The sequence below is a fragment of the Scyliorhinus canicula genome, unplaced genomic scaffold, assembly GCF_902713615.1.
Source record: "Scyliorhinus canicula unplaced genomic scaffold, sScyCan1.1, whole genome shotgun sequence".
Lineage (NCBI taxonomy): Eukaryota > Metazoa > Chordata > Chondrichthyes > Carcharhiniformes > Scyliorhinidae > Scyliorhinus > Scyliorhinus canicula.
In genome coordinates, this window is record NW_024056013.1 from 1439679 (window position 1) to 1511447 (window position 71769).

The following is a 71769-nucleotide window of genomic DNA, read 5'->3' on the forward strand; positions in this document are numbered from 1 at the left end:
CCGACCCCCCCCCCCCGCCCCCCCCCCGCCCCCGACCCGACCCCCCCCGCCCCGACCCCCCCCCGCCCCCGACCCGACCCCCCCCCCGCCCCCGACCCGACCCCCCCCGACCCGACCCCCTCCGACCGACCCCCACCGCACCCCCGCCCCGACCCCGACCCCCCGACCCCCCCCCCCCCACCCCCCACCCTACCCCACTCCCCCGACCCAGACCCCCCCGACCCAACCCCCCCGACCCTACCCCGACCACCCCCCCGACCCCCGACCAACCCAAACCCCCCCCGACTCGACCCCCCCCTACCAACCCAACCCCCCCCGACCCACCCAACCCACCCCCGACCCAACCCCCCCCCGACCCAACCCCCCGACCCAACCCCCCGACCCAACCCAAACCTCCCCGACCCGACCCCCCCCCGACCTCGACCCCCCCGACCCAACCCAACCCCCCCCCACCCACCCCCCCGACCCAACCCAACCCCCCCCGACCCAACCCAAACCCCCCCCCGACTCGACCCCCCCGACCCGACCCCCCCCCAACCTGACCCCCCCCCCCACCCCCCACCCCCCCCCAACCGACCCCTCCGACCGACCCCACCCCCCCCCCCCCCGACCCCCGACCCCCCCCCCCGCCCCCCCCCCCCACCCCACCCCCACCGCCCCCTACCCCACCCCCCCCCCCCCGCCCCGACCCCCACCCCCCCGCCCCGACCCCCACCCCCCCCCACCCCGACTCCCCCGACCCGGACCCCCCCCAACCTGACCCGACCCCACCCGGACCCCCCCCAACCTGACCCGACCCCCCTCCAACCTGACCCGACCCCCTGCCCGCCCCCCCGACCCCCCCCGCCCCCCCCGACACCACCCCGCCCCCCCGCCCCCCGACCCCCGACCCCCCCGCCCCCGCCCGACCGCCCCCACCGACCACTCCCCCCCCCCCGACCCGACTCCCCCCCCCCGCCCCTGACCCGACTCCCCCCCCGACCCTACTCCCCCCCCGACCCACCCCCCCCCCCGTCCCCACGCCCCGACCCCCTCCGACCCGACCCACCCACCCCCGACCCGACCCCCTCGCCCCTGACCCGACCCCCCCCCCCCCGACCCGACCTCCCCCGACCCGACTCCCCCCCGACCCGACCCCCCCCCCGCCCCCAGCCTGACCCCCCCCGACCCGCCCCCCCCCCGCCCCCACCCCCTCCGACCCGACCCGACCCACCCCCCCCCCCCCCCCCCCCCCACCCCCACCCCCACCCACCCCCCCGCCCCCCCCCCCCCCCACCCCCCCCCCGACCCCACCCCCACCCCCCCGACCCCCGACCCCGACCCCCCCACCCCCGACCCCCCCGACCCCAGGGCCGCTGTCCGTTCCCCACAGCGAAATCCCCATCCCACCCCTCTACCTGCTCCATCTCCTTGCCACTTCAGCAGCAACCCGTACCCCCCCCTTTCCCCCCCAAACTTCCCACCACCACCCCCCCTCCAAGCTAGGGCCCCCTACCTGCATAACTCCTTCTATTGTACTTCCGTAAGCCACCCTTCCTGCTGACCCCGGCTGCTCCCGCCCCGACCCCCGCGCCCCCGACCCCCCCCCCCCCCCCCCCCCCCCCCTCCCACTCCCCCGACCCGACCCCCCCGACCCAACCCCCCCCACCCGCCCCCGACCCCCCCGACCCCGACCCCCCACGACCCCCGACCCAACCCAAACCCCCCCCGCTCGACCCCCCGACCAACCCAACCCCCCCCGACCCAACCCAACCCACCCCCACCCAACCCCCCCGACCCACCCAATCCCCCCCCCGACCCGACCCCCCGACCCAACCCGACCCCCCCCGACCCCCCCCCCCGACCTCGACCCCCCGACCCAACCCAACCCCCCCGACCCGACCCCCCCACCCAACCCAACCCCCCCCCCCACCCAAACCCCCCCCCACCTCACCCCCCCAACCCGCCCCCCCCCGACCCGACACCCCCCGCCCCCCCCGCCCCGACCCCGACGCCCCCGACCCCCCCGCCCCCGACCCGACCCCCACCGCCCGACCCGACCCCCCACCGCCCCCACGCCCCGACCCCCACGCCCCCCCGCCCCGACCCCACCCGGACCCCCCCCCAACCTGACCCGACCCCCCCAACCTGACCCGACCCCCTGCCCGCCCCCCGCCCGCCCCCCACCACCCCCCCGCCCGCCCCCCCCGACCCGACCCCCCCGCCCCCCTACCCGACCGCCCCGACCGCCCGACCACTCCCCTCCCCCCCCCCCCCCACCCGACTCCCCCCCCCCCCCCACCCGACTCCCCCCCCGACCCGACTCCCCCCCGACCCGACCCCCCCCCCCCGTCCCCACGCCCCGACCCCCTCCGACCCGACCACCCCGACCCGACCCCCCTCCCCTGACCCCCCCCCCCCCGACCCGCCTCCCCCACCTGACTCCCCCCACCCCCCCCCCCCCCCGACCTGACTCCCCCCCGACCCGCCCCCCCCCCCCGCCCCCACCCCACCCCCTCCGACCCGACCCGACCCCCCCCCCCCACCCCCCCCGACCCCACCCCCAACCCCCCCGACCCCCGACCCCGACCCGCCCCCCCCCGACCCCCCCCGACCCCACCCCACCCCCCCGACCCCCGACCCCGACCCCCCCCACACCCCGCCCCTCCCAACCCACAGGGCCAGCGCTGTTCCGTTCCCCCAGCGGCAAAATCCCATCCCGACCCCCTCTACCTGCTCCATCTCCTTTGCCACTTCAGCAGCAACCCGGTACCCCCCCTTTCCCCCCCAAACTTCCCACCACCACCCCCCCTCCAAGCTAGGGCCCCCCTACCTGCGTAACTCCTTCTATTGTACTTCCGTAAGCCAGCCGACTTCCTGCTGACCCCGGCTGCTCCCGCCCACCCCAAAGACCCCCCCCATTGCAACACAACCACCCCCCCCCCCCAGTGACGGTCCCGCCCACTATTCCTCGAGCGCGGGGAACGAAGCCCGCGCTTCCCTCCCAACCCCCCCCCCCCCCCACCCCCTGACCCAAAACGTGGGAAAAGGCGGGCATATGACCCAACAGGACCGCGGACCCCACCCAACCTCCCAACCGGTGAAGGAAAATAAAAATCCAAAGAAAACAAACGCCCAACTAAACAGATAACAGTCCCAAAAGGCAAAAAAAAAAGCAGAACGGCAAAAAACCAACATCATCCAACAGAACCGATAAAACAAAAGGATACCAAGGAGGGCAAAACCTCCGGGCTGTGTACACCGTTCCCCAGCCCCCAGTTCAAGTCCAGCTTCTCTGCCTGGACAAAAGACCAGGCCTCCTCCGGGGAGTCAAAGTAGAGCTGGCGGTCTTTATAAATGACCCACAGGCGTGCCGGCTGCAACAGGCCAAACTTGACCCCTTTCTTGTGGAGCACTGCCTTCGCCCAGTTAAAACCAGCCCTTCTCTTCGCCACCTCCGCACTCCAGTCCTGGTAGATCCAGATCACCGTATTCTTCCACTTGCTACTCCTCTCCTTCTTCGCCCATCTCAGCACATACTCGCGGTCGACGAAGCGGTGAAAACGGACCAGCACCGCCCGAGGCGGCTCATTTGGCCTGGGTTTCCTCAGCAGCGCCCGATGGGCATCCTCCAGCTCGAAGGGTCCCTGGAACGACCTCGCACCCATTAGCGTGTTTAGCATTATGGCCACATAGGCCCCCAGATCCGAACCTTCCAGCCCCTCTGGGAGGCCCAGAATCCGCAGGTTCTTCCGACGGGCCCGGTTCTCCATCTCCTCCAGCCTCGCTGACCACTTCTTATGGAGCGCCTCGTGCGACCCCACCTTCACTGCCAGGCCCAGAAGTTCATCCTCGCTCTCCGAGGCCTTTTGTCGAAGCTCTCGGATCTCCGCACCCTGAGCCGTCTGGGTCGCCATGACCTTGTCCAGGGAGGCCTTAAACGGCTCCAGAATCTCTGCCTTCAGCTCCTTAAAGGAGCGCTGAAGCAGCTTCTACTGCTCCCGCGCCCACTGCTGCCACGCTGCTGCTTCCCCGCCCGCTGCCATCTTGCTTCTTCTGCCTCGCTCCTTTCTCTGCTCCAAAACCGATTTTCTGACTGCTCCACTCCTAGTCCAGGCCATCCACCGGTGGAGAATCTGAGGAGTGTTCCCACACGGGGAAAAGTCCAAACAGCACCACTACGGCCCCTTAAAAGAGCCCCGGAAGTCCGTCCCAGCTTCTTCAATGGCCTTGGTGAGATCTTTTCACAGTTCTTCCCTCTGCTGCTAGAATCCGGTTTTCATAAAGGCCGTCAAGTCAGCTTGAGGCCTTTAAGCTGGCCCGTCCCCCGCCTGCATGCTTGCAGAGGCTTTTGTCTGCTGCTGCTTCAGCCAAATCTTTCACTGTTTCTGAGGGTCTGAACCAAGAAACATACCATTCCTGGGGGAAAGTACTCCTCCAACATTCATCTACGCTTTTTCATCGAAATTCCAACCCGTGTTGCTTAAAAAAGAGCTCTTTTCTGTAACCTTGGGCAGGAGCTGCCTCTGTGTGACACTCACTCCATGGTGCACACCGGAAGCCTGGCTTGATAGATTCTTGATAAGGGAGTGGGGTGAACTATCGGGAGGTGAGGCGGGAATGTGAAGTGGAGGTCCAATCAGCTGAGCCATGATCTTACTGAATGGCGTAGCTGGCTCGAGGGGCCGAGTGGCTTTCTTAATTGGTATGAACTCTGGCATGGTGAAGACGGGCTGAATGGCCTCCGCGTGGGCTGTCTACGCGGCGCATTTCAATGTTTACCTTTGCTGACGTGACAGAGACGTGTCTGACGTCCGATCCAGGGGCCACCCTGAGGTGGTGGGCGGTATTCCACGGTCTCCGATCGCCCACCCCCAAATCCATGAAGTTTCACAGGACGTGCCGGCTGCAGAGTGGGCAGGGGGAGAAAGGCGAGGAGAGGATTTCTGTCCCCAGTGAAATTTATTTTCATGGGCCAAGTAACAATCTGCAGACCCAACGCTGCTGAAACCAAACGGCGGCTGAATCCGGGTGTGCGATTCCGCAGAGCCCCTGCGCGAATGGGGCGGCCGAATTCGCCCTGCTGACTAGCGCCAATCAGCCACTGAACCGGTGGTCAATCGGGAGTCACTCCGATGAGAGGGGCCTCGGCTGATTGGAAGGACCGTTGTGTTGGATCACCATGGACCTGTCACGCCCAGGGCATAAATCCCTCCGCTGTTTAAATGCAGTTTTCGGCCATGTCCGGAATAAGAAGCGGGGCCAACCAAAAATGAGCTGGCAGCTGTCAGGTAGCCATTCGAGTGCCCCCCATAACCCCTCATCCGGGCCCCACCTGTGACACCCAATGCGGACGTGACCGAGGAAGACAGCAGTCGTCTTAAACTGCGACAGCGACTAAATATATTGAAAGAGCGCCCACAATGGAGGGGAGGGGGGACCCACCGAGCGTTGGACGATAAATCCCCCCCCCACCCCCCCCCCACCCCCTCCTCCTCGGGACACAACAAAGGTTTAGACTTTGTTCTCCCATCTTTGCAGGAGCCAGTTTAACCACAGAGGATGTCACTGCGCTCGCTCAGACAGCGGTGGGAACACGAGCGGCCGGTCCACGGCCGCCCTCCCCGTCTTTTTTTGTCAGTCAATCCTCGCCCCCTCCTCCTTTCTTGAGTTTGTATTTCTCCACAAACTCGGCGTGCTTCTGCCGAAGGATTTCCTGCTGTTTCTTCAAGCCATTTGCCCTGTGGAAAAAGAGAGATTGTGAAGGCAGTTTTGTGTGTCTGGGTATATGTGTGTATATATGTGTATGTGTGTGTGTAGGTGTACACGTGTGAATATATGTATGTGTGTGGGTGTAGATGTGTGTATGCGTGTGTGTGTATATGTGTGTGTGTTTATATGTGTGTATATCTATCTGTTTATATGTGTATATATGTGTGTGTGTATATCTATCTGTGTATATGTGTGTGTATGTGTGAATGTGCGTGTATATTTATGTGTATGTCTGTGTGTTTGTGCATGTGTGTCAATGTGTTTGAATGTGTGTGTGTGTGTGTGTGTATGTGTATATGTGTGTGTATATATGTGTGTATGTGTATCTGTGTGTATGTCTATGTGTTTGTGGGGTTAGATACAGAGTAAAGCTCCCTCTACACTGTCCCCATCAAACACTCCCAGGACAGGTACAGCATGGGGTTAGATACAGAGTAAAGCTCCCTCTACACTGTCCCCATCAAACACTCCCAGGACAGGTACAACATGGGGTTAGATACAGAGTAAAGCTCCCTCTACACCAGGGGTGGGCAAACTACGGCCCGCCAAAGGTCTTTATGCGGCCCACCAAGATCAACTCATAAAAAAAAATGGGGGGGGTGGGGCTGTTGGGTTACTGGTATAGGGTGGATACGTTGACTTGAGTAGGGTGATCATTGCTCGGCACAACATGTGTTTCATGTGAAGTATCTACTTTAAAATATGAATTCATAAAAATTAATTGCTTTTTTTTCTTTAAACGGAGTTACTTTGTTTTTCAAATAAATGTGTTTCGTATAAAGTTACTACTTTAAAATATTAATTAATAAAAATTAATTGCTTTTTCCCCCTGAAAAAAACCTTTTATTCTGGCTATTTTAAATATTAATTATTTTACTTAATATACTATGTGGCCCTTTAAAATTGTGAATTTCTGAATGTGGCCCTTGCACGGAAAAGTTTGCCCACCCCTGCTCTACACTGTCCCCATCAAACATTCCCAGGACAGGTACAGCACGGGGTTAGATACAGAGTAAAGCTCCTTCTACACTGTCCTCATCAAACACTCCCAGGATAGATACAGCACGGGGTTAGATATAGAGTAAAGCTCCTTCTACACTGTCCTCATCAAACACTCCCAGGACAGGTACAGCACGGGGTTAGATACAGAGTAAAGCTCCTTCTGCAATGTCCTCATCAAACACTCCCAGGACAGGTACAGCACGGGGTTAGATATAGAGTAAAGCTCCTTCTACACTGTCCCCATCAAACATTCCCAGGATAGGTACAGCACGGGGTTAGATACAGAGTAAAGCACCCTCTAGACTGTCCCCATCAAACACTCCTAGGACAGGTACAGCGCGGGGTTAGATACAGAGTAAAGCTCCCTCTACACTGTCCCCATCAAGCACTCCCAGGACAGGTACTGAGTGGGGTTAGATACAGAGTGAAGCTCCTTCTACACTGACCCCATCAAACACTCCCAGGACAGATTCACACACACACACACACAGAAATACACACACACACACATACAGAAATACACACACACAGAAATATACACACAGAAATACGTGCACACACAGAAATACGCACACAGAAATACACATACACACAGAAATACACACACACAGAAATACACACACACACAGAAATACACACACACAGAAATACACACACACAGAAATACACACACGCAGAAATACACACACACACAGAAATACACACACGCAGAAATACACACACACACACAGTGCTGGACACTGCGGCTATTCCAGTGCTGGACACTGCGCCTACCCCAGTGCGGGACACTGCGACACCCCCAGTGCGGGACACTGCGACTCCCCCAGTGCTGGACACTGCGGCTCCCCCAGTGCTGGACACTGTGACTCCCCCAGTGCTGGACACTGCGACTCCCCCAGTGCTGGACACTGTGACTCCCCAGTGCCGGACACTGCGACTCCCCCAGTGCCGGACACTGCGACTCCCCAGTGCCGGACACTGCGACTCCCCCAGTGCCGGACACTGTGACTTCCCCCAGTGCTGGACACTGCGACTCCCCAGTGCTGGACACTGCGACTCCCCCAGTGCTGGACACTGCGACTCCCCCAGTGCTGGACACTGCGACTCCCCCAGTGCTGGACACTGCGACTCCCCCAGTGCCGGACACTGCGACTCCCCAGTGCCGGACACTGCGACTCCCCCAGTGCCGGACACTGCGACTCCCCCGGTGCTGGACACTGCGACTCTCCCCGTGCTGGACACTGCGACTCCCCCAGTGCTGGACACTGCGACTCCCCCAGTGCTGGACACTGCGACTACTCCAGTGCCGGACACTGCGACTACCCCAGTGCCGGACACTGCGACTCTCCCAGTGCCAGACACTGCGACTCCCCCAGTGCCGGACACTGCGACTCCCCCAGTGCTGGACACTGCGACTCCCCCAGTGCCGGACACTGCGACTCCCCCAGTGCCGGACACTGCGACTCTCCCAGTGCCGGACACTGCGACTCTCCCAGTGCCGGACACTGCGACTCCCCCAGTGCCGGACACTGCGACTCCCCCAGTGCCGGACACTGCGACTCCTCCAGTGCTGGATACTGCGACTCCTCCAGTGCTGGACACTGCGACTCCCCCGGTGCTGGACACTGCGACTCCCCCAGTGCTGGATACTGCGACTCCTCCAGTGCTGGACACTGCGACTCCCCCAGTGCTGGACACTGCGACTCTCCCAGTGCTGGACACTGCGACTCCCCCAGCGCTGGACACTGCGACTCCCCCAGTGTCCGGCACTGGGGGAGCCGCAGTGTCCGGCGCTGAGAGAGCCGCAGTGTCCAGCACTGGGGGAGTTGCAGTGTTCGGCACTGGGAGAGTCGCAGTGTCCGGCACTGGGGGAATCGCAGTGTTCGGCACTGGGAGAGTCGCAGTGTTCGGCACTGGGGGAGTCGCAGTGTTCGGCACTGGGGGAGTCGCAGTGTTCGGCACTGGGGAGTCGCAGTGTCCGGCACTGGGGGAGTCGCAGTGTCCGGCACTGGGGGAGTCGCAGTGTCCGGCACTGGGGGAGTCGCAGTGTCCGGCACTGGGGGAGTCGCACTGTCCGGCACTGGGAGAGTCGCAGTGTCCGGCACTGGGGGAGTCGCAGTGTCCGGCATTGGGGGAGTCGCAGTGTCCGGCACTGGGGGGGCAGATGCGTTGTCCAGCACTGGGGGAGTCGCAGTGTCCGGCACTGGGGGAGTCGCAGTGTCCAGCACTGGGGGAGTCGCAGTGTCCAGCACTGGGGGAGTCGCAGTGTCCAGCACTGGGGGAGTCGCAGTGTCCAGCACTGGGGGAGTCGCAGTGTCCAGCACTGGGGGAGTCGCAGTGTCCAGCACTGGGGGAGTCGCAGTGTCCAGCACTGGGGGAGTCGCAGTGTCCAGCACTGGGGAGACGCAGTGTCCAGCACTGGGGGAGACGCAGTGTCCAGCACTGGGGGAGTCGCAGTGTCCAGCACTGGGGGGAGTCGCAGTGTCCCGCACTGGGGGAGTCGCAGTGTCCAGGACTTGGGGAGTCGCAGTGTCCAGCACTGGGGGAGTCGCAGTGTCTAGCACTGGGGGAGTCGCAGTGTCCAGCACTGGGGGAGTCGCAGTGTCCAGCACTGGGGGAGTCGCAGTGTCCAGCACTGGGAGAGTCGAAGTGTCCAGCACTAGGGGAGTTGCAGTGTCCAGCACTAGGGGAGTTGCAGTGTCCAGCACTGGGTAAGTCGCAGTGTCCAGCACTGGGTAAGTCACAGTGTCCAGCACTGGGTAAGTCGCAGTGTCCAGCACTGGGTAAGTCGCAGTGTCCAGCACTGGGTAAGTTGCAGTGTCCAGCACTGGGTAAGTTGCAGTGTCCAGCACTGGGTAAGTTGCAGTGTCCAGCACTGGGTAAGTTGCAGTGTCCAGCACTGGGTAAGTTGCAGTGTCCAGCACTGGGTAAGTTGCAGTGTCCAGCACTGGGTAAGTTGCAGTGTCCAGCACTGGGTAAGTTGCAGTGTCCAGCACTGGGTAAGTTGCAGTGTCCGGCACTGGGTAAATTGCAGTGTCCAGCACTGGGTAAGTTGCAGTGTCCAGCACTGGGTAAGTTGCAGTGTCCAGCACTGGGTAAGTTGCAGTGTCCAGCACTGGGTAAGTTGCAGTGTCCAGCACTGGGTAAGTTGCAGTGTCCAGCACTGGGTAAGTTGCAGTGTCCAGCACTGGGTAAGTTGCAGTGTCCAGCACTGGGTAAGTTGCAGTGTCCAGCACTGGGTAAGTTGCAGTGTCCAGCACTGGGTAATTTGCAGTGTCCAGCACTGGGTAAGTTGCAGTGTCCAGCACTGGGTAAATTGCAGTGTCCAGCACTGGGTAAGTTGCAGTGTCCAGCACTGGGTAAGTTGCAGTGTCCAGCACTGGTGGAGTCGCAGTGTCAAGCACTGGGGGAGTTGCAGTGTCCAGCGCTGGTGGAGTCGCAGTGTCCAGCACTGGGGGAGTCGCAGTGTCCAGCACTGGGGGAGTCGCAGTGTCCAGCACTGGGTAAGTCACAGTGTCCAGCACTGGGGAGTCACAGTGTCCAGCACTGGGTAAGTCGCAGTGTCCAGCACTGGGGAGTCGCAGTGTCCAGCACTGGGGAGTCGCAGTGTCCAGCACTGGGGGAGTCGCAGTGTCCAGCACTGGGGGAGTCGCAGTGTCCAGCACTGGGGGAGTCGCAGTGTCCAGCACTGGGGGAGTCGCAGTGTCCAGCACTGGGGGAGTCGCAGTGTCCAGCACTGGGGGAGTCGCAGTGTCCAGCGCTGGGGAGTCGCAGTGTCCAGCGCTGGGGAGTCGCAGTGTCCAGCGCTGGGGGAGTCGCAGTGTCCAGCGCTGGGGGAATCACAGTATCCAGCACTGGGTGTGTCGCAGTGTCCAGCACTGGGGGAGTCACAGTCATTCAGCACTGGGGGAATCGCAGTGTCCAATGCTGGGGGAATCTCAGTTTTCAGCGCTGGGGGAATCTCAGTGTCCAGCGCTGGGGGAGTCGCAGTGTCCAGCGCTGGGGGAGTCGCAGTGTCCAGCACTGGGGGAGTCGCAGTGTCCAGCACTGGGGGAGTCGCAGTGTCCAGCACTGGGGGAGTTGCAGTGTCCAGCACTGTGGGAGTCGCAGTGTCCAGCATTGGGGGAGTCGCAGTGTCCAGCGCTGGGGGAGTGGCAGTGTCCAGCATTGGGGGAGTCGCAGTGTCCAGCGCTGGGGGAGTGGCAGTGTCCAGCGCTGGGTGAGTCGCAGTGTCCAGCACTGGGTGAGTGGCAGTGTCCAGCGCTGGGGGAGTCACAGTGTCCAGCACTGGGAGAGTCGCAGTGTCCAGCACTGGGAGAGTCGCAGTGTCCAGCACTGGGAGAGTCGCAGTGTCCAGCACTGGGGGAATCGCAGTGTCCAGCGCTGGGGGAATCTCAGTTTTCAGTGCTGGGGGAATCTCAGTTTTCAGTGCTGGGGGAATCTCAGAGTCCAGCACTGGGGGAATCTCAGTTTCCAGAGCTGTGGGAGTCACAGTGTTCAGCACTGGGGTCGTCGCAGTGTCCAGCGCTGGGGGAGTCGCAGTGTCCAGCACTGGGGGAGTCGTAGTGTTCAGCACTGGGGGAGTCGCAGTCATTCAGCACTGGGGGAGTCGCAGTCTTCAGCACTGGGGGAGTCGCAGTGTCCAGCACTGGGGGAGTCGCAGTGTCCAGCACTGGGGGAGTCACAGTGTCCAGCACTGGGAGAGTCGCAGTGTCCAGCACTGGGGGAGTCGCATTGTCCAGCACTGGGTGAGTGGCAGTGTCCAGCGCTGGAGGAGTCACAGTGTCCAGCACTGGGAGAGTCGCAGTGTCCAGCACTGGGGGAATCGCAGTGTCCAGCGCTGGGGGAATCGCAGTGTCCAGCGCTGGGGGAATCTCAGTTTTCAGCGCTGGGGGAATCGCAGTGTCCAATGCTGGGGGTATCTCAGGTTTCAGCACTGGGGGAGTCGCAATGTCCAGCACTGGGTGTGTCGCAGTTTCCAGAGCTGTGGGAGTCACAGTGTTCAGCACTGGGGTAGTCGCAGTGTCCGGCACTGGGGAGTTGTAGTGTTCGGCACTGGGGGAGTCGCAGTGTCTAGCACTGGGGGAGTCACAGTCTTCAGCACTGGGGGAGTCGCAGTCTTCAGCACTGGGGGAGTCGCAGTGTCCAGCACTGGGGGAGTCGCAGTGTCCAGCATTGGGGGAGTCGCAGTGTCCAGCACTGGGTAAGTCGCAGTGTCCAGCACTGGGGAGTCGCAGTGTCCAGCACTGGGGGAGTCACAGTGTCCAGCACTGGGGGAGTCACAGTGTCCAGCACTGGGGGAGTCGCAGTCTTCAGCACTGGGGGAGTCGCAGTGTCCAGCACTGGGGGAGTCGCAGTGTCCAGCACTGGGGGACTCGCAGTGTCCAGCACTGGGGGACTCGCAGTGTCCAGCACTGGGGGACTCGCAGTGTCCAGCACTGGGGGACTCGCAGTGTCCAGCACTGGGTGAGTCGCAGTGTGCAGCACTGGGGGAATCGCAGTATCCAGCACTGGAGGAATCGCAGTGTGCAGCACTGGGGGAATCGCAGTGTCCAGCGGTGGGGGAATCGTAGTGTCCAGCGGTGGGGGAATCGCAGTGTCCAGCGCTGGGGGAATCGCAGTGTCCAATGCTGGGGGAATCTCAGTTTTCAGCGCTGGGGGAATCTCAGTGTCCAGCGCTGGGGGAATCTCAGTGTCCAGCGCTGGGGGAGTCGCAGTGTCCAGCGCTGGGGGAGTCGTAGTGTCCAGCGCTGAGGGAGTCACAGTGTCCGGCACTGGGGGAGTCGCAGTGTCCAGCGCTGGGGGAGTCGCAGTGTCCAGCGCTGGGGGAGTCGCAGTGTCCAGCGCTGGGTGAGTGGCAGTGTCCAGCGCTGGGTGAGTTGCATTGTCCAGCACTGGGGGAATCTCAGTTTTCAGCGCTGGGGGAGTCGAAGTGTCCAGCACTGGGGGAGTCGCAGTGTCCAGCGCTGGGGGAATCTCAGTTTTCAGCGCTGGGGGAGTCGCAGTGTCCAATGCTGGGGGAATCTCAGTTTTCAGCGCTGGGGGAGTCGCAGTGTCCAATGCTGGGGGAGTCGCAGTGTCCAGCACTGGGGCAATCTCAGTTTTCAGCGCTGGGGGAATCTCAGTTTTTAGCGCTGGGGGAATCTCAGTATCCAGCACTGGGTGTGTCGCAGTGTCCAGCACTGGGGGAGTCACAGTGTCCGGCACTGGGGGAGTCGTAGTGTTCGGCACTGGGGGAGTCGCAGTGTCCAGCACTGGGGGAGTCGCAGTCTTCAGCACTGGGGGAGTCGCAGTGTCCAGCACTGGGAGAGTCGCAGTGTCCAGCATTGGGTGAGTCGCAGTGTCCAGCATTGGGGGAGTCGCAGTGTCCAGCACTGGGGGAGTCGCAGTGTCCAGCACTGGGGTAGTCGCAGTGTCCAGCACTGAGTAACTCGCAGTGTCCAGCACTGGGGAGTCGCAGTGTCCAGCACTGGGGGAGTCGCAGTGCCCAGCACTGGGGGAGTCGCAGTGTCCAGCGCTGGGGGAGTCGCAGTGTCCAGCGCTGGGGGAGTCACAGTGTCCAATGCTGGGGATGTCGCAGTATCCAGCACTGGGTGTGTCGCAGTGTCCAGCACTGGGGGAGTCGCAGTCATTCAGCACTGGGGGAATCGCAGTGTCCAATGCTGGGGGAATCTGAGTTTTCAGCGCTGGGGGAATCTCAGTGTCCAGCGCTGGGGGAGTCGCAGTGTCCAGCGCTGGGGGAGTCGCAGTGTCCAGCACTGGGGGAGTCGCAGTGACCAGCACTGGAGGAGTCGCAGTGCCCAGCACTGGGTGAGTGGCAGTGTCCAGCGCTGGGTGAGTCGCAGTGTCCAGCACTGTGTGAGTGGCAGTGTCCAGCGCTGGGGGAGTCACAGTGTCCAGCACTGGGAGAGTCGCAGTGTCCAGCACTAGGGGAATCGCAGTGTCCAGCGCTGGGGGTATCTCAGTGTCCAGCGCTGGGGGAATCTCAGTGTCCAGCGCTGGGGGAATCTCAGTTTCCAGAGCTGTGGGAGTCACAGTGTTCAGCACTGGGGTAGTCGCAGTGTCCAGCGCTGGGGGAGTCGCAGTGTCCAGCACTGGGTGTGTCGCAGTGTCCAGCACTGGGGGAGTCGTAGTGTTCAGCACTGGGGGAGTCGCAGTCATTCAGCACTGGGGGAGTCGCCGTCTTCAGCACTGGGGGAGTCGCAGTCTTCAGCACTGGGGGAGTCGCAGTCTTCGGCACTGGGAGAGTCGCAGTGTCCAGCACTGGGGGACTCGAAGTGTCCAGCACTGGGGGACTCGAAGTGTCCAGCACTGGGGGACTCGAAGTGTCCAGCACTGGGGGACTCGAAGTGTCCAGCACTGGGGGAGTCACAGTGTCCAGCATTGGGGGAATCGCAGTGTCCAGCGCTGGAGGAATCGCAGTGTCCAGCGCTGGGGGAATCGCAGTGTCCAGCGCTGGGGGAATCGCAGTGTCCAGCGCTGGGGGAATCGCAGTGTCCAACGCTCGGGGAATCTCAGTTTTCAGCGCTGGGGGAATCTGAGTGTCCAGCGCTGGGGGAGTCGTAGTGTCCAGCTCTGGGGGAGTCGTAGTGTCCAGCGCTGGGGGAGTCGTAGTGTCCAGCGCTGGGGGAGTCGCAGTGTCCAGCACTGGTGGAGTCGGAGTGTCCAGCACTGGGGGAGTCGCAGTGTCCAGCGCTGGGGGAGTCGCAGTGTCCAGCACTGGGTGAGTGGCAGTGTCCAGCGCTGGGTGAGTCGCATTGTCCAGCGCTGGGGGAGTCACAGTGTCCAGCACTGGGAGAGTCGCAGGGTCCAGCGCTGGGGGAGTCACAGTGTCCAGCCCTGGGAGAGTCGCAGCGTCCAGCGCTGGGGGAATCTCAGTTTTCAGCACTGGGGGAATCGCAGTGTCCAGCGCTGGGGGAATCTCAGTTTTTAGCGCTGGGGGAGTCGTAGTGTTCAGCACTGGGGGAGTCGCAGTGTCCAGCACTGGGGAGTCGTAGTGTTCAGCACTGGGGGAGTCGCAGTGTCCGGCACTGGGGAGTCGTAGTGTTCAGCACTGGGGGAGTCGCAGTCTTCAGCACTGGGAGAGTCGCAGTGTCCAGCGCTGGGGTAATCGCAGTGTCCAATGCTGGGGGAATCTCAGTTTTCAGCGCTGGGGGAATCTCAGTGTCCAGCGCTGGGGGAGTCGCAGTATCCAGCGCTGAGGGAGACGCAGTGTCCAGCACTGGGGGAGTCGCAGTTTCCAGAGCTGGGGGAGTAGCAGTTTCCAGAGCTGGGGTAGTCACAGTGTTCAGCACTGGGGGAAACGCAGTGTCCCGCACTGGGGGAGTCGCAGTGTCCAGCACTGGGGGAGTCGCAGTGTCCGGCACTGGGGGAGTCGTAGTGTCCAGCTCTGGGGGAGTCGTAGTGTCCAGCGCTGGGGGAGTCGTAGTGTCCAGCGCTGGGGGAGTCGCAGTGTCCAGCACTGGTGGAGTCGGAGTGTCCAGCACTGGGGGAGTCGCAGTGTCCAGCGCTGGGGGAGTCGCAGTGTCCAGCACTGGGTGAGTGGCAGTGTCCAGCGCTGGGTGAGTCGCATTGTCCAGCGCTGGGGGAGTCACAGTGTCCAGCACTGGGAGAGTCGCAGGGTCCAGCGCTGGGGGAGTCACAGTGTCCAGCGCTGGGAGAGTCGCAGCGTCCAGCGCTGGGGGAATCTCAGTTTTCAGCACTGGGGGAATCGCAGTGTCCAGCGCTGGGGGAATCTCAGTTTTCAGCGCTGGGGGAGTCGCAGTGTTCAGCGCTGGGGGAGTCGCAGTGTCCAGCACTGGGGCAATCTCAGTTTTCAGCGCTGGGGGAATCTCAGTTTTTAGCGCTGGGGGAGTCGTAGTGTTCAGCACTGGGGGAGTCGCAGTGTCCAGCACTGGGGAGTCGTAGTGTTCAGCACTGGGGGAGTCGCAGTGTCCGGCACTGGGGAGTCGTAGTGTTCAGCACTGGGGGAGTCGCAGTCTTCAGCACTGGGAGAGTCGCAGTGTCCAGCGCTGGGGTAATCGCAGTGTCCAATGCTGGGGGAGTCGCAGTATCCAGCGCTGAGGGAGACGCAGTGTCCAGCACTGGGGGAGTCGCAGTTTCCAGAGCTGGGGGAGTCGCAGTTTCCAGAGCTGGGGTAGTCACAGTGTTCAGCACTGGGGGAATCGCAGTGTCCCGCACTGGGGGAGTCGCAGTGTCCAGCACTGGGGGAGTCGCAGTGTCCAGCACTGGGGGAGTCGCAGTGTCCAGCGCTGGGGGAGTCGCAGTGTCCAGCACTGGGGGAGTCGCAGTGTCCAGCACTGGGGAGTCGCAGTGTCCCGCACTGGGGGAGTCGCAGTGTCCAGCACTGGGGGAGTCGCAGTGTCCAGCGCTGGGGGAGTCGCAGTGTCCAACGCTGGGGGAGTCGCAGTGTCCAGCACTGGGGGAGTCGCAGTGTCCAGCGCTGGGGGAGTCGCAGTGTCCAGCACTGGGGGGGCAGATGCGTTGTCCAGCACTGGGGGAGTCGCAGTGTCCCGCACTGGGGGAGTCGCAGTGTCCAGCACTGGGGGAGTCGTAGTGTTCGGCACTGGGGGAGTCGCAGTGTCCGGCTCTGGGGGAGTCGCAGTGTCCAGCACTGAGGGAGTCACAGTGTCCGGCACTGGGGGAGTCGCAGTGTCCAGCGCTGGGGGAGTCGCAGTGTCCCGCGCTGGGGGAGTCGCAGTGTCCAGCACTGGGGGAGTCGCAGTGTCCAACGCTGGGGGAGTCGCAGTGTCCAACGCTGGGGGAGTCGCAGTGTCCAACGCTGGGGGAGTCGCAGTGTCCAACGCTGGGGGAGTCGCAGTGTCCAACGCTGGGGGAGTCGCAGTGTCCAGCGCTGGGGGAGTCGCAGTTTCCAGCGCTGGGGGAGTCGCAGTGTCCAGCGCTGGGGGAGTCGCAGTGTCCAGCGCTGAGGGAGTCACAGTGTCCAGCGCTGGGGGAGTCGCAGTGTCCAGCGCTGGGAGAGTCGCAGCGTCCAGGACTGCAGGAAAACCCGGTCTCCGTGCGCCGGGGGGGGGGGGGGGGGAGTTCCTGTCTGTGTGGGAGTCTGCACATTCTCCCCATGTCTGCGTGGGTTTCATCCGGGTGCTCCGGTTTCCTTCCACAGTCCAACTTTGTGCAGCTTAGGTGGATTGGCCGCCCTAAAATTGCCCCTTAGCGTCCACAATGTGCGGGTTAGGCAGGAGTGGGCCGATTTAGGGAGCTCTTTCAAAGGGTCGGTGCAAACGCGATGGGCCGAATGGCCTCCTTCTGCACTGTAGGGATCCTATGGGTGTTCAAAATAACGCGGGGTCAATAGGGAGTCAGTTACCTTGCTCGCTCCTTGGTCTCATTGTAGATCTTTGTTATGACCTGGTCCTTGTTGTCCATGAAGCTCTTGTGAAATTCTTCAAGTTTCCTGAAAGGCAATCAGCTCCAATTTACAAATGTGGAAGATTCCGGTTCACAATCGCAACCTCCGCGTCCCTCATCCAGCCCTTTGCTCTCTGGGGTGTGTCCGGGGGGCAGGGGGGGTGTAACCTCTGTGAGATAAAGCATGACTGAGATTCGAGGCGGACAGGTCGCCTGGCGTCGAAATGGGCACTGGATCAGACACCTGTCCAATTCTGGGGCCTTGGCCGTCCCCGATTCCCATCGCTTCACCTTGTCTGGGGGCGGACGGGCGGCCTGGGGCCCCATGCTCTGGATTTCCCTCTGTAAACCTCTATCTCCCCTCCTCTCAGATCTTCATTAAAACCAACCTCTTTGTTGGAGGCCATTCGGCCTATCGAGTCTGTACCGACCCTCTGAAAGAGCGTCTTACGTAGGTCCACTCCCCAGCACTATCCCTGTAACCCCACCCAACCTGCACATCTTTGGACAGTAAGGGAAAATTCAGCACGGCCAATCCACCTAACCTGCACATGTTTGGACTGTGGGCAGGGCAGCACGTCGGCACAGTGGTTAGCATTGTTGCCTACGGCGCTGAGGACCTGGGTTCGAACCCCGGCCCTGGGTCACTGTCCGTGTGAAGTTTATACATTCTTCCCGTGTCTGCGTGGGTCTCACCCCCACAACCCAAAGATGTGTAGGATAGGTGAATTGGTCACACTAAATTGCCCCTTAATTGGAAAAATATAATTGAATAATTAAAAAAAAAGAAAAATGAAATGAAAATCGTTTATTGTCACAAGTCGGCTTCAAATGAAGTTACTGTGAAAAGCCCCTAGTTGCCACATTCTGGCGCCTGTTCGGGGAGGCTGGTACGGGAATTGAACCGTGATGCTGGCCTGCCTTGGTCTGCTTTAAAAGCCAGCTCTTTAGCCCTGTGCTAAACCAGCCCCTAATAACCTTTGGACTGTGGGAGGAAACCGGAGCACCCGGAGGAACCCACGCAGACGCGGGGGGAGGGGGGGAGAACGTGCAAACTCCACACAGTCACCCTAGGCCGGAATCGAACCGGGATCACTGGCGCCGTGAGGCAGCAGTGCTAACCTGAAGATCACCACACCTCAGGCGAAGGGCAAGATTCAGACTGGGGCCTTCATGAATTTTTTTTTAAAATTTAGAGTACCCAATTCATTTTTTTTTACCAATTAAGGGGCACTTGAGCATGGCCAATCCACCTACTCTGCACATAGAACATAGTACAGTACAGCACAGAACAGGCCCTTCGGCCCTCGATGTTGTGCCGAGCCATGATCACCCTACTCAAACCCACGTATCCACCCTATACCCGTAACCCAATAACCCCCCCCCCCTTAACCTTACTTTATTAAGACACTACGGGCAATTTAGCATGGCCAATCCACCTAACCCGCACATCTTTGGGTTGTGGGGGCGAAACCCACGCAGACACGGGGAGAATGTGCAAACTCCACACAGACAGTGACCCAGGGCCGGGATCGAACCTGGGACCTCGGCGCCGTGAGGCTGCAGAGGCTAACCCACTGCGCCACCGTGCCGCCCTTGGGGCCTTCATGAATAACGTCAGCCTGCCACCATCCTGATCGAGGCTGTGGTCTCTGTCTCGATATCTCCTCATGTGGCTCTGTGTGTTCGATAAAACTCCTGTCAAGCACCTCGGGGACGTCTTACTTAACCGAAGGATGAGTAACGAAGAGGCCCAGGGTGATGTTCCGAGGGCCCTCGGTTCGAACCTCGCCACAAATAAAAAAACGTGGAATCGAAAGCTCACATCCCCTGCATTAAAAATAAAAAATCTTCATCCTTGGAAAGTGGAGTGTTGATTGGACGCGAGTGCTGGCTGTGTGTCTGACTCTACTCCCAGCTGCTTGGCAGTGGGAACCATCAGGGTTTAGTTCGGTATACGCGGGAGAACATACGGAGGACAGAACTAAACTCTGGAAATTACTGCGTCTATATATGTATATAACATACCGTCCTAATGTAAGCAAATATTCATTAAATTTCAGACTTTCTGGGAGTTCAAATACTTGCTGATAAACGGCATATGTTAACGCAGAGCCAGTCTAGTTTGTGCAGGCTGAGAAATATAATACCAGTGTTCTTCAGGGCCAGTCCACAAAGCTTCATATCCAAATATACTAGACCTCCATACTGTTTCAAACGGGCAGTTAGTTTTCGAGGCAAATATATGAATAGGGTGGGAACGGAAGGCTACGGATTCAGTTAGTGCAGACATAGAACTGTACAGCACAGTGCAGGCCCTTCGGCCCACAATGTTGTGCCGAACTGGGCTGAAACTAAGATCGAATCAACCTATTCTTGACGGCTTTAGTTCAGGCAGCTACCATGGACAGTACAGGCTTGGAGGGCCGAAGGGCCTGTTCCTGTACAGTATTGTTCTTTGTTTTGAGGAAAGGGAGAATGGTCAGGGCTTTGGGGAGAAGGCCAGGGAGAGTGACACGGAGGCTCAGTCGGAACACGTACGCACACACGACAGGACAAACGGCCTCCTTCTGTCCTCTCATCCGTTCTATGACTCGGTTACAGATCGCTCACAATTCAATGTTTCGTACGGAGGTCTGGGCTGGGCCGGCCGCACACATCCTCAGGACGGACCCAAGACGCTTTACAGCCAGTGAGGGAGTACATCCTCGTTGAGGCGCCGGAATGTTGATCGACCCTGTTGATCGAAACCCTGTCTACATCAGCCTGGAAAATATTCAACGACCCCGCAGCCTCCACCGCCCTCAGGGGCGAGAATTCCAGAGATGCCGGACAAAATTCCTCCTCATCGCTGTCTGAAATGGGAGACCCCTTATTCGAGAATGGAGGCTCAGCTTTATAATTCCAGCTGCCGGGGTTGGATTTGAACCCGTGTTTCCCCCCCCCCCGCCCGGAACATTTACCCAGGGGCCTCGCCGGATTGCTAGCCCAGTGACATTCCCACTACACAACTGCCTCAACCTCAATCGACATCATTAAAAAAAAACAAGATGCCACAATGCTGTCTGTGGGAGCTGGCTGCGCACAAAATGGCTGCCGCATTTCCTACATGGGGGCAGCATGGTAGCACAGTGGTTAGCGCAGTTGCTTCACAGCTCCAGGGTCCCAGGTTTGATTCCCGGCTTGGGTTAGTGTCTGTGTGGACTCTGCATGTTCTTCACCGTGTCTGCGTGGGTTTCCTCCGGTTGCTCCGGTTTCCTCCCACAGTCCAAAGATGTGCAGGTTGGGTGGATTGGCCGCGTTAAATTGCCCCTTAGTGCCCAAAAAGGTTAGGAGGGGTTACTGGGTTACGGGGATAGGGTGGAAGTGAGGGCTTAAGTGGGGTGCTCTTTCCAAGGGTCGGTGCCGACTCGATGGGCCGAATGGCCTCCTCCTGCACTGTAAATTCTATGATTACTAATCGCGCGACATTACCACGACGCCACCGTTTCCGCACGTCTGCGTTTTGCCTACCTTCCTGGGCTTGTCGAGGAAAGCCTGCTTGATCAGCTTAAGCGTCGCGTCCGATTTGATTCCCAGGATGGCGTAGTAATCGGCGGCGGCTCCAGACCTAGTCGTGACGGGAGACAGGAGAAGGCAGAGTTTATTGCTCTGGGCTGCTGCTGTGTGACCCCCTACCAGGGGTGAGGGGGCTGGGCCAGTCCAAACGCGCTGTGCAGCGGAGGGGAGGAGTGGTGTGGGTGGCCTTGGACCCCGAGGGCACAGTCCTCTGTCCAAGCCCCCTGATATACACTGCTTATGGGCAGGGAGAACAGCCAGGAACTTCCTTTCCCTCACCTCTTGGACATCGTTAATTGGTGCTCAATAGCCAATGGGCCGGCAATGAGAGTGTAAGCAAGTACAACAACAACTTGCATCTAGATGGTGCCTTTACGTAATGAAACGTCCCGAGGGGCTTTGCCGGCGTGTTGTGGGGAGTGGGGGGGGTGGGGGGGGGGGGGAACCAGGCAGCTGAAGGCCTGCCCGCCGATGGTGGGAAGATCACCAATGGCACGAGAGGTGAGAATTGGAGGAGCGCAGAGACCTCAGGGGGCTGTTCATTCAGAGGAGGGGGGGGGGGGGGAGATTACAAATACGGGGGAAGGGGTGCGGCCATCAACGGATTTGAAAACTAGGAGGAGAGTTTTCAAATCGAGACGTCGCTTGAGCGGGAGCCAGTGTGCGCCAGCGAGCGCTGAGGGCGGTGGGGGGGGGGGGGGGGGGGGGGGGGGGAGAGGCGATCAAGGAACCCAACGTGGGGTCGGCTTTGGAACTCCAGTGGACGGAGAGTAGAACGTGGGATGAGCCGGACTAACCGCACGGTAGCTACAGCGGTTAGCACAGTTGCTGCACAGCGCCAGGGTCCCAGGTTCGATTCCCGGCTTGGGTCACTGTCTGTGTGGAGTCTGCACCTTCTCCCCTGGTGTCTGCGTGGGTTCCCTCTGGGCGCCCCGGTTTCCTCCCACAAGTCCCGAAAGACGTGCTTGTTAAGGTGAATTGGACATTCTGAATTCTCCCTCTGTGTACCCGAACAGGCGCCGGAATGTGGCGACTAGGGGCTTTTCACAGTAACTTCATTGCGGTGTTAATGTGAGCCTACTTGTGACACTATTAAAGATTATTAGATCATTATTAGATAATGAAGGCAGAGATGAAGGCTTCAGCAGCAGATCAGCGGAGACAGGGACCAGGCCAGCGGCCGTTATGAGAGATGGGGTGAGCGAACGTTATGGCAGGAGCTGGGGGAATTATTATTTTCTGCAAAGATTCAGTTTGAAGCTCTGAGCTATCGTTGTGCGGCCGTTCAATTTGACATGTATCGGTGAGCACGCACGCGCTCGACCCTTGTGACTGCCCGGAGAGGGGGGTGGAATATTCCAAGAAGGTGCCCGGACTGGGATAGTTTCAGCCGTGGGGAAAGGCTGGAGAGGCTGCGGGGAATGTTTTCTTTGGAAGAGGAGAGGCCCGAGGGGAGATTTCATCAAAGTTTATAAAATGATGAGGGGTAGAGATAGGGTGGAGAGTGTGATGATAGAATCCAATACCAGGGTCCGATGCTTGAACAAAGCGGACTACGATAGAATGAGGAAGGACCTCGCTAAAGTAGACTGGAAACAAATATTTTATGGTCGGACAGTTGAGGAGCAGTGGAGTACTTTCAAAGAAATCTTTCATAGTGCTCAACAAAAGTATATTCCACTGAGAAGGAAGAATTGTAAGAAGAGGTAATCGGCCATAGGTGTCTAAGGAGATACATGAGGCTGTCAAATTGAAAGAGAAGGCTTACAAAGTGGCCAAGATCAGCGGGAAACTAGAAGATTGGGAAAACTTTAAAGGTCAGCAGAAATCCACGAAAAAAGCCATAAAGAAAAGTAAGATAGAACACGAAAAAAAACTGGCACAGAATATAAGGATAGATAGCAAAAGTTTTTATAATTAAATAAAACTAAAACGAGTGGCTAAAGTAAACATTGGTCCGTTAGAGGATGAGAGTGGTCATTTAGTTATGGGATATGATGAAATGGCGGAGGCATTGAACAAATATTTTGTATCGGTCTTCACAGTGGAGGACACTAATAACATGCCAGCAATTGACCGAGAGAAGAAGGTAGGTGAGGACCTGGAAACCATTACTATCACAAAAGAGCAAGTGTTGGGCAAGCGAATGGAGCTCAGGATAGATAAGTCTCCTGGCCCTGATTGGATGCATCCCAGGGTACTGAAAGAGATGGCTGGAGTAATAGCAGATGCACTGGCAGTAATTTTCCAAAATTCGCTGAACACTGGGGCAGTCCCAGAGGAGTGGAAAACAGCAAATGTGACGCCACTGTTTAAAAAGGGAAGTAGACAAAAGATGGGAATTATAGACCAGTTAGCTTAACCTCTGTCGTGGGGCAGATGCTTGAGTCTATTATCAAGAAAGAGATAGGAGGGCACCTCGATAGAAATTGTCCCATTGGACGGATGCAGCATGGATTCATGAAGGGCAGGTTATGCTTGACGAATCTCTTGGAATTCTATGAAGACATTTCGAGCAAGGTAGACAAAAGTCTGTGGATGTGGTGAAGCTAGATTTCCAAAAGGCCTTTGACAAGGTACCGCACAAGAGGCTGCTGCATAAGTTAAGGATGCATGGTGTTAAGGGTAGAGTACTAGCATGGATAGAGGATTGGCTGTCTAACAGGAAACAAAGAGTGGGAATAAATGAGTGCTATTCTGGCTGGCAATCAGTGACGAGTGGTGTGCCTCAGGGATCGGTGTTGGGACCACAATTATTTACAATTTATATAGACGATTTGGAGTTGGGAACTACGTGTAAGGTATCCACGTTTGCAGATGACACGAAGGTGTGTGGCAGAGCAAAGTGTACTGAGGACTGTAAAACCTTACAGAGGAACATTGACAAATTGAGTGAGTGGGCAAAGGTCTGGCAGATGGAGTATAATGTCAATAAGTGTGAAGTCATGCATTTTGGTAGGAGTAAAAATAGAACGGATTATTACTTAAATGGTAAAAAGTTGCAGCTGCTATGGAGAGGGACCTGGGTGTACTTGTGCATGAGTCAGAGAAGGTTGGTCTGCAGGTGCAACAAGTCATTAGGAAGGCAAATGGAATTTTGTCCTTCATTACGAAGGGGATTGAGTTTAAAAGCAGAGAGGTAATGTTGCAGTTGTATAAGGTGCTGGTGAGGGCACAGCTGGAGTACTGTGTACAGTTTTGGTCTCTACACTTGAGAAAGGATGTGCTAGCACTAGATGGGGTGCAGAGGAGGTTCACTAGGCTGATTCCGGAGCTGAGGGGGTTATCGTATGAGGAGAGGTTGAGTAGATTGGGATTATATTCACTGGAATTCAGAAGGTTGGGGGGATCTAATAGAAACATATAAAATTTTGAAGGGAATGGATAAGATAGAAGCAGAAAGGATGTTTCCACTGGTCGGTGAAAGTAGGACAAGAGGGCATAGCCTTAAGATTAGGGGGAGCAGATTTAGGACTGAATCAAGGAGGAACTTCTTCACTCAGAGGGTGGTTAAAGTATGGAATTCCCTACCGAAAGGAGTAGTAGCCGCTACTTCATTGAATATATTTAAAGATAGGGTCGATGTTTTTTTGAAAAATAAAGGAATTACGGGATATGGCGAGAATGCGGGTAAGTGGTTCTGAGACCAGGAAAAGATCAGCCGTGATCTTATAGAATGGCGGAGCTCGAAGGGCCGGACGGTCTACTTCTGCTCCTAGTTCTTATGTAGGGAGCTCTTTCCAAGAGCCGGTGCAGACTCGATGGGCCAAATGGCCTCCTGCACTGTAAATTCTATAATCAGACCTGCCTGGTGTATATTTATATATATCCTCACTGTGTAGGTGTGTTTGGGGGGGGGGGGGGGGGGGGAATAAATGCTGTGGCCAAAAGGAAAACAAAACGGCCGACAGTTGGCGAACCTCCCCTTTAAGGCGGCGGGCCAGAGGAACCTCCCCTTTAAATGGGAGAGATGGTCCCGTGACGGGGAATCAAAGAGCTTTGCGAGTCAGTGACAAGAGGAGGGAATTCACGAGTGGGCGGGGCCCCACAACCTTTCTACCTTTTTGATCTCTGAACGGCGGCCACGGAGCGCCTCCCCCTCGCCGACCGGCGCCGCCTTCCTCAGGCCACTGCCATGTCTGCGCATGCGCCCGAGGGGGCGTGGCTGAGGGCGGGGCCTCCGCCTATTGTGACATCTCCCGGACCCGCCCCCTACTTGTGACGCCACCGGGCCCAGCCGTTGACTTTTAAAAGGGACGCGAGTGTCCCCCACCAACCGTCCACTGAACGCGCGCACCGAGCATGCGCCGAACCCGGTGGTGCCGGCAAGCGAAAACCGAGCATGCGCCAGTCCCGGTCGTGCCGGCCAGTGCGCACCGAGCATGCGCCTACCCCACCAGTCCCGGGCGGGTGTCGGCACTTGCGCATGCTCCCTCCATGCCGGCGATGCCCCGCTCAGTCGAACAGCCCATCCGCACAAACAGACACTTTTGAAGGAAATTCGACACTCGAGGAAACAGAGAGGGAAAGGGAAAAGGGGTGGGGATGATTCTGGATACACGGCCAAAGGGGGGGTGGGGGGAATGGGGCGCGATTTTAACCCAGTCAGGAGGGTTTCCCGCTGAGGACGGGTTTCCCGCCCCGCCTGATTTACTGTGCTGCTTTAATATTGACGTTAGGCCTCAAAGTGGGTCAATCTTCTGCTGCTGGGTGAGCCGGAGCGTCACGGCGGCAACGGGAGGCCAGTCAGCCCCTCGCACCCGTGCCGGCCCTTTGACGGATCGATTTGGATTTATTGTCGGCGGTACCGAGGTGCGGTGAAAAGTATTGTTCCGCGTGCAGTCCGGGCAGATCGTTCCGGACGTGAGAATCAGACGAGGAATACAGATTCCTGTCTCCACCCCCTGCCCCTCTGACTCCGCCTAACTTACAAGCAAGGAGCATCTTGCGCATGCGCAGATCGGTGACCTCCCCGAAGGCAACTGCGTCCTCCCCGGAGAAGATGAAGCGGCGACACGGGTGTTCGACGACATGACGAGGGGAAGGGGTGAGGTTGGTGGTGGTGTCGCTGGATGGCGGACGGGACCCCCCCCCCGGTTCGAAGTCCCGCACCCCACCCCAGATACATTCTTCGAGTTCAATCTGGAATGAAAAGACCACGGAGCCGTCGCCGACTGTCGTTGAATAAAGGTTGGCACGGTAGCACAGTGGGTTAGCACTGTTGCTTCATAGCTCCAGGACCCCAGGTTGGGTTCCCCGCTGGGTTACTGTCTGTGCGGAGTCTGCACGTTCTCCCCTTGTCTGCGTGGGTTCCCTCCGGGTGCTCCGGTTTCCTCCCACAGTCCAAAGATGTGCAGGTTAGGTGGATTGGCCGTGCTAAATTGCCCTCAGTGTCCAAAAGGTTAGATGGGGTTATTGGGTTACGGGGATAGGATGGAAGTGAGGGCTTTAAGTGGGTTGGTGCAGACTCAATGGGCCGAATGGCCTCCTTCTGCACTGTATGTTCTATGTTCTAGAATGTTTTCTAAACCCACCTGGTTCACCGACGTCCCCTTTGGGGGGGAAGCAGATATCTTGCCGTCCTTACTCCCGTCTGGCCCACATGTCCCTCCAGATTCGTTCTCAAATGGCCCAGCAAGCCACTCAAGTCAGTGATTACGGGGGCACAGTGAACACAGACCTTACCAGCGACGAATAAAACCAAAATCATAGAACGGTACAGCACAGGTAGGCCACTCGGCCCATCAAATCTGTGCCAGTTCTTTCGGCGGGTGATCCGCGTGGCCCCACGCCGCCCACTCTTTCCTCGGAACGCCTGATTTTTTTTTCCTCTTCTTCTTTAAGCATTTACCCAACTTCCTTTTGTTTGTTTCTCGATTTTTTTAAGGGGCAGTTCTGCTTCCTAAACGAGGGAAGGGGCCGGCGAGGGACCCAGCTGCTTTTAAAGTAATGGCCAGGATACGCCATTGACAGGGTCTCGCATCTCTCCCCACCCCCAATTTGGGTGGGGAGCACGGCCCCCGCGACTCCTGAGCCCTCCCTCCCTGCAGCCAGTTCACCCTCGAATCAACTTTATGTGGCTGCTGATGGTATCTCCACCCAACCCTCGCTAGTCCATCTTGTGTCCCACCACCCCCCCCTCAACCCCCTTCCCCCCATGTCTCGTCCGAGATCTAAGTCTGTTACTATCCAGGCTTCATCCAGACAAGGCCTACCCTTCCGATGACTTTAAAATGGAGGCTGGGCGAGAAACTGGCCAATGTTTACTGGGGTAAGGGCCCCGGGGCCTTTGAACAGGGGTGCAGGTGGCAGGGTCTCACTGGAACCTCTGCAGTGAGTGGGGGTGGATCAGGTGATTTCGTGGCCACAGAAAGGGCAGCTGGAGGAGTGGCACAGGGGACAGCACCGCTGCCTCACGGCGCCAGGGACCCGGGTTCCATTACCGTCACATGTCACTGTCTGTGGCGGAGTCTGCACGTTCTCCCCCTGTATCTGCGTGGGTTTCCCCCGGGTGCTCCAGTTTCCACCCACCGTCCAACGATGTGCAGATTAATAATAATAATCGCTTATTGTCACAAGCCGGCTTCAAATGAAGTTACTGTGAAAAGCCCCTGGTCGCCACATTCCGGCGCCCGTTCGAGGAGGCCGGTAAGGGAATTAAACCCGCGCCGCTGGCCTTGTTCTGCATTGCAAGCCAGCTGTTTAGCCCACTGTGCTAAACCAGCCCCTGATGTTAGGTGGATCGGCCGTGATAAATTGCCCCCTTAAGTGTCCAAAAGATTAGGTTGGGTTATGGGAATAGGGCGGGGGGAGTGGGCGGAGATGGGGGCGCTCTTTCAGAGGGTGGGTGCAGACTGATGGGCCCAACGGCTGCGCTGCGGGATTCCGTGATTCGATGCACCCACCGGGGAAGAAGGATATGCTGATTGGGCGGGGGGGGGGGGGGGGGGGCAGTGTGAGTGGGGGGGGGGGGGGGGGGGGGGCGGTGTGCGAGGAGGCCCGTGTGGGGTAGAAGACGCCGGCACAGCGGATGGGCTGTGTCTGGGCTGCCACGATCGCCGTAACCCCAGCTGAAATCCTCCGCAACTACCCCCTCCTGCCTCACCGCCCCCACCCAGTTCCAGCAGGCCCTCAATTCCTGCGCACAGAGGCGGCATTGTCCCTGATGTTGGTGGGGATCTTGTCTCCATTGAAAAGCATTCCTCTGGCGTCACGCAAATCGCAAGGATCTGTGCTGGGGCCCCTATTGTTGTGTCATTTATATAAACGGCATAAGTGACTGTGCGGGGGGGGGGGGGGGGGGGGGGGGAAGGATCAGTAAGTTTGCAGATGGCACAAAGATTGGCCGGGTGGTTAACCGTGAGTTTGAGGGTCTTGGGTGGCAGGAGGATGGAGACGGGATGGTCAACTGGGCAGATAATGGAATTTAACCCTGAAAAGTGCGAGGCGATGCACTTTGGAAGGAGTAATGTGACCGGGAAGTGTTCAACGAATGGCCTGATACTGGGAACGTCCGAGGAACAAAGCGACCTCGGGCGTGTTTGTCCAAAGATATCTGAAGGTAGGAGGGCAGGTTAGTAGGCTGGTGAAAAAGGCACATGGGACACTCGCCTTTATCAATTGAGACATCGATTACAAAAGCAGGGATGCCATGTTGGAGTTGTATCGAACTTTGGTGAGGCCACAGCTGGAATACTGTGTGCAGTTTTGGTCTCCACACTTGAGAAAGGATGTGCTAGCACTAGAGGGGGTGCAGAGGAGGTTCACTAGGCTGATTCCGGAGTTATCGTATGAGGAGAGGTTGAGTAGAACATAGAACATAGAACAGTACAGCACAGAACAGGCCCTTCGGCCCTCAATGTTGTGCCGAGCCATGATCACCCTGCTCAAACCCACGTATCCACCCTATACCCGTAACCCAACAACCCCCCACCCCTTAACCTTACTTTTTAGGACACTACGGGCAATTTAGCATGGCCAATCCACCTAACCCGCACATCTTTGGACTGTGGGAGGAAACCGGAGCACCCGGAGGAAACCCACGCACACACGGGGAGGATGTGCAGAGTCCGCACAGACAGTGACCCAGCGGGGAATTTTAATATTCACTGGAATTCAGAAGGTTGAGGGGGGATCTAATAGAAACATATAAAATTGTGAAGGGAATGGATAAGATAGAAGCAGAAAGGATGTTTCCACTGGTAGGTGAAAGTAGGACAAGACGGCATAGCCTCAAGATTAGGGGGAGCAGATTTAGGACTGAATCAAGGAGGAACTTCTTCACTCAGAGGGTGGTTAAAGTATGGAATTCCCGACCGAAAGGAGTAGTAGCCGCTACTTCATATTTAAAGATAGGCTAGATGTTTTTTTGAAAAATAAAGGAATTACGGGATATGGCGAGAATGTGGGTAAGTGGTTCTGAGACCAGGAAAAGATCAGCCGTGATCTTATAGAATGGCGGAGCTCGAAGGGCCGGACGGTCTACTTCTGCTCCTAGTTCTTATGTAGGGAGCTCTTTCCAAGAGCCGGTGCAGACTCGATGGGCCGAATGACCTCCTGCACTGTAAATTCTATAATCAGACCTGCCTGTTGTATATTTATATATATCCTCACGGTGTAGGTGTGTTTGGGGGGGGGGGGGGGGGGGGAAAGAATAAATGCTGTGGCCTCACGGTAGCATGGTGGTTAGCATCAATGCTTCACAGCTCCAGGGTCCCAGGTTCAATTCCCGGCTGGGTCACTGTCTGTGTGGAGTCTGCACGTCCTCCCCGTGTGTGCGTGGGTTTCCTCCGGGTGCTCCGGTTTCCTCCCACAGTCCAAAGATGTGCGGGTTAGGTGGATTGGCCATGCTAAATTGCCCGTAGTGTAAGGTTAATGGGGGGATTGTTGGGTAACGGGTATACAGGTTACGTGGGTTTAAGTAGGGTGATCTTTGCTCGGCACAACATCGAGGGCCGAAGGGCCTGTTCTGTGCTGTACTGTTCTATGTTCTAAAACGGCCGACAGTTGGCGAACCTCCCCTTTAAGGCGGCGGGGGGCCAGAGGAACCTCCCCTTTAAATGGGAGAGATGGTCCCGTGACGGGGAATCAAAGAGCTTTGCGAGTCAGTGACAAGAGGAGGGAATTCACGAGTGGGCGGGGCCCCACAACCTTTCTACCTTTTTGATCTCTGAACGGCGACGACGGAGCGCCTCCCCCTCGCCGACCGGCGCCACCTTCCTCGGGCTGGTACCATGTCTGCGCACGCGCCCGAGGGGGCGTGGCTGAGGGAGGGGCCTCCGCCTATTGTGACATCTCCCGGACCCGCCCCCTTCTTGCGACGCCACCGGGCCCAGCCGTTGACTTTTAAAAGGGACGCGAGCGTCCCCCACCAACCGTCCACTTGAACGCGCGCACCGAGCATGCGCCGAACCCGGTGGTGCCGGCCAGCGTGCACCGAGCATGCGCCAGTCCCGGTGGTGCCGGCCAGCGCGCACCGAGCATGCGCGTACCCCACCGGACCCGGGCGGGTGCCGGCACTCGCGCATGCTCCCTCCATGCCGGCGATGCCCCGCTCAGTCGAACAGCCCATCCGCGCAAACAGACACTTTTGATGGAAATTCGACACTCGAGGAAACAGAGAGGGAAAGGGAAAAGGGGTGGGGATGATTCTGGATATACGGCCAAAAGGGGGGGGGGGGGGAGAATGGGGCGCGATTTTAACCCAGTCAGGCGGGTTTCCCGCTGAGGACGGGTTTCCCGCCCCGCCTGATTTACTGTGCTGCTTTAATATTGACGTTAGGCCTCAAAGTGGGTCAATCTGCTGCTGCTGGGTGAGCCGGAGCGTCACGGCGGCGACGGGAGGCCAGTTGGCCCTCGCGCCCGTGCCGGCCCTTTGACGGATCGATTTGGATTTATTGTCGGCGGTACCGAGGTGCGGTGAAAAGTATCGTTCCACGTGCAGTCCGGGCAGATCGTTCCGGACATGAGAATCAGACGAGGAATACAGATTCCTGTCTCCACCCCCTGCCCCTCTGACTCCGCCTAACTTACAAGCAAGGAGCATCTTGCGCATGCGCAGATCGGTGACCTCCCCGAAGGCAACTGCGTCCTCCCCGGAAAAGATCAAGCGGCGACACGGGTGTTCGACGACACGACGAGGGGAGGGGGTGAGGTTGGTGGTGGTGTCGCTGGATGGCGGACGGGAGCCCCCCCCCCCCGGTTTGAAGTCCCGCACCCCACCCCAGGCACGTTCTTCGAGTTCTATCTGGAATGAAAAGACCACGGAGTCGTCGCCGACTGTTGTTGAAGAAAGGGTGGCACGGTAGCACAGTGGGTTAGCACTGTTGCTTCATAGCTCCAGGACCCCAGGTTGGGTTCCCCGCTGGGTTACTGTCTGTACGGAGTCTGCACGTTCTCCCAGTGTCTGCGTGGTTATCCTCCGGGTGCTCCAGTTTCCTCCCACAGTCCAAAGATGTGCAGGTTAGGTGGATTGGCCATGCTAAATTGCCCTCAGTGTCCAAAAGGTTAGATGGGGTTATTGGGTTACGGGGATAGGGTGGAAGTGAGGGCTTTAAGTGGGTTGGTACAGACTCAATGGGCCGAATGGCCTCCTTCTGCACTGTATGTTTTATGTTCTAGAATGTTTTCTAAACCCACCTGGTTCACCGACGTCCCCTTTGGGTGGGAAGCAGATATCTTGCCGTCCTTACTCCCGTCTGGCCCACATGTCCCTCCAGATTCGCTCTCAGATGGCCCAGCAAGCCACTCAAGTCAGTGATTACGGGTGCACCGTGAACACAGACCTTGCCAGCGACAAATAAAACCAAAATCATAGAACGGTACAGCACAGGTAGGCCACTCGGCCCATCAAATCTGTGCCAGTTCTTTCGGCGGGTGATCCGCGTGGCCCCACGCCGCCCACTCTTTCCTCGGAACGCCTGATTTTTTTCCCTCTTCTTCTTTAAGCATTTACCCAACTTCCTTTTGTTTGTTTCTCGATTTTTTTAAGGGGCAGTTCTGCTCCCTAAACGAGGGAAGGGGCCGGCGAGGGACCCGGCTGCTTTTAAAGTAATGATCAGGATACGCCATTGACAGGGTCTCGCATCTCTCCCCACCCCCAATTCGGGCGGGGAACACGGCCCCCGCGACTCCTGAGCCCTCCCTCCCCGCAGCCAGTTCACCCTCGAATCAACTTTATGTGGCTGCTGATGGTATCTCCACCCAACCCTCGCTAGTCCATCTTGTGTCCTCCCCCCCCCCCCCCCCTCAACCCCCTTCCCCCATGTCTCATCCGAGATCTAAGTCTGTTACTATCCAGGCTTCCTCCAGACGAGGCCTATCCTTCCGATTACTTCAAAATGGAGGCTGGGCGAGAAACTGGCCAATGTTTACTGGGGTAAGGGCCCCGGGGCCTTTGAACAGGGGTGTAGGTGGCAGGGTCTCACTGGAACCTCTGCAGGGAGGGGGGGGGGGGACGGGGTCAGGCGATTTTGTGGCCACAGAAAGGGCAGCTGGATGAGTGGCACAGGGGTCAGCACCGCTGCCTCATGGCGCCAGGGACCCGGGTTCCATTACCGTCACAGGTCACTGTCTGTGGCGGAGTCTGCACGTTCTCCTCCCGTATCTGCGTGGGTTTCCCACGAGTGCTCCAGTTTCGACCCACCGTCCAACGATGTGCAGATTAATAATAATAAATGCTTATTGTCACAAGTCGGCTTCAAATGAAGTCTCGTATTCTGCTCACAGTCTAATCACTCGCATTTGATCTGGTAAGATTGTCTCGACGAAATCAAAGGTCAGTCTGATGGATTAGAAGAATTGATTTCAGTCAATGCAGGTCAATGTGGCTGAGGGTTGGAATGAGGTAACAATTCAGTTGGTGACTGAGGGAATGTTGCCTGGTCAGTCAGTTGCATGTGAGTAGAAAATTAAAAATTGGTTCTATTAAATTACACTTTAATTTGGTTAAGGTCTTTAACAGATTGATGTGATGTCGCTGAAACAGTTCAGTAAAAGACCGCTGATGGAATGTTTGCGGACAATTCAATTCCGTACAATTCGATTTGGCTAAAATTGGTTAAGGTCTTTATCGGGTTGATGTGATGTCGCAGAACAGTTCAGTAAAAGACCGCTGATGGAATGTTTGCGGACAGTTCAATTCCGTACAAATATAATTGGTTACGCTAACATTTATTATGGGAAGATATGGGTTGTTTGAATGAAACAGAATTGGAGATGAATGGCCACTAGGGGGAACCAGAGACAAACTTGTGTGTTGATGAATGAATGTATAATGATTTGAATTAATATGGTTGAATGGAGATCTCCAATGAATGAATGAGTCCGTTTAATAAGAATGTGATATCCTCTGTTCCTAGTTTTGTGAAATGTTGTGTTTTAGGAGGTATTAAAGTGAGATTTAAAATGGGGTAAGTATTTGAAAGTTCTTTAGAAACTTAGTAATAATGATTAACATTGTGGGAGTTAATTAGAACATAATTCTCAGGAAATAAACACAAAGTGAAATCAAAATGCACAAATTGGGATTTGTAAATGATTAGTTGCAACTCGGCATAGTCTTGGCTGCTAAAAATAAATAAATAAATAAAATAGTTTCACATCAATTAGAAGTTATAAATGGCAGGCAAGAAATGTGATTAATATTATGAAGTAGAGGTTTAATATGCTCAGCACTAAATTGGTCTTCGCATAAACACAAAGAGAAGTTTTACTCCCAAGCAGTCAGAGCTCTGTGCAGCTGACCGGTTGAAATTGACACGGCACAGCTCCATCAGGGTCCTAGTATCGCTAGAAAGTTAAGAGCAGAAGAAATGAAGTTTAGAGTGTTAAATACATTGTAGAAGGAGCTTTAAGGAATAAAGATATTTGACCAGAAGTTAGAGATTACATTATAGAGCAGGGGTGGGCAAACTTTTCCGTGCAAGGGCCACATTCAGAAATTCACAATTTTAAAGGGCCGCATAGTATATTAAGTAAAATAATTAATATTTAAAATGGCCAAAATAAAAGGTTTTTAAAGAAAAAAAAAGCAATTAATTTTTATTAATTTATATTTTAAAGTAGAAACTTTACATGAAACACATTTATTTGAAAAACAAAGTAACTCAGTTTAAAGAAAAAAAAGCAATTAATTTTTATTAATTAATATTTTAAAGTAGAAACTTCACATGAAACACGTGTTGTGCCGAGCAATGATCACCCTACTCAAGTCAACGCATCCACCCTATACCAGTAACCCAACAGCCCCCCCTCCCATTAACCTTAAAATAAAAAATTTTAAAAATTAAAAAAATATATTTTTTTTAATGACTTGATCTTGGTGGGCCGCATAAAGACCTTTGGCGGGCCGCAAGCGGCCCGCGGGCCATAGTTTGCCCACCCCTGTTATAGAGGGTGTATCAGGCAATAGAAACGTTAGACCTGAAGTTAGATTAGGAGAATTACTTGCAGTATCAGGAAATAAGAATCTGATGACAGGGAAAGATTTAAGAAAATTAAGATTATGCAGGAAAAATTAGGATATTAAAACCAATTGATGACAGAGAGGGAGTGTGGATTGGATTTGTTTATTGTCACGTGTACCGAGGTACAGTGAAAATTATTTTTCTGCAAGCAGCTCAACAGATCATTCAGTACATGGGAAGAAAAGGGAATTGAACAGAATTCAAGAAAATACATGAGAATACATAATAGGGCAACACAATATATACAATGTACTACATAAGCATTGGCATCGGATGAAGCAGACAAGGGTGTAGTGTTAATGAGGACAGTCCATAAAAGGGTCATTTAGGAGTCTGGTGACAGTGGGGAAGAAGCTGTTTTTGAGTCTGTTCATCCGTGTTCTCAGACTTCTGAATCTCCTGCCCGATGGAAGAAGTTGGAAAAGTGAGTAAGCCGGGTGGGAGGGATCCTTGATTATGCTGCCTGCTTTCCCCCGGCAGCGGGAGGTGTAGATGGAATCAATGGATGGGAGGCAGGTTCGTGTGATGGACTGGGCGGTATTCACGACTCTCTGAAGTTCCTTGCGGTCCTGGGCCGAGCAGTTGCCATACCAGGCTGTGATGCAGCCCGAGAGGATGCTCTCTATAGTGCATCTGTAAAAGTTGGTAAGGGTTAATGTGGACATGCCAAATTTCCTTAGTTTCCTGAGGAAGTAAAGGCGCTGTTGTGCTTTCTTGGTGATAGCGTCGACGTGGGTGGACCAGGATAGATTTTTGGTGATGTGCACCCCTAGGAATTTGAAACTGCTCACCATCTCTACCTCGGCTCCGTTGATGCTGACAGGGGTGTGTACAGTACTATGCTTCCTGAAGTCGATGACCAGCTCTTTAGTTTTGCTGGCATTAAGGGAGAGATTGTTGTCGTTGCACCACTCCACTAGGTTCTCTATCTCCCTCCTGTATTCAGACTCGTCGTTATTCGAGATCCGGCCCACTATGGTCGTATCGTCAGCAAACTTGTAGATGGAGTTGGAACCAAGTTTTGCCCTGCAGTCGTGTGTGTGCAGGGAGTAGAGTAGGGGGCTAAGTACGCAGCCTTGCGGGGCACCGGTGTTGAGGACTATTGTGGAGGAGGTGTTGGTGTTCATTCTTACTGACTGTGGTCTGTTGGTCAGAAAGTCAAGGATCCAGTTGCAGAGTGGAGAGCCAAGTTCTAGGTTTTGGAGCTTTGATATGAGCTTGGCTGGGATTATGGTGTTGAAGGCGGAGCTGTAGTCAATAAATAGGAGTCTGATGTAGGAGTCCTTGTTTTCGAGATGCTCTAGGGATGAGTGTAGGGCCAGGGAAATGGCGTCTGATGTAGACCGGTTGCGACGGTATGCGAATTGAAGTGGGTCAAGGCGTTCCGGGAGTATGGAGGTGATGCGCTTCATGATCAGCCTCTCGAAGCACTTCATTACAACTGACATCAGGGCCACCGGGCGGTAGTCATTGAGGCACGTTGCCTGGTTCTTCTTTGGTACCGGTATGATGGTGGTCTTCTTGAAGCAGGTGGGGACCTCGGAGTGGAGTAGGGATAGGTTAAAGATGTCTGTGAAAACCTCTGCCAGCTGGTCCGCGCAGGTTCTGAGTGCACGACCAGGGATCCCGTCCGGGCCCATCGCCTTCCGTGGGTTCACTTTCAGGAAGGCGGATCTGACTTTGGAAACTGTGATGGTGGGTATGGGTGAATTATGGGCTGCTGGGGCACTCGATAGCGGATTGTTGGTTACCTGCTCAAACCGAGCATAGAATGCATTAAGTTCATCGGGGAGGGGTGCACTGCTGCCAGAGATACTGCTCGGCTTCGCTTTGTAGCCCGTTATGTTGCTTAGTCCTTGCCACAACCGCCGAGAGTCTGTCTGTGACTCTAGCTTAGTTTGATATTCTCTCTTGGCATCTCGGATGGCTTTGCGGAGGTCGTACCTGGATTTCTTGTATAGGACAGGGTCGTCTGCCTTGAACGCCTCAGATCTGTCCTTCAGTAGGGAGTCAATCTCGCGGTTGAGCCATGGTTTCCGGTTGGGGAACGTACGTACTGCTTTCTTTGGCACGCAGTCGTCCACACATTTACTGATGAAGTCTGTGACGGTGGTGACATACTCATTTAAGTTAGTCGCTGAGTTCTTAAATATGGACCAGTCCACTGTCTCCAAGCAGTCACGTAAGAGCTCTTCTGTCTCCTCAGACCAGCACTGCACAACCTTCTTAGCTGGATTCTCCCGCTTGAGTTTCTGCTTGTAAGCCGGGAGAAGGAGCACAGTCTTATGGTCTGATTTCCCAAAGTGCGGTCGGGGGATGGAACGGTAGGCGCCCTTGATTTTTGAGTAGCAGTGGTCAAGAGTTTTGTCGCCCCGGGTGGTACAGGAGATGTGCTGGTGGAATTTTGGCAGTACACTCTTGAGGTTGGCTTTGTTGAAGTCTCCGGCCACAATGAACAGGGCCTCCGGGTGTTCTGTTTCATAGTTGTTTATGACTGTGTACAGTTCATGTGTGGGTGAAACTGCCGAATAAAACCACAGGATAAGTAATCATAAAAAATTTGGGTGAACATACAATTGTATTAGAGAACCATGGCGTCTAGAGCAAAAGAAATTATGTCAGAATTTAAAAATCTGCTCAAATTGAACAAATACAGAGGAATTATGATACTCCATCGGCAGCCTAAGGGCAATGAGCGCAGGAATGTAATCAGTAAAGATTTAAATGTATGGAATGATAGAACAAGGGCAGTGATTAATGGCCCTCGGTTTAAAATGGTTCACAGTGAGCATCAGGAAACCACAAGTCAGGATTGTGGGGCATTCTGTAGCCCGATTGTTTGGACTGGTAGTAGTCATATGAAACCCAGGAGACGGCCAGATACTGGGTATTCAGGAGAATTGATAATGCATTTGCAAAGACAGCGATGGGATGCTGCAGCCCCCAGGGAGATTTGGGGCATTCAGTTTTGTCATGATTGTTTTGTGGAATATCAGGCAACTTTAATGATTGAGGTTTGTGACCACAGGGGGGATTTTGAATCCAAGAAGTGTCAGTGTAAGTGGGATGGTAGATTAATGACAACGTGCAATTACTGCAAGGATAATTTGGCCGACAACAATGTGACTCTAAAAGGCTTGTGGACAAGTGACAGACTTGTGGTATCGATTTGTGAGGAAGTACGTGGTTTATGCTGTTGGGATGTCCTGGGGATGTAAAATGAGCCTAACAGTGTTAGAGACTGTATCACTGCAATGATGCCGTGCCATAGGATAGATCATATCCCCAATTCGCTCAGACAAGGGAAAAATGAATGTTTGGGTGTGGGTGTCCGGATGCCAGTGAATTGAAACCTGTTAGCAGCATCAATAGGACAGATGAATCAGTGAAAATATTATGTTCGGAACTTATCCTGTCACAATCAGAATTAAAAACGTTGAAGTAGACGCAGTAGCAATATCCAAAATGTATCAGGGAAAGTTTCGACCTGATTGAATCACTGAGTTAGAAAAAGAGGAATTGATTTCCCTGCAAAGTTTACAAATCATGACATGTAAATACGAATGACAAGGCTGAGGGATAGTTGCTAGTCGGTATAACTATAAGAAGGATATAAATCCTAAGGGCAACACGGTAGCATTGAGGATGGCTATCTATCTAGTCGGATTCAGCTCAGGGTTATCTCTCATAGCTTGGTCATGGGGTTTTACCTGATGCATGGATTGATAATACTTGTTATAATAATTGTATACTGCATAATCATAGGATGCCTTAATATGTGTTGTATGCTGGCTAGGGCTCGGATGCTGCCGATAGGCTTGGCCCATCATTATTCACCAAAGATGACATCTCGTTACTGGTGACCATCACACCAGACGGAAGAGGATGGAGAGCCAGAAGCTGTAAAATGTGATGAGGTGTTTATGTACGGAATACCGGCTCAGTTAAGTTCTGATAATGGGCCTCATTTTATTGGACAGATTAACAAGGAGTTCTGCTCCCAGTTGGGCATACGCCAGCAGTTAGACTGTGCGGACAGACCGCAGGCGGCCGGGTTGGTTGAGAGACACAATCAGACCCTCAAAACTAAATTGGCTAAATAACAACGGACACGGGACTGACATGGCTTAAGTTGCTCCCCGTTGCCCTCATTCAGCTGTGGGTCACACCTGCAGATCGGCCTGGCTCTCTCCTGCCGAGATCTTTTACGGCAGGCCCATTAGAACACCTTGCAACCTGCCTGTTCCCAGATTGGTCCAGTTTCACCATCTGACTAAAGAAAGGACTATGTTCTAGCCCTTACTAACGCCCTCAAGGAGCTCCATGGCCATGTCCGCGCAGCTCACTCGTCACCGTCCCTATCACATAGCTTGCTCTCAGTGCAGCCTGGTAGTTATGTCATGGTCAAAAATTGGACTCGGAAAGGGTCAGAGCCACGATGGAAGGGGCCCTTCCAAGTTCTCCTTACCACCCCCACTGCAGTTAAAGTGGAGGGGCGGAGTGCTTGGGTCCACCTCCACCACTGTAAAAAGGTCGGTCACTAACCTGCCTCCCTTCCCCAGCGCTATTTTACAGGTGTGAAGCATGATGGGGTGGCTACACACCACCTGTTTGATCTTCGGCATCGCCTCGCGTGGAGTGACATCGGTGGCAGAAATGGAACAGGTGAATATCATCTACATCTGTAACCCCAAACGAAGTACCCGGACATTTCACCTCTGCAGAGGTGACGTTCTTCGCTGCCCCCAAATACGAGGACGTGGCATGGACTCATGGAAGGTCATCCGGCTAATGGACCGTGCAGGACTCATGAAGCAATTGCACCGGTCCCAACGATGGGAAGAGAAGACTGCATGGACATTGCCTTATTTTTGGAGTATATGTAAATTTGATTTTGGATGTGTTAACCTTGGTGCCTTACAGGTAAAATCAGACTGTGAGGAGGGGGTAGGAAGAGGTTGTGAGAGAGAGGGACTAGACAGAGGAAGGGCTGTGTAAGGAGGGAGGTACAACTAGAACGTAGGTTATCAGGAGATGTACTTAATTCATTTAGGACCCGGAATGAGGGAAACATGGGCAGCATGAATCTCTTCTACTAGATCTACCACCGCTTGTATGGCCAGGGACGGGTTGTCTGCTACCCAAACCCCGCATCGGTGTCCAGGTTATTTTCTGTTTCACCGCTTTGGGGCACTCCCCAAACTGTGGTTCATTGTCAGAGTTCCGAGCCACCGCCCGAGCAAGTTACTCTTCCTTATGATCCGGGTTCGGCCCCACCAGCTATTCGCCTTCCCCTTCCTCGGGATAATTCCCACTCACAGTATGATATGCTTCGATGGTGGAGGGCGTATGTACCTAGCCCCTTCACTCCCAATAGAGACTCCCGGTCGTGCGAGAATTGTTTCAGCAGTGAGGGGTACGGCTGTTTGCTGGTAGAGATGAAAATGAATATAACATGTCTGTTCTCCACTTGTACTGATCCAAAGTGTTGCATAACCCTGACATCAGGTCAATGCGCCTGTTACAATGCCACTTGTGTCCCGCTGACGCCAGGCATCCAGCTCCTTTGTGGCTGGGCGAATGTCTCTCATATCACTGTTGGAACTAGGGCTTTCCGCACTGCTAGGAGGCCTGAATGGGCGTTCCGAAGCTGGATGAACTGGGCTCCTGGGGAATCCCTAATAGCCCCATTTCCCCACCAACTTGCTATCGGGACTCTAGTCCCTATTGCGGTCCCTTGCCCCTCTACATGGATACTGCACCACCAGTTGGCACGCTGGGCAGGTTCAGTTATTTGTGGCCTTACCATCCCTGGGCAACGAAACCTTGGGGGCCCTCGGGGCAATAACCAAGGAATTATCTCAACTCGGGTTGTTTGCCATGCAGAACCGGTATGGTCTTGACTATCTCGCCTGCATCTTTGCGGGCCTGGCAATCATCAAATGCGTGATGGGTAAAATGCAGGGTGCGCTGGAACGGATAGCCACCCCTAGAGTCTTGACGGTTAGGGTCCACGAGGGTGCAGCGGCCGATGGGGTGCTGCAATAGGATTTAGAAATGCAGCAACAAGTTTTCTTAGCTGAGGGGCCATAACTACAGCTAGGAATGATGGGTTATCATGAAATGATAAAAGGAGGGAATGAGGAAGTGAACAAACGAATATGATGGACAGTTGGACCCTGAGGGTAATGTGTTCACAGACAGAGAACAAAGGGATGAGCACAGCATGACTAGGAAGGGGGAGGGGAGCTTTGCCTCGTGGAGAGAATAGTGAAAAGGATGCTGGGTAACAAGGGGCCGAGAATAAGTGAGCCAATTAGGATATATGACTAGGTCAGGAGGTGTGTAAAATGACCAATGGGAAGTTTGTATGCGAATCTTGATGTAATTTGAAGTATATCTCCAGTGTTCCTTTGTTCTGAGGTTCTCTTTATCCTGGGCTCTCAGAAGGCAGTGTGTGTGTCCTGAGGTCCTATGGATTGAGTCAGCCTTGCAATCATATCATTATTAAATGATATGATACCTGCAAATCCATCTCAGATTTTATTGAATCTAGACTGACAGCAAATTAATCAGGGATTAACACACCCACCCTGCCCATGTAACTAACTGTTTTTTAGAGGGAAAATTGTACCCGCCTCTACCACTGGCCCTGGTAACTCATTCCAGATGCTCACAACCCTCTTGTGCGAAAAAATGACCCCTCTGGTTTCTTTTGTATCTCTCCCCTCTCACCTTAAAGCTATGCCCTCTGGTTCTAGACTCCTCTACCTTTTTGGAAAGATGTTGACTGTCTACCTTATCTATGCTCCTCATTATTTTATGGACCTCTAAACCACCGATAAAACTGTGTTGCGATCTCAGTTGATGTTAGAACTAGCGGGAAGGTCACAGAATGGAACCCTAGCTCAAAAGACCGTAACTTTTACCTTTTTTAATTAAACGTGGAAGATGAGACACAGGACCGCTATTTAGTTTAAAAATAAGTCATTTATTAAACTTGAAAAAATGGATGATGATACAATACTTCTTTACCCCTCCCCCTTTCCTTAACAAATATGCACAGGGTTTAAGATTAACAAGGATGACAAAGTTTATTTGAAGCTACAATGGTCTCATTGTGGCGGCACGGTAGCACAGTGGTTAGCACTGTTGCTTCACAGCTCCAGGGTCCCAGGTTCAATTCCCAGCTTGGCACTGTCTGTGTGGAGTCTGCGAATTCTCCCCATGTCTGCGTGGGGTTCCTCCGGGTGCTCCGGTTTCCTCCCACAAGTCCTGAAAGACATGCTTGTTCGGTGAATTGGACATTCTGAATTCTCTCTCTGTGTACCCGAACAGGCGCTGGAGTGCGGTGACTAGGGGCTTATCACAGTAACTTCATTGCAGTATTAATGTAAGCCTACTTGTGACAATAAAGATTATTAAGATTATTAAATTAAACTTGATTAGGAAAACAAGCTCACAGCTTAGAAATAGCTGGGTTAGTCATAAATCAGTTATGAGAAATCAATAAGGATATTCCCTTCTCCAGGTTGGGACTTCTGTAAGACATCATCGTCCAATAACCTTATAAAATCTTCAGAAATGATTTGATTGTGTTCAGAGCCCTCTCTCTCCTGAAGAAAGCTTCCTGGCTTGACAAACACAGGACAGGGTCGGCCTGTTATCTCTGCCAAGGACATGTCTCCAGCACAGAACCTGAATCAAGATAAACTTGATCAGTTGGGGGGGATCTCAGGACCCATATGTAAAGCAGACATCTGGGTAAAGGTTAAACAGGATGTCTGAGCAAGAAATGAACCAGAAAATGACTTCCTGGTTTCTGACTGAACTTGGAAGAATTGCCTTTGAACATCTGTCCCTTTCCAATGAATTGTTGAATAATTAATGAGAATCTCCAGTCCCGGAGATCAGCATCTCCCTGATCTGGGACCAGTAAAACATTCAGAGGAAACTCACCTCCAGTCCCGGAGATCTGCATCTCCCTGATCTGGGACCAGTAAAACATTCAGAGGAAACTCACCTCCAGTCCCGGAGATCAGCATCTCCCTGATCCGGGACCAGGAAACTATTCAGAGGAAACTCACCTCCAGTCCCGGAGATCAGCATCTCCCAGATGGGGGGTCCAGTAAACTGTTCCCACCTGATCCAGGGTCATATGTCTTTTCTGTCTATTTAGCTGATGTATTATATCTAAACTGTTGCTTCTTAATCAACTGTTTCAAAATCACCTCTGATTTCGACCCCCTTTTTGGATAATCTGTGACTTCCGGACACTTGTCCGTGAGAGTAAGGGAAGGCCTGAGAACTGAAATAATCCAGAGTAATGATGAGGTGTTAGTTGTGGCTCAGTGGTTACGTTCTTATCTCTGAGTCAGGAGGTTATGGGTTCAAATCCACCTCCAGAAACATGAGCATCAAATCCAGGTTGATATTCTGATGCAGTCCTGAGGGAGCACTGCGCTGTCAGAGGTCCCGTCTTCCAGATCGGACCTTTAACTCTGGCCCCATCTGCCCTCAGTTGGGTGTAAAAGTTCCCATGATGTTATTCCAAAGAGCAGGGGTGATCTCTCTGGTTTACTGCGTAATATTTATCCCTCAACAAACATCACTGAACAGATTCTCTGGTCACAATCACATTTCTGTTTGTGGGATCTCGCTGTGCACATTTGGTGATTGTATTTCCTACATTACAACAGTGACTACATTTCAAAAGAACCTCATTGGCTGTAAAGCACTTTGGGACATCCTTAAGTTGTGAAAGGCGCTGTATAAATACAAGTCTTCCATTAACAAAGGAGAAAAGACCCAACAATGGAACAGTCGGTAACAGGACATCAATCAGTCTCCTCTCATCTTCGAGAAATCATGGACTCCAACACTGTGTGCTTGACACAAAGCTGATTTAATTCATCTCTATCCAGAACATTAAACTCCAGTTGCAGGGATTATTAACATCAACCGAAACAAACTCCAACTGTCAGAATGAACATGGTTCAGTTCTGGATGTGATTCACAGCAGCAATAACAGCAGAATCCAACGCGCTATAAATTCCCCTTCAGTGTCCAAAGTTGAAGTGGGATTCCAAGGAGAGGGAAGGGGAAGTGCGCCTGGTCGGGTGCTCTTTTGTAGGTTTGGTGCAAACTCGATGGGCCGAATGGCCTCCTTCTGCACTGTCGGGATTCTCTGTTGCTGCCAGAGTTGAGTTAATCTGGCATTTTCAGTTTTAACTCGATATTACACACATTTTAAATCCACTAGTAGTATTTATTGAACTACCATCAACTGCCAGGAGCAGTGTGTTGATGTTTCAGCTATTCCGGCCTTGGGTGACTGTGTGGAGTTTGTACATTCTCTCCGTGTGTTCCCTCCGGGTGCTCCAGTTTTCTCCCACCGTCCAAAGATGTGCAGGTTAGGTGGATTGAACATAGAACATAGAACAGTACAGCACAGAACAGGCCCTTCGGCCCTCAATGTTGTGCCGAGCCATGATCACCCTACTCAAACCCACGTATCCACCCTATACCCTTAACCTTACTTTTATTAGGACACTACGGGCAATTTAGCATGGCCAATCCACCTAACCCGCACATCTTTGGACTGTGGGAGGAAACCAGAGCACCCGGAGGAAACCCACGCACACAGGGGTAGGACATGCAGACTCCACACAGTGACCCAACCGGGAATCGAACCTGGGACCCTGGAGCTGTGAAGCATTTATGCTAACCACCATGCTACCCTGCTGCCCTAAATTGGCCACGCTAAATTGCCCCTTTGTGTCCAAACAAAGGTTAGGTGGGGTTACTGGGACAGGGTGGAGGCATGGTCTTAAATAGAGTGCCGTTTCCAAGGGCCAGTGCAGGCAAGATGGGCCGAATGGCCTCCTTCTGCACTGTAAATTCTATAATTCTGTAAGAATTTCTCTCAGTCTCATCCAATGGGTCTGTCTGGTGGTATGTTCCTGATGGTAGCACAGTTGTTAGCACTGGTGCTTCACAGTGCCAGGGTCCCAAGTTCAATTCCCACTTGAGTCACTGCCTGTGTAGAGTGTGCATGCTCTCCCAGTGTCTGCGTGGGTTTCCTCCGGGTGCTCCAGTTTCCTCCCACATGTCCTCAAAGACGTGCTTGTTAGGTGAATTTCACATTCTGAATTCTCCCTCTGTGTACCCGAACAGGCACCAGAGTGTGGCAACTAGGAAATTTTCACAGTGACTTCATTGCTGTGTTAATTTAAGCCTATTTGTGGCAAGAATAAAGATTATTATGTGTTTGGGTATTTTAACCTCCTTGGTTCTACCTGTTGTTCCCTCAGATATTCCATCTGTTTTTGGTTAATGTGTCTGGAGTCTGAGTTCTTCCAGTCTGTCTCCAATTCTCCTTCCTGTCTCATGTATATGGGTCGAGGTAGCTTGGTGTGATTCATGTTGTTTGGTTATCTGCCCGTCTCCAGCAGGTATTGTCTCTCGATAATGACTGTGCTGCTACCCTTGTCTTCTGGTCTTATGGACATATCCGTGTTGGATCCAAGCTCCCGGATTGTCTGTCTTTCTCTCCGGGTGAGATTCTGTTTGTCTCTTGTATTTCACTGTGTCAGGGCAGAGACCTGATTGAAGGGATTCAAACATGGGAGTTCTGGGAAAGATGGGCAAGGATTTGGGAGGTGGCAACATGTTCAAATAGTCTGGAGAGGAGAGGGAGGTTGAAGATGGGGCAGTAATTTGTAAGGATGGCAGGGTCAAGGGTTTGTTTTATTGAGGAGGGGGTGATAATGGCAGATTTGAAGGACAGAGGGACAGGACCTGAAGAGTGAGAAATGTTGACAATATCCATGGACACAGGGTAGTTGGCTGATCAGTAGCTCAGTGGGAATAGGGTCAATAGAGCAGGAGCTGGGTCTCATGGACAAGATGAGCTCTGAGAGGGCATGAGGGGAGATGGGAGAGAAACTAGAGAAAGATGTGGGTCCAGGGCTCGGGAAAGGATGAAATTTAGAGACAGTTTGGTCTGGTGGGCTCGTGGAAGGGAGGGAAGCAGCAGAGGCAGCTGATCGGATTGACTCAATCTCAGTCACAATGAAGCTCCACAAGCTCCTCACACTTCTTGTAGGAGGTGAGGATGGAAGAGACAAGGGAGAGCGAGAGTACTTCAAAAGGAACTTGTGTCAGAGATATTAAAAAGTTTCAACACACTGGATTTACACAAATCTATTTTATTTGACTTTTTAGCCAGAATGTTAGCCCCTGTAAATGGGCTGGAGTTTGTTATCAGCAGAAAGAGACCCAAATGAACATAGTTCAGTCCTGAATGTGAGGAACAGCAAAATCCAATCACTGTGGTTACTTGTGGCCTCGTTGGTGTCTCAGCAGGTGGGATGACTGAGTGAATCCCTTCCCACACTTGGCGCAGACAAATGGCCTCTCCACAGTGTGACTTCGCTGATGTACAATGAGCTGAGATGATTGTCTGAACCCTGTCCCGCAGTGAGAGCATCTGAACGGTCTCTCGTTTGTGTGAGCACGTTGATGGCTCATCAGATCCCCAGAACTTTTATAGCACTTCCCGCAGTCTGGACATTGGAACGGCCTCTCATCAGTGTGAACTTGCTGGTGTCTCAGCAAGTGGGCTGAAATAGTAAATCCCTTCCCACACTTGGAGCAGGTGAATGGCCTCTCCCCAGTGTGAACTCGCTGGTGTCTCAGCAGGTGGGATGAACAAGTGAAACCCTTCCCACAATGTGAACAGGTGAAGGGTCTCTCCCCAGTGTGAACTCGCTGGTGTGTGGACAGAGTGGATAACTCAGTGAATCCCTTCTCACACTTGAAGCAGGTGAATGGCCTCTCCCCAGTGTGACTGCGTCGATGAGTTTCCAGCTTGGATGGGGAAGTGAATCCTTTCCCACAGTCCGCACATTTCCACGGTTTCTCCTCAGTGTGACTGCATTTGTGGCTTGTAAGGTCTGAAGATTGAGTGAATCCTCGTCCACACACACAACACGTGTACGGTTTCTCCCCACTGTCAACTATGCTTTTTCCTTCCATGTTCAAAGAACGATGATATTCAGGATATGATAAATTGAGGACTCTGTCAGATCCTGATGTGATGCTTGGTTTGAGTTTCCAGATTTTGAATCCTTCCGTTTGAACACCCTGTGAAACTGATTGAAAACAGAAAATAGGGAGTGAGAGAGAACCTAGAAAAACACAAAGGCAGGTTGTGAAATTGATCTGAATGAATCTGATCATTTGTGGGGGGGCACGAGGAAAAAAATGGCCGTGAAAACTGCTGGATTGTCATAAAAACCCAACTGGCCTCTTTGCGAGGAGAGAGAAAGAGGTGAAGAGGGATTTTGTATATCTACAAGACACATCCACAAGAGAGTAGTTGGCAATGCAACTTCGATCTTAAGCTTCATAAACAGTAATATTGATACAGAAACTATGCTTCTGGTGGCACAGTGATCAGCACTGCTGCCTCACAGCGCCAGGGACCCGGGTTCAATTCCGACCTTGGTGACTGTCTGTGTGGAGTTTACACTTTCTCCCCGTGTCTGCGTGGGCTTCCACCCGGTGCTCAGGTTTCCTCCAACAGTCCAAAGAAGGGAAAGTTAGGTGGATTGGCTTTGTGTCCAGGGATGTGCAGGTTCAGTGGGGCTATGGAGTTACAGGAACAGGGTAGGGGTGTGGGCCGAGGCAGGGTGCCCTTTCAGAGAATCAGTGCAGACTTGATGGGCCGAATGGCCTCCTTCTGCACTGTAGGAATTCTATGGTTCTAATTCTATTCTATGAATCTTTATAAAGCTCTGGTCACCACTCTTCAGGAAGGATGTGAAGGTTCTTGGAGAAGGTGCTGAGGGGATTTACCAGAATGGATCCAGCAAAGGAGGTTGAGGGGAGATTTGATTCAGGGACACAAGATTATGCCAGATTTCCATCGGGTGGACAAAGAAACTCTGTTTCCATTCACTGATCGTACAAGCAGTCGGGACACAGATTTAAAGTTTTGGGTAAAACCTGGATTGAACTATATAAAATGCTGAGGGGTCTTGACAGGGTGGATGTGGAGAGGATGTTTCCTCTTGTGGGAGAATCTGGAACAAGGGGGTCACTGTTGCAAAGTGAGGGGTCACCCATTTCAGATGGAGATAAGGATTCCTTTTCGCTTCAGGGTTGCAAGCTAGGAAGTGTATAGTGCATAGCACTGCTGTCTCACAGCACCAGGGAACCCGGTTCAATTCCCACCCTGACTGTGTGGAGTTTGCACTTTCTCCCAGTGTCTGTGTGGGTTTCCTTCCACAGTTCAAAGATATGCAGGTTAGGTTGAATCGGTTAGGATTGTATTCGCTGGAGTTCAAAAGAATGAGGATAGATCTCATAAAAACCTATGAAATGTGGGCAGTGCAGTGGCTAGCACAACTGCCTCATGTCGCCGAGGGTACGGGTTCGATCCCGGCTCTTGGTCACTGTCTGTGTGGAGTTTGCACATTCTCCCTGTGTTTACACGGGTCTCACCCTCATGGGTCTCATGGTAGACTGGTGCAAAAGGTGAAGTCACATGGGATCAGCAGTGAGCTGGCAAGGTGGATATGGAACTGGCTAGGTCATAGAAGGCAGAGTAGCAATGGAAGGGTGCATTTCTAATTGGAGGGCTGTGACTAGTAGTGTTCCGCAGGGATCAGTGCTGGGACCTTTGCTGTCCGTAATCTATATAAATGATTTGGAGGAAAATGTAACTGGTCTGATTTGTAAGTCTGATTAGTAAGTTTGCAGAAAACACAAAGGTTGGTGGAATTGCGGAAAGAGATGAGGACTGTCAGAGGATACAGCAGGATTTAGATTGTTTGGAGACTTGGGGGGGAGAGATGGCAGATGGAGTTTAATCCGGACAAATGTGAGGTAATGCATTTTGGAAGGTCCAATGCAGGTAGGGAATATACAGTGAATGGAGAGGGTGCAGAAGAGATTTACCAGGATGTTGCCTGGTTTGGAGGGCATTAGCTATGAGGAGCGGTTGAATAAACTCCGTTTGTTCTCACTGGAATGACGGAGGTTGAGGGGCGACCTGATAGAGGTCTACAAAATCATGAGGGGCACAGACAGAGTGGATACCAAGAGGCCTTTCCCCAGGGTAGAGGGGTCACTTACTTGGGGGCATAGGTTTAAGGTGCGAGGGGCAAGGTTTAGAGGAAATGTACGAGGCAAGTTTTTTTTACAGAGAGGGTAGTCGGTGCCTGGAATTCGCTGCCGGAGGAGGTGAAAATGAAAATGAAAATCACTTATTGTCACAAGTAGGCTTCAGATGAAGTTTCTGTGAAAAGCCCCTAGTCGCCACATTCTGGCGCCACTTCGAGGAGGCTAAAGGGTGCAGAGGAAATTTACCAGGATGTTGCCTGGTATGGAGGGAAGATCTTATGAGGGAAGGCTGAGGGACTTGAGGCTATTTTCGTCAGAGAGAAGGTTAAGAGGTGGCTTAATTGAGGCATACAAGATGATTAGATAGGATGGACAGTGAGAGCCTTTTTCCTCGGATGGTGATGTCTAGCACGAGGTGACATAGCTTTAAATTGAGGGGAGATAGATATAGGACAGATGTCAGAGGCAGGTTCTTTACTCAGAGAGTAGTAAGGGCGTGGAATGCCCTGCCTGCAACAGTAGTGGACTCGCCAACACTAAACGCATTCAAATGGTCATTGGATAGACATATGGACGATAAAGGAATAGTGTAGATGGGCTTTGGAGGGGTTTCATGCTCGGCGCAACATCGAGGGCTGAAGGGCCTGTACTACGCTGTAATGTTCTATAACTGATTACAATTAGTAATATTGGGCCAAGGTGACACCCACATCCCAAGAAGAAATAAAGGAAAGTTGACAGTTAGAAAGGCAAATGCAATATTCGCATTCATTTCAAGAGAGCTACAATACACGATGAATGGGGATGAGAAACATATCAGCCATGATCGAATGGCAGAGCAAACTCAAACACTCGATGGGCTGAATGGCCTAATTCTGCTTCTCTTTTTTTTTTAAATGAGGGGATCTCATAGAAACATTTGTAAAAACATTGTTGGAATCCATCCCAGACCTGGATACAGATCAATTGATTCTTGGAGGAGACTTCAATTGTGTTCTGGACCCTAAATGGATTGGTCCAAGCTGATTCAACCACAACAAAAACATGAAAAAGGAATGAAACCAGACGGACCACCCGGCATCGACCCAGGCACCAGAAACAACAACGGCAAACCCAGCAAAAGATTTTAAAAAACAGTTCCCATCAGCAGATTGTAAAAGGATTACGGGACACAAATTTAAGATTGTGAACAAGATCTACAGGGGAGATAGGAGGTAGACATTTTACATAGTGAGTGGTAATGATATGGAACGCAATGCTTACACACAAAGGTCGATAATCTCCAGATCCTGGTAACTTGAATGGTGCTGTCAGAATTTGATGTGAGGATTGGTTGTGAGTTTCCTGTCTGCGAATCCCTTTCTAAGCCCCTGTGAAAGAAGTTTACAAAGGCCTCACTGTAAGTCCAGAAATGAAATTCAGGAAAGATAAACATTTCTCCCGGTTTGAATTTGCTGTGTGTAAATCCTCCCCGACTAATCCCCTGTAAAAGGAGTTTCCAAAATTAATCAGTCAGTCCAGGATAGAAATTCACAACATTCGTCCCTCCAGCTCCCGGGTCCAGGATGACCGCTCATACCCCCCCCCGCTGTATACTGACCCTCGTCATCGGCAGTCCCCTGATTTGAGGATGATGTTGACTCGGGGTGAATTTCTACCCTGGGTCTTCATGTGGCTGAACAGAACCGCAGAGCTTTGGACACATGGGGCAGGATGTCTAAGACAGTGAAATCCAGAGAGGAGGATTTGCTTCCTTTTCTTTCCATCTCTGCCACCGCTTTGCATCATCAATAAGACACTGGGCTAAATCGCTGGCTTTGAAAGCAGACCAAGGCAAGCCAGCATCACGGTTCAATTCCCGTAACAGCCTCCCCGAACAGGCGCCGGAATGTGGCGACTAGGGGCTTTTCACAGTAACTTCATTTGAAGCCTACTCGTGACAATAAGCGATTTTCATTTTTTTTCACTAATCCAGTTTGATGGACAAGTTGTCTCCATTCTGAACAATGGGGAACAAGCCCCTCCCACTCATTGAAACATCGCCCCGACAAAGATGAGAAACGCGCATGCGCCCTGATGCACATCCAATAAAGATGGCGGCCATTAATCCGAGCCGAATTGAGGAGCTGCAGCTCCGCTCGGTAAAAACTGGGCCCCGTAACTTTTCCGAGGTTTGCAGCTTACAAGAGCTGTGCACAACGTTTCCGCCCAACCCCGCGATCTCTCGCTTCTTCCATATTGTTAAACGCCCCTTACGAATTTCAGCTCTGAAGACGATTTCAGCCCTTCTCGATCGCCATTGCCCACACTGCGCATGCTTCAATCCCAGCGGGCCCCGCCCCTCATTCACTCCGATTGGTTGGAGGACCAGTTCTCCCGTTGGTCATCTGGTCCCGCCCCCCATCTTCCTATTGGTCGGGAGTTGCCGTCAATCACTCGAGCATTGTGATGGTTCCAGATGGTGAGAGCGGCCACAGGCTCAGGCTGACTGACTGATTGTCCAATAATAACAGTGAGGGTCTGAGTAAAAGGTAGTAAAACAGGGACAGAAACAAAAGGAAGTAAGGGGAAAAGTGCAAGGCAGAGAAGACATAGTCAGAAATCCATAAGGGCGACAGTACAAGGTACAGTGACTGAAGGGAGCACAGTGAATAGGCCCAGTAATAACAAAAGGAATAAAACTGGAGATGTTAAGATTCAAAACAGAGGTAAAAAAACCAACATAAGTGTACTTTACCTGAATGCTCGTAGTATTCAGAATAAAGTAAATGAGTTGGTGGCACAAATCATCGTAAATGACTATGATTTAGTGGCCATTACTGAAACATGGTTAAAGGATGGTCACGACTGGGAGTTAAATATCCGAGGGTATCAAACTATTCGGAAGGACAGAGTGGATGGTAAGGGAGGTGGTGTTGCTCTGTTATTTAAGGATGACATCCGGGCAATAGTGAGGGATGACATCGGTGCTATGGAGGATAAGGTTGAATCCATTTGGGTGGAAATCAGGAATAGTAAGGCGAAAAAGTCACTGATAGGAGTAGTCTATCGGCCACCAAATAGTAACGAGATGGTGGGGCAGGCAATTAACAAAGAAATAACTGATGCATGTAGAAATGGTACAGCAGTTATCATGGGGGATTTTAATCTACATGTCGATTGGTTTAACCAGGTCGGTCAAGGCAACCGTGAGGAGGAGTTTATAGAATGTATCCGCGATAGTTTCCTAGAACAGTATGTAATGGAACCTACGAGGGAACAAGCGGTCCTAGATCTTATCCTGTGTAATGAGACAGGATTGATTCATGATCTCATAGTTAGGGATCCTCTCGGAAGGAGCGATCACAATATGGTGGAATTTAAAATACAGATGGAGGGTGAGAAAGTAAAATCAAATACTAGTGTTTTGTGTTTAAACAAAGGAGATTACAAGGGGATGAGAGAAGAACTAGCTAAGGTAGACTGGGAGCTAAGACTTTATGGTGGAACAGTTGAGGAACAGTGGAGAACCTTCCAAGCGATTTTTCACAGTGCTCAGCAAAGGTTTATACCAACAAAAAGGAAGGACGGAAGAAAGAGGGAAAATCGACCGTGGATATCTAAGGAAATAAGGGAGAGTATCAAATTGAAGGAAAAAGCATATAAAGTGGCAAAGATTGCTGGGAGATTAGAGGACTGGGAAATCTTTAGGGGGCAACAGAAAGCTACTAAAAAAGCTATAAAGAAGAGTAAGATAGAGTATGAGAGTAAACTTGCTCAGAATATAAAAACAGACAGTAAAAGTTTTTACAAATATATAAGACAAAAAAGAGTGGCTAAGGTAAATATTGGTCCTTTAGAGGATGAGAAGGGAGTTTTAATAATGGGAAATGAGGAAATGGCTGAGGAACTGAACAGGTTTTTTGGGTCGGTCTTCACAGTGGAAGACACAAATAACATGCCAGCGACTGATAGAAATGAGGCTATGACAGGTGAGGACCTTGAGAGGATTGTTATCACTAAGGAGGGAGTGATGGGCAAGCTAATGGGGCTAAAGGTAGACAAGTCTCCTGGCCCTGATGGAATGCATCCCAGAGTGCTAAAAGAGATGGCTAGGGAAATTTCAGATGCACTAGTGATAATTTACCGAAATTCACTAGACTCTGGGGTGGTCCCGGTGGATTGGAAATTAGCAAACGTGACGCCACTGTTTAAAAAAGGAGGTAGGCAGAAAGCAGGAAATTATAGGCCAGTGAGTTTAACTTCGGTAATAGGGAAGATGCTGGAATCTATCATCAAGGAAGAAATTGCGAGGCATCTGGATAGAAATTGTCCCATTGGGCAGACGCAGCATGGGTTCGTTAAAGGCAGGTCATGCCTAACTAATTTAGTGGAATTTTTTGAGGACATTACCAGTGCAGTAGATAACGGGGAGCCGATGGATGTGGTATATCTGGATTTCCAGAAAGCCTTTGACAAGGTGCCACACAAAAGGTTGCTGCATAAGATAAAGATGCATGGCATTAAGGGTAAAGTAGTAGCATGGATAGAGGATTGGTTAATTAATAGAAAGCAAAGAGTTGGGATAAATGGGTGTTTCTCTGGTTGGCAATCAGTAGCTAGTGGTGTCCCTCAGGGATCCGTGTTGGGCCCACAATTGTTCACAATTTACATTGATGATTTGGAGTTGGGGACCAAGGGCAATGTGTCCAAGTTTGCAGATGACACTAAGATGAGTGGTAAAGCGAAAAGTGCAGAGGATACTGGAAGTCTGCAGAGGGATTTGGATAGGTTAAGTGAATGGGCTCGGGTCTGGCAGATGGAATACAATGTTGACAAATGTGAGGTTATCCATTTTGGTAGGAATAACAGCAAACGGGATTATTATTTAAACGATAAAATATTAAAGCATGCCGCTGTTCAGAGAGACTTGGGTGTGCTAGTGCATGAGTCACAGAAGGTTGGTTTACAAGTGCAACAGGTGATTAAGAAGGCAAATGGAATTTTGTCCTTCATTGCTAGAGGGATGGAGTTTAAGACTAGGGAGGTTATGTTGCAACTGTATAAGGTGTTAGTGCGGCCACACCTGGAGTATTGTGTTCAGTTTTGGTCTCCTTACTTGAGAAAGGACGTACTGGCACTGGAGGGTGTGCAGAGGAGATTCACTAGGTTAATCCCAGAGCTGAAGGGGTTGGATTATGAGGAGAACTTGAGTAGACTGGGACTGTACTCGTTGGAATTTAGAAGGATGAGGGGGGATCTTATAGAAACATTAAAAATTATGAAGGGAATAGATAGGATAGATGCGGGCAGGTTGTTTCCACTGGCGGGTGACAGCAGAACTAGGGGGCATAGCCTCAAAATAAGGGGAAGTAGATTTAGGACTGAGTTTAGGAGGAACTTCTTCACCCAAAGGGTTGTGAATCTATGGAATTCCTTGCCCAGTGAAGCAGTTGAGGCTCCTTCATTACATGTTTTTAAGGTAAAGATAGATAGTTTTTTGAAGAATAAAAGGATTAAGGGTTATGGTGTTCGGGCCGGAAAGTGGAGCTGAGTCCACAAAAGATCAGCCATGATCTAATTGAATGGAGGAGCAGGCTCGAGGGGCCAGATGGCCTACTCCTGCTCCTAGTTCTTATGTTCTTATGAGTGGGACAATCAGACAATAATAGTGGAGATGGGGGCCAGAGGGGAAACAGCAAAGGATTCACTCACTTTGAGAGTAACAAACACAGTATCTTTCCAGTAATAAGTCAGACTGCAGTATGTGAGTGAACGTAATCATTGGATCCAAAGTAGAATCAGAAGAGTCCCTCCAATGCAGAAGGAGGCCATTAGAACATTGAACGATACAGCGCAGTACAGGCCCTTCGGCCCACGATGTTGCACCGACATGGGAAGTCAAAAACTAAAGGCCACCTAACCTACACTATGCCATTATCATCCATATGCTTATCCAATAAACTTTTAAATGCCCTCAATGTTGGCGAGTGCACTACTGTTGCAGGTAGGGCATTCCACGGCCTCACCACTCTTTGCGTAAAAAACCCACCTCTGACCTCTGTCCTATATCTATTACCCCTCAATTTAAGGCTATGTCCCCTCGTGCTAGCCACCTCCATCCGCGGGAGAAGGCTCTCACTGTCCACCCTATCTAACCCTCTGATCATTTTGTACGCCTCTATTAAGTCACCTCTTAACCTTCTTCTCTCTAACAAAAACAACCTCAAGTTCATCAGCCTTTCCTCATAAGATTTTCCCTCCATACCAGGCAACATCCTGGTAAATCTCCTCTGCACCCATTCCAAAGCTTCCACGTCCTCCCTATAATGAGGCAACCAGAACTGTACGCAATACTCCAAATGCGGCCGTACCAGAGTTTTGTACAGCTGGAACATGACCTCATGGCTCCGGAACTCAATCCATCTACAAATAAAGGCCAACACACCATAGGCCTTCTTCACAACCCTATCAACCTGGGTGGCAACTTTCAGGGATCTATGTACATGGACACCGAGATCCCTCTGCTTATCCACACTACCAAGAATTTTACCATTAGCCAAATGTTCCGCATTCCTGTTATTCTTTCCAAAGTGAATCACCTCACACTTCTCTACATTAAACTCCATTTGCCACCTCTCCTCCCAGCTCTGCAGCTTATCTATATCCCTCTGTAACCTGCAACATCCTTCCACACTGTGTACAACTCCACCGACTTTAGTGTCGTCTGCAAATTTACTCACCCAACCTTCTGTGCCCTCCTCTAGATCATTTATAAAAATGACAAACAGCAACGGCCCCGGAACAGATCCTTGTGGTACGCCACTCGTAACTGAACTCCATTCTGAACATTTGCCATCAACCACCACCCTCTGTCTTCTTTCAACTAGCCAATTTCTGATCTACATCTCTAAATCACCCTCAATCCCCAGCCTCCGTATTTTCTGCAATAGCCGACCATGGGGTACCTTATCAAACCCTTCCATCAGGCAGAAGATACAGATGTCTGAACACCTGCACATCCAGATATAGGAACAGCTTCTTCGCCACATCTACTAAACTCCTCAACAAAGTGTTCCCTGTAAGAATACTATTCACGACACCCTATGCTGCTCTTGTTTGGCATTGTTCTTCTCTGTAACCAATCAGTATATGTTGATGCACCACTGTCAGTTTACTCTGTCGATTATTCTTTTGTCTACTATGTACGTACTGTGTACGTTCCCTTGGCCGCAGAAAACTACTTTTCACTGTACGTTGATACATGTGACAATAAATATCAATCAATCCATCAATTTACCTCCAGTCAGGAACATCACAGGTTCACACCAATCTCAGATTTGACAGCACATTTTCAGCATTCACCATTGTTCTTCCTGACTCTGAACACAGCACATACAGTGCAGAAGGCGGCCATTCGGCCCATCGAGTCTGCACCGACTCACTTAAGCCATTACTTCCATCCTATCCCCAATAATCCAACCTAAACTTTTTGGTCACTGAGGGCAATTTATCATGGCCAATCCACGTCTTTGGACTGTGGGAGGAAACCGGAGCACCCGGAAGAAACCCACGCAGACACAGGGAGAACGTACAGATTCCGCACAGACAGTGACAGGCGCGGAATGAAACCTGGGACCATGGCACTGTGAAGCCACAGTGCTAGCCACTTGTGCTACCATGCTGCCCGACAGTTGTAAAGGAAACATCTGTTCCATATCTAGGAGCTCTGAACAATGGAAGAGAGTGGATGGGACACATTTCTTACATGCCTCAGGATTTAACCACACGGGGACTTTGCTCTCAGTGAAGAGAGATGTAAAAGACCAAAGTGTCATTTGTCCCTCTCAGTGTGACCCTGAAGGACTGTGTCCAGGCTGAAGTTCTGTTCCTGCCGTATGATCCTTCATTTCTTTCTGAGCTCCAGACAGGTGATGTTAAACACTCAGGTGGGAAAGATAAAAATCTGCAACAACGTTTCAATTCAAAAAAAGTTGATTTATTTCACATTTATTCAGAATAATAAACTTTATCAGCAGATATAGACAGTCAGAGTGAACATTATTCAGTCCTGGGCATAATGAACAGCATCAATAAGGGTATGATCTAAACCTTGTAGTTGCTTGTGAACTCGCTGGTGTGTTAGCAGGTGGGATGAGTGAGTAAACCCCTTTTCACGGACATTACAGGTGAATAGCCGCTCCCCAATGTGAATTTGATGGTGTTTCAGAAGATAAGATAAATGAGAAAATTCCTTCCCAGAGACGGAGCAGGTAAAGGGCATCTCCCCACTGTGAACTCTCTGGTGTGTCAGCTGGTTGGATGGCTGACTGAATTCCTTCCCACATACTGAGCAAGTTAATGGCCTCACTGTGAACCTCCTGATGTGTCAGAAGGTTGTATGAACGTGTGAATCCCTTCCCACATTCAGAGCAGGTGAACGGTCTATCCCCTGTATGAAGTTGCTGGTGTATCAGAAGGTTGGATGAATTAATGAATCCTTTCCCACAGTCAGAGCAGGTGAATAGCCTCTCCCCAGTGTGAGCATATTGGTGTGTTAATAAATTCTTTTTGTTTTTAAAGCTCTTCTCAGAGTCAGGTCAGTTAAAAGGTTTGTTATCAGAATGAACAAGTTGATGTGTCTGCAGGTGGGATGACTGAATGAATCCTTTCCCACACAGGGAGCAGGAGAACAGTCTCTCTCCAGTGTGAATACGTTGATGTGTCAGCAGATCCTTTTTACATAAGTCATCACTGTCAGTCCAGGCAAGAAATTCTGAACAGACCATTCTAGTTTCTCTGGAACATTTTTTCCTCTCTTGTTCCCCCAAAGCTGTAAATCCCCGTCCCACACACTCTCCCTCCTCCCTGAACTGAAATCCAAACCCATCTCACCATCTGCACCATTTCTTTCCTCCACTCCCAGTTTTCTCCCTCCCTCTCCTCTGCCTGGGTTCAATTCTCCAGCTCCTGTCCGCAGACTGAGAATAAAACCAATGGGTCTTATTGGGGGGTTTGGGTTCTCACCATTGTCCCCGCTCGCGGCGGCTCTCATTCAGTCTCTGGGAACCGCACTCACTCTCACTGCGGCTGCGCTCAGGCCGGAGCTGCACCGCGCATGCTCCGCACAGAGAGGCGACTTCCGGGGGCGGGGCATTGTGACGCCTGCGCGTTCTGGCTTCTGTGACGAGGATAGGGCATATTCATGCGCGCCCGGCATTCTTGGTAGCCCTATCCACCATTATTCCATTACGTTCCTCAAAGTGATAACTTGGTTCCGGCACTTCTGATACAGTTCGGTTTTTGTACAGAATGTGGCGGCTGCATCGGTGTTTTTCTCTCTGATCGGCCCCTGTTAACGGCTGTCATCTGTTTAGGGGGTGATATGCCGCAGAGCGCATGCGCAGCCGCCATCTTTCTCAGCAGAAATGTGCAGCAGGGCGCATGCGCAGCCGTCCTGGACCCGGAAGCCGGAAGAGAGAATCTTGTGAATTTCTCTCCTGGACTGAGAGTGAAATTCCTTTGGAAACTCTTTTAGAAAGAGGAGGATTTACTGACGGGAACTTTAAACCAAACATCACATCATCCTCTGACTGAGTTACTCGATTCATCAGCACCTGAGTATCATTGGGAGGTAAAGTGGTTTGTCTGTTCTGTCTGAGCACAAAGATTTCAGATATCAGAGTGACTGGGAAACTTTTAATGACCATTCCAGGTTAAATTTGAGACTAATTACACCGATCACATTGGGGAAGTTAAATAATTTGTTGTTGTACTCTTATGTATGCAGGTAAATTTGAAAAGTAGCATACTTGGCAGCTAAACTGGGCAAACTGCTGACCTTGTCAGTAGTGAGAGTTACTGTCGGGGTTTTATTAAAGTTTGTTGTTCCTGTTGCATTTCATTCAGCTCATCGTGGCTGCAAAGTAGGTATTCAGCGTAATCTCAATTTCCAGATTGTGAGGGCAGCACATAGCATTGTGGATAGCACAATCGTTTCACAGCTCCAGAATCCCAGGTTGGAATCCGGCTTGGGTCACTGTCTGTGTGGAGTCTGCACATCCTCCCCGTGTGTGCGCGGGTTTCCTCCGGATGCTCCGGTTTCCTCCCACAGTCCAAAGATGTGCAGGTTAGGTGGATTGGCCATGATAAATTGCCCTTTGTGTCCAAAATTGCCCTTAGTGTTGGGTGGGGTTACTGGGTTATGGGAATAGGGTGGAGGTGTTGATCTTGGGTAGGGTGCTCTTTCCAAGAGCCGGTGCAGACTCAATGGGCCGAATGGCCTCCTTCTGCACTGTAAATTCTATGATTCTATGATTTAGATCCCTCAGAATATTTAAAAAATATAAATTTATATTTTTTTCCAATTAAGGGTCAATTTAATTTTGCCAAGCCACCTAACCTGCACATATTTGGGTTGTGGGGGTGAAACCCACACAGACAATGGGAGAATGTTCAAACTCCTCATAGACTGTGACCAAGGGCCAGGATCAAACCCGGGTCCCCAACCACTGTGCCAGTATGAAACTCCAGAATTTTATATATTTAGAATAATCTTTATCATTGTCACAAGTAGGCTTATGTTAACACTGCAATGAAGTTACTGTGAAAATCCCCTGGTCACCACACTCTGACACCTATTCAGGTACACAGAGGGAGAATTCAGAATGTCCAATTCACCGAACAAGCATGTCTTTCGGGACTTGTGGGAGGAGACCCATACAGACACTGGGAGAACATGTAGACTCTGCGCTCACAGTGTCCCAAGTGGGAATTGAACCCCGGCACCCTGGTGCTGTGAAGCAACAGTACTAACCACTGTGCTACCGTAAACAGTTCAGCTCAATGTTCTCAGATTAAAGAAGCTGAAGCACCCAACGTGGGTCTTGAACCCACGGCCCTGGGATTAAGACTCCCATGCTCTACCGACTGAGCTAGCCAGGCTGCTTTTCTTAATTTCATTTTGGTTTCCCTTCAGTCTTTTTTGTTCCAAAGAAAACAGCCCCAGTTTATCCAAACTTTCCTCTGAGCAAACATTGGCAATTTCTGGCTGATGTTGTTAAATCCACTCTGTACTCTCTCTGGTGCAATCTTCTGTGCACAGGAATCTAGCTCTGGTCTAACTAGTCCTGTCCTGCCATTTATCATGTAATCCTTTGCATTGTTTTCCCTCCAGCTTTCTTCCTCATTCCTCAAGTGTTAAATCATTTTTGTGTCACAAGTAAACTTCTTCCTCATGTTCCTACATTTACTTTCAAATCAATGATGTAACCAGGAGTGTGAAGGGCCCAGTACTGATTCCTTGGAAACCGTCACTGGAAACAACCCTTTTATTTTCTCTATTCTTTATGGGATGTGAGTGTCACGGGCAAACCAGCTTGGTTGCCCATTCTTAATTGACATTTCAGTGACTTGGCCAAATCAGGTAATGCCGGTGCAGACTCGATGGGCCGAATGATCTCCTTCTGCACTGTAGATTCTATGATTAATTCTGACCTCGGGTCATTGTCGCTGTGGAGTTTTCCTGCGTCTGCGTAGATTTCCTTTCCAGGTGCCCTTGCCGCCATCTTTATTGGCTGTGCATCAGGGCGCATGCACGTTTGTCATCTTTGTCGGGCCGATGTTTCAATGAGTGGGAGGAGCCTGTTCCCCATTGTTCAGAATGGAGACAATTTGTCCATCAAACTGGATTAGTTTTTGACTCCCAATGTCTTACTGATGATGCAAAGCGGTGGCAGAGATGGAAAGAAAAGGAAGCCAATCCTGGTCTCCGGATTTCACTGTCTCATTGGACACCCTGTCCCATGTGTCCAAAGCTCTGCGGCTCGTTTCAGCCACATGAAGACCATGGGTAGAAATTCACAATCCTGAGTAGACGTCATCCTCGAATCGAGGGACTGCTAATGACAAGAGGGTCAGTGTGCAACAGGGGGGCAAGAGCGGTCATCATAGACTAGGGACCAGGAGGAAAGAATGTTGTAAATTTCTATCTTGGACTGATTGTGATTCATTTTGGAAACTCCTTTTACAGGGGATTAGTAGGGGATGATTTATACACAGCAAATACAAATCGGGAGAAATATTTATCTTTCCCGAATTTTATTTCTGGACTGACCGTGATGCCTTTGTAAACTTCTTTCACAGGGACTTAGAAAGGGATTCACAGACAGGAAATTCACAACGAATCCTCACATCAAATTCTGACAGCACCATTCGAGTTACCAAGACTTGGATTGGATTGGATTTGTTTATTGTCACGTGTACCGAGGTACAGTGAAAACCTGGAGATTTGTTTGTAAGCATTGAGTTCCATATCATTATCACTCACTCTGTAAAATTTCTTCCTCATATCCTCCCTGTAGATCTTGCTCACAATATGAAATCTGTGTCCCATAATTCTGTTACAATCTACTGATGGGAACAGATTGATTTATCTTTTTTCCGGGTTCGCTGTTGTTGTTTCTGGTGCCTGGGTCATGCCAGATGGTCCGTCCGGATTCCACTCCATTATTGTGTATTTATAGCGGTTGAATGGGCTTGGACCAGTCCATTTCCAGATCCAGTACACAAGTGAAGTCTCCGCCAAGCATTGATTGATGTGTATCCAGGTCTGGGATGGATCCCAACGATATTTTTACAAATGCCACATCGTCCCAGTTAGGGGCTTAGCCATTCACCAACACCACCAATGTACCCACCAACTACCCACTGACCACCACGTATCTCCCATTAGTGTCCGCAGTGATGCTAGTGACTGAAAGAGGGATCTGTTTATTGATTAGAATTGCAGCACATCGAGCCCTTCCGTCAAAGCCCGAGTGAAACACTTGGCTCCCCGCTCCGCAGTCCGGTCTGATCTCTAACCCGCAAGTGAGTCTCCTGCAAGAACACCGCACCAGCATTTAGATTCTTTAGGTGAGCGAAAACCCTTGACCTTCACTGTTCCACCCAATCCCCTTGCATTCCAGATGACCAGCTGAATCAAGGGTCTCTGCACCAGCCCCCATCAGGGAATCAGCCACTTCCACCATGAGAGTCTATCCACCAAATCTTCAAAAAGTACTTCAAAATGGCCGCCACGCGCACACATCTTCAGAGTAAAACAAAAACAGTTTTATAGTCACCATCAGCAAAGTAACCCCCCCCCCCCCCCCATTTCTCACCAACTCCCCACCCAGACACGCACAAATTGAATCCAAACCCCCCCCCCCCCCCCCACCCGGGCTCCGGCCCAGGCGCTGAGCTTGTTGAACCAGCCGTAACTGGTTCACTGGCTGCAGCTTCACACACATCCCCCCCCAATCTCACTCCTATTCACCAGCTGACTGCTGGCAGGGCAGCTCCTCTCAGGACAAGAAGAAAATAATAAAAACAACGATATTGCCCACTTCGAGGATAAAACATATTCCAGAATGCAGTCCCTCACTAGACTCAATTTCCAACAGGGGCCGTCACCCCCCCCCCCCTCCTCCTCATAGATCTGCGTTGTGCTTTGTAAAGAAAATCTCTCTTCATCCCCACACAGAAAAACAGATTCTATCAGAAAATGTCAAAAACTATATCGAGGATATCACAACACCCATCCCACCCCACAGGAATGTAGATCTTGTCCAATACAGATAACTGGACCCCAGTCCATGCTTTACAATAAAGGCATTCGCCTCCTCCACTGTCTCGAAATGGAAGTCTTTTGACACATTTGTAACCCGCAGCTTTGCCGGATAAACCGCCCCGAATCAAACTCCTTTCTCACACAGAGCAGCCTGAACCTTATTAAAGGCCGCGCACTTCCTCACCAGCTCGGCTCCCACATCCTGGTAAATCCTCACTCGGATAACTGAGTGAATCCCTTCCCACACTCGGAACAGGTGAATGGTCCGTCGCCGGTGTGACTGCGGTGATGAGTCCCCAGCTCACATGGGGACTTGAATCCCGCCCCACAAGTCCCCACATGAAAAATGAAATGAAAATCGCTTATTGTCGCAAGTAGGCTTCAAATGAAGTTACTGTGAAAAGCCCCTAGTCGCCACATTCCGGCGCCTGTTCAGGGAGGCTGGTACGGGAATTGAACCGTGCTGCTGGCCTGCCTTGGTCTGCTTTAAAAGTCAGCTATTCAGCCCTGTGCTAAACCAGTTCCTATTTCCACGGTTTCAGCATGCTGCTGGTGTCCTTGTCCCTCTCCACGTTTGACGATCAATTGAATAATAAACTTTATTAGTGTCAAAAAAAGGCTTTGAACACTGCAATGGTTACTGAAAAAATCCCTTAGTCGCCACACTCCGGCGCCTACTTGGGTACTCAGAGGGAGAATTCAGAATGTCCAAATCACCTAACAGCACATTTTTTGGGACTTGTGGGAGGAAACAGGAACACCCGGAGGAATCCCACACAGACACGGGGAGAATGTGCAGTCTCTGCACAGACAGTGACCCAGCCAGGAATTGAACCCAGGTCCCTGGCGCTATGAATCGACATTGCTACCTGCTGTGCTATCATGGTGTCCTTGTCTCTACAGAAGCATGAGTAGGGTCTCTCCCCGCTCTGAATGGTGTGATGTTTCAGATTGCATAGTACCGATGACAACTCAGGATTTAGGCAGTCAAATTCGATTGGGTGAGTGATGAGGGAGGAATGGAGCCGGCGGATGGGTCGGGAGGCTTCATAAACGCTCCGTGCAGCCCAAGCCCCGAATACGAAGCTCGGATACGGCAGCTGAACCGGCGAAAGCTGCTCGGGCTTTTCCCCGAGACAGGGCCGGGTGGCCGCGCGCATGCGGAGGGAGCGAGAGCCCTGTCTTTGCCCCGCCTCCCATTCACTTTGATTGGCTGGAGGACCAGCTGTTCTTGTTCGGTCCTGCAGCCCCGCCCCCTCTTCCTATTGGTCCGAACCCGCCGTCAATCAGTCCCCGGGCATTGTGAGCTGGAGCAAACCCTTCACCATCATTGTCAGCTCCCTGGTTTGCAGCTGCGGAGCTTCTCCCTCCCGGGAACAGGCCCAGGTTAACGGGCACCATCCTGCTTCACACACTGGAGGGTGGTTCACATCACAGGATGGGGGAGGGGGATAATAAATAAGAGCTTACATTTTGCACTCAAATCAGTGAGGACTCTGATTTCTGGCACGGAAGGGAACCCTGGCAGGTGGGCGGGGAGGATTCACAAACACCCGCTGGAGGCCCCAAACCCCCAATAAGACCCATTGGATTTATTGTCAGTCTGCAGACAGGAGCTGGAGAACTGAACCCAGTCAGAGGAGAGGGAGGGAGAAAACTGGGAGTGGAGGAAAGAAATGGTCCAGATGGTGAGATGGGTTTGGATTTCAGCCCAGGGAGGAGAGAGAGTGTGGGATGGGGATTTACAGCTTTGGGGGAACAAGAGAGGGAAAAATGTTCCAGAGAAACTAGAATTGCCTGTTCAGAATTTCTATCCTGGGCTGACAGTGATGCCTTTTGTAAACTCCTTTTACAGGGGGTTAGAATTGTAGAATTTCCACACAAACACTGAACCCAACAGAAAGGTTTGTCTCTTTGCGAATTCTATCCTGCATTGACAGTGATGCCTTTTGTAACGTGAGAGATTACAGCGATCAGGAAAGATTGAATGAAGTGGGGCGCTTTTTATATCGACAACAATAAATTAAGCAGTGACCTGCTATAAATCTTTTAAATTATCAGTAGTTTGGAGAAGGGCGATGTGAGAGAGTGACCATCAATAAACAACAAGTCATAAATACAAGATAGTTATGAATAAATCCAAGGGAACAATACGGATAAATTTGTTTATCACAGGTTCAGGATGTGCAACTCATTACCATGGAAAGGAGTTGAGGAAAATGGTGAGATGTTTTCAAAAGTAAACAGGACAAGCACATGAGAGAAAATGGAATCGAACATCAGCTGAAAGGCTAAGATTTGATAGGTGTGACAGTCGGAGATGTGTGCCGAGTATTGACAGCAGCAGAATCTGTGACAGAATGGGCTGGTTGTATCTTATATATTCACAATATTTCAATGTAATTTCCTTTTACAGAATATTTGCAGATGCAAACATCATGTCGAGATCTGACAGAGTCACTTGATTCATCAGGACCGGCCTTTCAACGTGGAAGGAGAAGTGTTTGTCTGTCTTTGGGAAAGCACCGAGACACAGACATCCAAGTAATTTTCCAGTTAGCTGGAGCTGAGCTTTAACCAATCACACAGCATGAAATTAAATTGCAGCATTGACATCAGGGAGACACCGTACTCAGGCTTCAACTGATGATCCAAGTTGGAGAGACATAAGGACATTCGTACCAAAGGAATCAAGAAGCAGCAATTGGACATTCAGCCCCGTGAGCCTGTTCCACCATTTAATAACATCATGGCTGATCTGATAGTGACCTCAAATCTGCATCCCACCTACACCTGATAACCCGTCGATAACCATGGAGAAACCGTGGAAATGTGGGGACTGTGGGATGGGATTCAATTACCCATCTGAATTGGAAACTCATCGACGTATTCACACTGGGGAAAGGCCATTCACCTGCTTTGTGTGTGGGAAGGGATTTACTCAGCTATCAATCCTCCTGAAACACCAACTTGTTCATAATGATCAGAGACCTTTTAAATGTGCTGACTGTGAGAAGAGCTTTAAAAGCAGAATTAATTTACTGACACATCAACGAACTCATGCTGGGGAGAGGCCTTTCACCTGCTCCATGTGTGGGAAGGGATTCACTCAATCATCCCACCTCCTGAAACATCAACTTGTTCATAATGATGAGAGACCGTTTAAATGTGCTGACTGTGAGAAGAGCTATAAAAGCAGAACTGATTTACTGACACATCAGCGCACTCACACTGGGGAGAGGCCATTCACCTGCTCCGTGTGTGGGAAGGAATTCATTCGGTCATCCCACCTCCTGGAACACCAACTTGTTCATACTGATCAGAGACCTTTTAAATGTGCTGACTGTGAAAAGAGCTTTAAACGCAGAATGGATTTACTGTCACATCAACGCACTCACACTGGGGAGAGGCCATTCACCTGTCTGGAATGTGGGAAGGGATTTAATGCTTCATCAAATCTCCGGGCTCACCGTCAGGTCCACTCTGACCAGAGACCGTTTAAATGTGCTGACTGTGAGAAGAGCTTTAAACGCAGAGAGGTTTTACTGATACATCAACGCACTCACACTGGGGAGAGGCCGTTCACCTGCTCCGTATGTGGGAAGGGATTCACTCGGTCATCACTCCTCCTGAGACACCAACGTGTTCACACTGATCAGAGACTGTTTAAATGTGCCGTCTCTGAGAAGAGCTTTAAAAGTAAAAGCTGTTTAGAACATAGATAGAACAGTACAGCACAGAACAGGCCCTTCGGCCCTCGATGTTGTGCCGAGCAATGATCAAACCCACGTATCCACCCTATACCCGTAACCCAACAACCCCCCCCCTTTAACCTTACTTTTTAGGACACTATGGGCAATTTAGCATGGCCAATCCACCTAACCCGCACATCTTGGGACTGTGGGAGGAAACCGGAGCACCCGGAGGAAACCCACGCACACACGGGGAGGACGTGCAGACTCTGCACAGACAGTGACCTAGCCGGGAATCGAACCTGGGACCCTGGAGCTGTGAAGCATTTATGCTAACCACCATGCTACCGTGCTGCCCGTAATTGTGACTGGTCCAGATCCTGAGAGTGGCCACAGGCTCAGGCTGACTGGCTGATTGTCCAATATTAACAGTGAGAGTCTCAGTGGGACAATCAGACAATAATAGTGGAGATGGGGCCCAGAGGGGAAACAGCAAAGGATTCACTCACTTTGAGAGTAACAAACACCGTGTATGTTCCCATAATAAGTCAGGCTGCAGTGTGTGAGTGAACACATCATTGCATCCAATGTGGACACATAGAAACTCCTCAGTGTAAAAGGAGGCCATTCGGCCTATCGAGTCTGTACTGATACACGAACGCACTCACCCTGGGGAGAGGCCATTCACCTGCTCCATGTGTGAGAAGAGATTCACATGTTCATCCTACCTTCTGATACACCAGCGAGTTCACACTGGGGAGAGACCGTACACTTGCCCTGTGTGTGAGAAGAAATTCACTCGGTCATCCTACCTGACTTCACACCAGCTTGTTCACACTGATCAGAAACCTTTTAAATGTTCTGATTGTGAAAAGAGATTTAAAAGTAAATCGAACCTGCTGAAACACCAGCGAGTTCACGCTGAAACAGAATCATAGAATTTACAGTGCAGAAGGAGTGCATTCGGCCCATCGAGTTCACCGACCCTTCGAAAGAGCAGCTTCAGCCCATACCTCCAACCTAAACCATTACCCCACCTAACCTTTTTGGACACGAATGGCAATTTAGCATGGCCAATCCACCTGACCTGGACTGTGGGGGGGAAACCGGAGCACCCGGAGGAAACCCACACAGACGCTGGGACAACGCGCAGTCTCTACACAGACAGTGACCCAAGCCGGGAATCAAACCTGGGACCCCTGGTGCTGTGAAGCAACAGTGTTAACCACTGCTGCTGTGTCGCCCACATGTGGGAGTGGTCCTGCGGAGAGGCTGTTTAACTGCTCTGCGTGTGGGAGGAGATTCACTCAGTCAAACAACCTGAACAGATATCAGCAATTTCACAGGCAGCAGCAGGGTTTGGATTCAGCTGTTGTTGCTGCTGTTAGTCACATCCAGGACTGAATGATGCCTGGACGTCTGTTTCCAGTGGGACTCCACAGTTTTCCGGTATATATCAATGATTTAGACTGAAATGTATGCACCAGGATTATGCAAAAGCTGCTGATGTGTTTTGGACAATGAGGGAGAAAGCCATGGACTGGGTGAGGTGGACAGAAAAGTGGTAAATGGAAACTTAGATAATGAGAGGTTAGGAACACACTTCAGTTAACTCCCGATAGAAATAAGGTCACTTCAGGATAATGGAAAAAACTGATTGGTGGGGAAGCTACAAATAATCCTTTTTTAAAAAAAAAAAAATCAGAGAACCCAATTATTATTATTTTTTTCCAATTAAGGGGCAATTTAGCCTGGCCAATCCACCTAACCTGCACATCTTTGGGTTGTGGGGGTGAAACCCATGCAGACATGTGGAGAATGTGCAAACTCCACACGAACAGTGACCCAGGGCCGGGATTCAAACCCGGGTCCTCAGCGCTGTAGTCCCAGTGCTAACCACTGCTCCACGTGCTGCCCCAGCTACAAATAATTCTAATAACTTCATTGAACAGTTCTCAAATGGAAAGGCACTTGACCACATTAAAACTAAGGATCTACAATAGACGTTTGATCCAGTAAGTCATATTTAGGGCAAGATTATAAACAGAGGGCATTTATTTAATGTGATTAGAAAAGGAAGCAATGCTGAGCAAGGCAAGGAGAGTGGGCAAAGAAGTGGCAGATAAGAACATAAGAACATAAGAACTAGGAGCAGGAGTAGGCCATCTGGCCCCTCGAGCCTGCTCCGCCATTCAATTAGATCATGGCTGATCTTTTGTGGACTCAGCTCCACTTTCCGGCCCGAACACCATAACCCTTAATCCCTTTATTCTTCAAAAAACTATCTATCTTTACCTTAAAAACATGTAATGAAGGAGCCTCAACTGCTTCACTGGGCAAGGAATTCCATAGATTCACAACCCTTTGGGTGAAGAAGTTCCTCCTAAACTCAGTCCTAAATCTACTTCCCCTTATTTTGAGGCTATGCCCCCTAGTTCTGCTGTCACCCGCCAGTGGAAACAACCTGCCCGCATCTATCCTATCTATTCCCTTCATAATTTTAAATGTTTCTATAAGATCCCCCCTCATCCTTCTATATTCCAACGAGTACAGTCCCAGTCTACTCAACCTCTCCTCATAATCCAACCCCTTCAGCTCTGGGATTAACCTAGTGAATCTCCTCTGCACACCCTCCAGCGCCAGTACGTCCTTTCTCAAGTAAGATGGAATGCAATGTGGAAAAGTGTGAGGCTATGCACTTTGGAAGGAGAAATGGAGGCATAGACTATTTTCTAAATGGGAAAATGCTGAGGAAATCACAAGCACAAAGGGAATTGGGAGACCTTGTTCAAGATTCTCTTCAGGTTAACGTGCAGGTGCACTGCAGCCTCACGGCGCCGAGGTCGCAGGTTCGTTCCCGGCTCTGGGTCACTGTCCGTGTGGAGTTTGCACATTAGCCCCGTGTTTGCGTGGGTTTCTTCGCCCCACATACCAAAGATGTGCCGGGTAGGTGGATTGGCCACGCTAAATTTCCCCTTAATTGGAAAAAATGAATTGGGTACTCTAAATTTAAAAAACTGTAAAAACAAAAGGTTAATGTGCAGATTCAGTCGGCAGTTAGGAAGGCAAATGCAATGTATTCTTGTCGAGAGGGCTCGGATACAAGACCAGGGATGTACTTCTGAGGCTACATAAGGCCCTGATCAGACCCCATTTGGAGTATTATGAGCAGTTTTGGGCCCCGTATCTAAGGAAAGATGTGTTGGCCTTGGAAAGGGTCCAGAGGAGGTTTGCAAGAATGATCCCTGGAATGAAGAGCTTGTCGTATGAGGAACAGTTGAGGACTCTGGGTCTGTACTCGTTGGAGTTTAGACGGATATGGGGAATCTTATTAAAACTTTCAGAATACTGCGAGGCCTGGGTAGAGTGGACATGGAGAAGATGTTTCCATTTGACGGCAAAATTAGAAGCAGAGGACACAATCTCAGACCTAAAGGGGTGATCCATTAAAGCAGAGTAAGTAGTCTTACAACACCAGGTTAAAGTCCAACAGGTTTGTTTCCACTCACTATCTTTCGGGGCACAGTTCCTTCCTCAGGTGATGAAGAGGAATTAAAACACATGAGAAGGAATTTCTTCAGCCGGAGGGTGGTGAATCTGTGGAAGTCTTTGCCACAGAATGCCGTGGAGGCCAAATCACTGTCTTTAAGATAGAGATCGACAGGTTCTTGATTAACAAGGGGATCAGGGGTTATGGGGAGAAGGCAGGAGAATGGAGATGAGAAAAATATCAGCCATGATTGAATGGCGTAGCAGATTCAATGGGCCGAGTGGCCTAATTCTTCTACTATGTCTTATGATGTGAAGAAAAACAATCTGTGCTGCATGTGGGATCATGAATGCACTGCTCGAAAATATGGTGGAGGCAGATTCAATTGATGCCTTGAAAAGAGAAGTGGACAACTATTTGTTACATATCAGATCAGCCATGACCTTATTAAATGGTGGAGCACACTGGGCTGAATAGCCAACTCCAGCTCCTTGCTCATCTGTTTGTATCTTTTGAGGAGAAAAATATCTGCAGAGTTCAGGGCCAATGACAGAGGATTGTGACTGTTGCAGAAAGTTGGCACAGATACAATTTGTTGAGTGCCTTTGTTACATGCTGTCACCTTTCTATGCCTCTGTGTTATGAGGGAAATGCAGTGCACCAATGCAAGAGAGGCAGATTGCTCCCTCGAATGGGATTGGATTTGTTTATTGTCACGTGCACCGAGGTACAGAGAAAATTATTATTGTGCGAGCAGCTCAAACAGATCATTTCCTACATGAAAAGAAAGTAAACTAAAAAGAAAATACATAATAGGTACAACAAGGTACACAATGTTGATATATAGACAAAGGCATTGGGTGAAACATACAGGAGTGTAGTATTAATTAGATCAGTCCATAAGAGGGTTGTTTAGGAGTCTGGTAATAGTGGGGAAGAAGCTGTTTTCATCAGATCGTGCGTGTTCTCAGAGTAGTATCTCCTGCCCGATGCAAACAGTTGGAAGAGTGAGTAAGCTGGGTGGGAGGGGTCTTTAATTATGCTGCCCGCTTTCCCAAGGCAGCGGGAGGTGTGGATAGAGTCAATGGATGGGAGGTAGCTTTGTGTGATGGACTGGGCTGTGTTCACTACTCTCTGAAGTTTCTTGCGGTCTTGGGCTGAGCAGTTGCCATACCAGGCTGTGATGCAGCCAGATAGGATGCTTTCTATGGTGCATCTGTAAAAGTTGGTAAGAGTCAGTGTGCACATGTCAAATGTTCTTAGTTTCCTGAAGAAGTATAGGCGTTGTTGTGCTTTCTTGATGGTAGCGTCGATGTGCGTGGACCAGGACAGATTTTTGGTGATGGAAACCCTGTGCCCCAGTGCAGGAGAGGCTGGTTGTTGGGCAGTGTGAGCTGAACATACATGGCTGGATAAAGACCACGGCAGATGTCAAGGCCCTTGGAGTGAAAACAGGTCTGGAGGGAGTGGGTCAGTGAACCTGGGGAGTTGCATTTTGCATGAACCGTGAGTGTGACCCAGTCACAATTATGAACAGTAAACAAACCTATCACTGATTTGATGAGATGATTTACCATGTCCCAGGTGTTGTAAATACTGTACATACTGTAGATCAGCCTGCTTGCTGCCCATGTCTAAGTGATATCTTATCAGAATAATGTGCTTCTGTATTAAATAAAGTATCCAAACCACTCATTGTGCTTCATGCCCAACATCTTGCCTAACTGTGGATCTTCTGTTTTGCTAACAAGGAAATAGAATCTTCATGTTTACTATTTGCTCTATGGCAGCTGTGGTACCCAGAATCCCCCGGGCTGCAGAAAGTCCCCTATCAGTGAGTGTACAAGGCCAGTGCGCAGTTGCAGTGTGGGTGTGTGCTCTGAGCATGCTCAGTGTCAGTCATGGTGAGAGAGTGAGGAGGAGCTGGGTTGAACACAACAGTGAGCTGTACCCCTGTGAGACGGGCATCTCCCAGTCTCTGTTTGACTCTCCTGCAGCTTCCTGTCATGGTCGAGTTGGACAAGAAACTCTCATCATTTGAACTGGAAAAAGCCATTGATGCTGAGCAAGCAGAAAGGTGCCTGGCCAGGATGGAATTCCAGCTGAACTGCTCACACACAGAAAGTCCCATTGACTGTCACACCTTCCTGCCCTCCCCTTTTGGGCTGTGAGACTGGTGCTTGGAACATGTGTGATACAATAAAAACAGCAGTGACAGAGGAGACAGCATCAACGACAAGGACATCTCACTCCTTAGAGTCAGGGGAAGACCTTCACTTGGGTGATGTTTAAAAGATTCATCTAGTTGCAGACTGAGTGTATCCAGAAGCACAGTGCGGTTTCTGTGCTGACAGATCTACAGTGAACATGATCTTCTCCACACACCAGCTACAAGGAAAGTGAACAATTGATATTTGATCTAAATTGTCAGTGCTGAGACAGTGAAATGTTCTAATTACTGAGTGAAAGTAAACCTTTCAGTGTGAATCACAATTTACTGGGACAATTGGAAAAGGCACCAAAATGTTTCAATCTCTGAAGATAAACTTCAGCCTTGAAGTTATGTTTTGGAGCTCACAAGCTGTGCGAAGCTTTGTGAATGTTTCCTCTTCCCTTTTGTAAACAAGCAGAGAAGTTAACCCTTTCCCCTGACAGCACGGCAACAATTTGAAATAAAGACTTTGACTTTTAAAGATTTCGCTTCATCCCATTTGTTGGGGT

General features: G+C 51.7%; 1 long non-coding RNA gene and 1 other non-coding gene across 3 annotated transcripts; both read right to left on the bottom strand.

Annotated features, from left to right (window-relative positions):
• Positions 1-5492: 5492 nt before the first annotated feature.
• Positions 5493-29900, bottom strand: LOC119961566. Of its 2 annotated transcripts, none has more exons than XR_005459685.1 (4): positions 29838-29900; positions 20635-20731; positions 17081-17167; positions 5493-5720 (listed from the first exon to the last, which is right to left on the bottom strand). It is a non-coding gene; the product is annotated as an uncharacterized LOC119961566 (long non-coding RNA). The 2 variants fall into 2 exon arrangements; XR_005459684.1 differs by lacking the exon at positions 29838-29900 and adding an exon at positions 24740-24844.
• A 29225-nt stretch (positions 29901-59125) lies between these two features.
• On the bottom strand, positions 59126-59198 carry trnak-cuu. The gene has a single exon. It is a non-coding gene; the product is annotated as a tRNA-Lys (tRNA).
• Between the last annotated feature and the right edge of the window lie 12571 nt (positions 59199-71769).